We start from the raw sequence: 72089 nt of genomic DNA on the forward strand, positions 1-72089 counted from the left end.
TTGCAGATAGGAGACAGGCTCAGAAAGATTAAGAATGTTACCTAATTCTAGTAAGTAGCCAAACCTAAACTGATCTAATTCCAGGGCAAAGCTCTTTCTGGCACATCAGTGTGGGTCTTTATCTCTTTGAGAATTGTTGAACATTAAAAGCCTTCTTCCAGGTAAATGCATAAAGAAACAACATGAGCAATGATATAACAATACAAGTCTCACTAAATAATTGGTGTGTTTGGCCTTGCTTTTGCTGATAGATCTTTTGCAAAATTGCTTTTCTCTGAGATATTTAAAGTGGACTTTAACTATTTTCTTGGAAGACTTTCCTAAATTATACCTATCAGAAAGCTGCTTTGCTTTAAGGCCGAAGAAAAATGAAAGCTTACTTAACTACACTTAGGTGCCAGGGTCATACTATGAGCTCTACACCTGCCAGGATTCACGCTAAGATAGATAGGGTGGCTCAGCAAACTGTCCATAGTCCTGTGATTTCTTTCTGATATTCTGAAGTAGAAATAATTTAATAACTGTTCACAAAAGAGAGAAACACTGTTTCTTGGTCCTCAATATCATACTGCTGTAGGCTAATTCTTTCTCTCTTCTGTTGCCCCTTAGTATAGAGAGTGTGTTTTGGGGACCCTCCTTCACGATCTTCTCCATTCCAAGAGCATGTTACATAAATCCAGGACTTCTCAAGCAGCCAGTTTTGCCAGATGGTCTTAGGGTTGGTTGTACCCATATATGTATAATCTGAACTTCTCAAGTAAGGTCCTTAGAGAGCATAATGGCTAAGAGAATTGGTGCTGATACCAGACCTGAGTCCAAATACCGCCTATGCCCCTAACTAGCTGTGTAACCTTGGAGAAGTAACTTAAGCCCCTTAAAGGGATTAGATTTCTCACCTGGAAAATGGTATAATAAATGCATCTACCTCATATGGTTAGTGTGTAAATTAATGTAACTTGAGATGGTGCATGTTAAGCATTAGCACAGTGCCTGTCTCTTGTTAGTAATACCTGCTTTTCTTATTAATTATTCTCTTTATATTCCCAGTTCCAGCTGGGTGCCTAACATATAATAGTTGTTCAGCAAATAGTTACTGGATTGAACCAGCTCTGAAATTGAAGCATTGGGTCAACAGCAAAGTAGTCACCCCACCATCATTTCTCCCAGAGAAAGGGAGAATAGATGGAAGCCAGCCATCATACTTTCTTTTCTTATTCTAAAGTTCCCATCCAGCCCCAGCAATAAAATAATCTTCCTGGACCCTAACAATTTCAAGGATTTTTCAAATCACACTATTTGGAAATAGCTGGGTTGCCCTAATCATTAGACCCCACAGGTCACCAAGCTTCTATTAATGAAGTCTAGTTAAGATAAATGATAACAGTTAGTAAACCAACTGCTTATGAGCTCATTGGGCTTTTTAAAATTTACTATCTGCGCTTCATAGAGACACAGGTATTTTGCTTTTGTAGGACATTCAACAGTCAAAGTAGTCTTTTGAAAAGCACAAATCAGACGCTATTATTGCACTGCTTCTAACCTCTAAAGGCTATCTATTGTAAAGAGATGAAATTTTCAACTACTTAGCCAGGCTCACAGAGACCATGTGCTCTGGTCACTTACTACATCTTTCCCTGACCTTCATGGGGCTCGAGGCACAGTTGTCCTTTTCAGTCCCTCAGATGCAACAAGCTCTACTTCTTGCTCTCCCAGCTTTAGATTGGCTAATCCATCTACCCAGACCAATTTCCCTCTTACTGTTAAGGTCTCGGTTCAAACGCCACCACTACTATCTTGACCAAAGAGACCTGCCTCCTCAGTGCCTCTCCATCCCTTTGTCCAGTCGTATTTCTGTCACTGTACAACATTTATTTACAGGTTTACTCTGTCTTCCTCCACCACTGGACATTTGCTTAAGAGCAGGGACTTTGTAATTTTTTGCTTCCAAGGCTTGCAGCAGGAACTGGCACATAGGTGTGTAGGAAATGTGTGTCTAATAAAGAATAAATATGTGAATGAAAAAAAAAACTGTGAAACACTAACACAAGATTATTCTTTCAAAAGAATAATGAAAACTAATTTCATTCAATAAGAGTCATTCTTAGTTACTGATCCATGACTTAGTAGATCCCATTCAATTTAAAATGTCCCCTTTTTTTCTGATACTTTCACAAGTCATTAATTAAATGTTGCTCACTTTTAAGGCCAATCTGTGAGACATTATTTAACTTGTCTCCTCTAAAGTTCCAGCATTAACTCAGGCGGGGCTTCACCAAGTACTGATCATGTGACCTTGGCCTCTCATTGCCTCCGTTTTCTCATTTGTAACATGGGTATAATAATCGGCTTATTTCATACGCCTATGAGGAGGAAAACTTCATATGTGTGTGTGTGTGTGTGTGTGTCTATATATATGTATTTAAACAGTGTCTTAGAATAGTGTCTGGCACATGATAAGCATTATAGAAGTATTGACTGCTGCTACTAGTACTGTTATTATGAGAACTAACTGTTGAGAATAATCCTTCATATAGTGGTTTATTCCACTGAAGATAAAGGAAACTCATAGAATGTTAGAAATCAGATTAAACACGGAAAGCCAGTAAAATATACCAGGACAGAAGATGATGAGAGTGTGAAAGGATAGAGGAAAAAAAATGGTTTTTGTTTTTCTTTTTCTTTTTTAAAGAAGGAAAGAGCCTAGAAATAGGACAAAAACTATTCATTGGCTATACTGACATGGAGATCGCTGGTGACCTTCATAAGTAAAATTTCAGGACAGTGGGCAGAGAGATTACGGTGAGGGAAGTCAGATGGATGTAAATTATAGAGTAGATGGGACGTGAGGAAATGGAAACAATATATGATGATAACAATTTTGAAAAGTTCAGACATGAATTGGCTAAAGAAGATATGCAGGGATTAGAGGAGGAGGGAGGCTTTCGTGTTACACGTATAGTTTTTAACATTTTAAGCTGGAGTTACTAGTCTAGAATGAGGTTGAATTTTGGCAAGAATCATTCATAAGGAGTAGATGGGTTGTAGAAAATGCAGTGCTGTGAAGTACTTGAGAAGATGAGAGAAAATGAAATGCTATCTGTAGTGCACGTGGCCTTTGAACTTGAACTCCTGTAGTGCAAGGGAATACAAAGATCAATGCAAATGCTAATGAATTAACGGATTTGGCAGTGGACTATTTACTGACTTCTGTGTTCCTAATGAGTTGGGAAGTGCCTCACCAGCTCAGAGTGAAGGAAGTAGAGAGGATGGAGGAAAATTTGAGGAGGGTAGGGAAAGCTTCTAAGATAATAGTCCTTAAGGAGAATTAGAAAGAACTTACTGTAAGTCAGAGCAATATTTCCAGTCTTGAAAATCCATTTGAAGTTGGTGTTTATTAATTTATTGGAATACCAATTTTCCCTGCCACATGATGTTTCTCCAGCTACCTGGATATAAGTTACACAGAGGCAGAAAAGAATGAGAGGTAACAATCGAGGGAAAATACAATTAGTATTTTTTTTTACCTTTTTCCACTTCCCCGCTCCAACTCTGGGGAGCCTTCATGGACATGGCTGCCCTCGCAGCCTCCAGCAGCACCCTGTTATCAAAGAATTCAAAGAAATGGAACATAGGTTTCCAACTTAATAATTTAGCAAAATCAAAAATTGTATAGAATGTTTTCTGTTGGCAAAGATTTTTGCAATATAATTTGGTTCCATCTTTTGACAAGTAATTTGGCAATGTCTAGCAAGATAAAAATGTTAATAGCTTTTTACACGTTAATTCTAATTCTGGAAGCTTATGCCGATAAATAATTTATAATCCAGAAAATTATTATATAAAGATGCTCATTGTCATGTCATTTGTAATAACAAAACATTGGAAACACCTTTAATTGTTAAGAATAGGAAAACAGTTTAGGAAATTATATCCACTTAGTAGAAAGTGACACAGTTACTATATTATAATTACAAGATGATGGAGCAAAATAAAATAATGCTTAATAAAGAAAGAATGAAGAAAGCTGACCTAAAATTGTGTCTTCCTTATGACAGTAATTATGTAAACATATCAATGTTTATTAAAGCTTAAAACCAAGATAAAGTTTTAAAAGCTCTGTACCAGTAATGGGGATTTTATGTTCGTTTCAAAATATTTTTTGACACAACTCTTAGAATTTTGTTTTGTCTACTCCTTTTCTTAAGAATTTCTGATTATTACCTCACTTTTCATTTCATAGTTTCAAATAAAGCCAGCAATTTTATCATCAGAGAAGATTAGACTTATTGGACAGTTCATAATTCCAAGTTATTTGGTATAAAAAGACCATATACACTTGTAGGTGCTTTCAAAATAAAATTTCGAGAAGTTTTTTTTTTTTGCTTAGTCTTTCCTAGTAGGGAGATGAAGCAAACTACCTAAAATTGCTAGCCATTCTTTTTTCATTTTTCTCATTTTATTGATTTATCTTGCCCTTCACAGAAATGATAAGAAATGAGTCTGCAGTTGCATCTGCCAATTTCTTAAATCCTCTATTATCCACATTATGAAATCATACTAGTATGAATGCTTCCAGTATTTTCAGAACTCTTTAGTTAGTATACTTTAGCATTCTGTATGAAGTATCTTATGTAAGTGTAAAATTTAGACTCAACTTCTGGAAGCTTTTGATTTCTTAGTTCAAAAGTGAGAGATCCTTAGTTCAGCCATATGATTAACAATTACTTGTATAGTAAGAAGCTCCTAAATTATTGTTTTATGGGTACCTGGCAGTTTTCTTGCCATTTCTCAGAAGTTCTCTATTAAACACATTCTCTCTCTTTCTCTCTCTCTATCTCTCTGTCTCTCTCTGTCTCTCTCTCTCTCTCTCTCTCTCTCTCTCTCTCTCTCTCTCTCACACACACACACACACACAGACATTGTGATTAAAAGCACAGATTGTGGCATTATGAAATCTAAGGTTCAATTTCCAGTTGTGTAGTTTCTGGGCCACTTCACTTTAGGCAAGTAACCTAATGTCTCTGAACCTTGTTATTTTCATCTGTAAAATAGAAATTACAATTATATCAGACAATCCTCAAAACATCCGTAATGATTTTAGAGTTTCAGAGTCAGGTAAAAGCAGGCACTCAGTAAATGGCTAGTGCTTTTATTACTTTATTATTATTTAGGTCTTGGTTTTCCTTGAGTGTGTGAGTCCCCATAATGAAATGTAATTTCCGGTAGATTGAGTAACACCTGTTTTCACCAAAAATTTTAACTGAGTTCATTACTTTCTGTGCAACCCAGATTAGTTTTCTGCCTCCTTTTCTGTGCCGTATGTAGGTGTTCAGTAGATTTATTTAATAAATGTATGAATGCATGAACGCGTAGATGAATTTTTAAATGCTTCTTTTTGAGAAGGTAGAAGAAATGTGACACAGTAGATCAGATAAGAAAATAATCCATGGAAAAAATGGCAAAGTCATGTATGTGCCCAGGGCCAGCCTAAGAAGAATTACTTTTTTTTTTTTTTTTTTAGGAAAAATGTGTTGAATAGCTTATTTTAATTATTTTTAAAAGTTAAGTACAGGGACTTCCCTGGCGGTCCAGTGGTTAAGACTTCGCCTTCCAATGCAGGGGGGTGTGGGTTCAATCCCTAGTCGGGGAGCTATGGTCCCACATGCCTCGCAGCCAAAAAACCAGAACATAAAACAGAAGCAGTATTGTAACAAATTCAATGAAGACTTTAACAAATGGTCCACATCCAAAAAAAAAGTTAAGTACAAAACTTTGCTGATGATTTACATATTTAGGACCAATAAAATAATGTGAGATTAGCTGTACTAAAACAGAATGTTGAGCTACATTCACATTAAGTGACATTATATAGTCTGAGTTTATGGAAAACTTCTGAGATGGTGAGTGACCTTTGAGCAGAAAAAGACAGAAGGAGAAATGGCCTTTTCTACATTCTATTGTGCCTCTAAGTAAAATGCTTGGTAATCTAGCTACAAAGCTCTATGTCATTGGCCTTAGGCACGTACTGTGATCTACCTTGTGAAGATCAGATTTTGCCATGGAGAGGATTTGTAAAAGTATCACACATTCCAGTACCGTTGGCAACCACAGCTACCAAAAACTCCAATTTAAATTGATGAGCCTAATATCAGATGATAGTATCATTTCCTTGTGGGTGTTCTGGGAAAAGGTGGGTAGGAAATGTATAAAAGTGAATACTTTATTGACTGAAATAACACTTCATCATTTTGAAAACATAAAATACATTAAAGTTGTTATAGCATCATACATGAATATTTCACTGTATTTTAGACCTTGCCTACAAGCAATGTTTTCTGCCCTTTGAAAGAGAACCATGCTTGTGGTATGCATTAATCATAGAAAAGATTAAACACTGAAAAGAAATTCAGCCTTTAAAGACAATTTGCTTTGATTGATTCAGTGGGTTCTCCTAAAAAGTTAATACCCAGAATTATTGCTTGTTAAATTGGAGTTACAAATTCTTTCAGAGTTACTTAGTATTTTCTTTAATATCAGTATCAAGGAAGGCAAAGCAAATTTACATATTTATTAGGAAATACAGGCACATAATCATAAAACAAGAAAACACAACGTTTTTATAGACTTTATTTTTTAGAAGTGTTTTAATTTTCCAGAAAAATTGAGAAGATAGTATAAAGTGTTTCCATATACACTATACCCATTTCCCTCTGTGACGATCACCTTATATTAGTATGTTACATTGTTACAATCAGTGAACAAATATTGATACATTATTGTTTACTATAGTCCATACATTAGTCCAGTTCCTTAGTTTTTACCTAATGTCCTTTTTCTATTCCAGGATTTCATCCAAAACATCACATTACATTTAGTTGCCATGTTTCCTTAGGCTCCTCTTGGGTTTGATAGCTTCTCAGATTTTCCTTGCATGACCTTGGCAATTTTGAGTAGTTAGGCTTGTGTAGGATGCCCGCTACTAGAATTTGTTTGATGCATGTTTCATTGATAATATTGGGATTATGTGTTTGGGGGAGGAAGACCACAAGAGTAGAAGGGTTATTTTGTCAGATCACATCAAGTGTACAAAGTATCAATATGCATTATGAATGCTGAGGTCGACCTTGATCACCAGGCTGAGGTAGTGTTTTTCAGGTTTCTCCATTGTAAAATTACTGTTTTCCCTTCTCCATATTGTACTTTTTGGAAGGAAGTCAATATGCTCAGCCCACAACTAAGGAATAGAGAGTTATGCTTAAGATGGAGTACTACATAAACTATTTGGAATTCTTTTGCACTGGAGATTTATCTATTCTCCCGCATTTATTTATGTATCCAATTATTTATTTATATCAGAAGAACTCACGGATTTTTATTTTATACTTTGGGTCATAATCTAATTCTACGTTAGTTACTTTGTTCCTCAAATTGCTCTAGTCCTGACCCTTGTGAACTCTTTTCAGTTCAGTGGCTCGTGCGCCACTCTGAGGTATCCCCATCCTATATATTTTTTTGGAACTTCCTTACTTTCTGACACTATAAGATGGCCTTGTATATAAATCTTGTATATTTACTGCCCCAGTCCTAGAATCAGCTATTTCTTCAAGGATAACTAGGTCTTTTTAGTGGAGAACAGCATTAGACAGCAGGATCTGGGTGTGGGGTGTGCTAATTGCTGCCCGGATGTCATTGCTTCTAGATCTTCTCAGCTGACAGAGCAAAGAGATAACATGTGTGTACATTCCCCACGTATATGGACATATCTATAAGTATCTCTCTACATAACCATGTGTGTTAAGGTAATATGAAGCAATATTAAGCTAAGCATGAATGTATATTGATGTTTCCAACTTTAATCTGTTACCACATAGATCATCTTAGCCTCATCTCTTGCTTATCTTTAAATTTCAACTGCGGCAAAACACTTGACTTTTAGAAGTATGAAAGTCAAATTGTAGCTACTTTGGGAAGCCACATCATCTAGCAGAAGAATTCTTAAAGGGCAAGGTGTATATCATCAAATTTTAATTTACAGTCAGCAGTACTTTGTAACATCCATAGGCCTCCAGACCTCTGCTTCCAAGAAGATGAAGTAGCCCATTTCTCCCAGGTTCTTCCACTTAAAACTAAAACCCTGAACATAACAACAGACAAACATAGGAAGACACTGAAAGGTGGAAATGAGAAGGCAGACTTAACTAGGGACTTTGGGACTTGAGGAATAACATGGTGATGAGTCCCCTGTGTTTCCTGTTGCTTCCCATACATCCTGGAGAGGGTATTACAGGAACCCCCAATCAATAACCACCAACAGAACAACAGACAAAAAAGCTTCAAAAAAGAAAACACAAAACCCCCGTTCCCCCTAGCCAAGGTATGAGGAAAGGGGTTGTCAAAGACAGAAAACCATTTGGGCGATAATATACACACTACTCGAGCCAAGTGCCAGTGGAATATTGCACCCATCCCCTATGTCCTGTGGTTTCAGTTGGGCCAAGCTACGATTTGATCTTCCACACCACCCCACTCCTGCCCTCCAGAAGAGGCAGCGCTCTGATTCGCCACCAGGGCTGTTTCAGTGTGGTGCAGTGGTGAGCTGAGCCTCCACCCCTTTGCATTAGCAAAGAGACTTTCAAAGGTGGTGCCTGACAGGCTAGTTAACACTGGGCTGCCCTCACACAGTCGTGGGGTCCAATGGTGGGACCTAGCCTCCGTCTCTCCCTGACATCGATAAGAATAGGATGTTACAGGTTGGAGGGAGTAGGCACCCCACTAACCCCCAACACATGGTGTCAGTGAGACCCAATGGGGTGCTGAATCCCCATAACCGTCCTGAGGCAGTAAGACAGAATGAGATGGCACAAGCAGGGCTAGTTGGCAGTTCTCTTCCTCTTACCCTGGTGTCAGTGGGGCCAGCAGGTAGCTGACCCTCTACCCACACCCGGCATCAACAAGAAGGAATGAAGTGGGAGGAAGGACAGCAAACACAGCAAACACTTCACCTCTCCCCTCCCCTGGTGTCAAGAAATCTACTGGGGAGATGAACTTCCACTCCTACTAAAAGGCAACAGAATGATATTAATGTTCCCACTTTTGGGGGGAAGGTGTCAGAAGGGCCAGTAGGATAGCTGAACTTCTACTTGATCTGTCTGCAGTGAGAGAATGTAAGTGCCCACTTTTGCTGGGGTTTTGACAGTAGGGCCCAGTGGAAATCTGTACGTAACCCCCCAGTCCTCATACTCCACCTCCAATAGGATGACTTCCTTCTAAAAAGTAATAATAAAATTAAATGGGATACAGAGTCATATAATAACTCACAATGTTTAGAATCCAATTGAAAAATACTCATGGCACCAAGAAGCAGGAAATCACAGAATAAATGAGAAAAGACAATAGACCTACACCAGCACTGAGATAAAACATCTATTGAAATTATCAGACAGGGGTTTTAAATAAGCTGTCACATAAATGCTTCAATTAGCAATTATGTGTTCCTTGACGGAAATGGGAAAAATAGAAAATGTGAACAAAGAACTAGAAGTTATAAGAATAAAAACAAATGAGAACAGTAGAACTGAAAAATACAACAATCAAAAAACTTTGCTCAAGAGTAGAGTGGAGATTACAAAGCACAGAATCATGAACTTAGAAGAGATCAATACAATGTACCACATGTACAGAGAAAAATAGGCTGAGGGGTAGAGATGGGAGAAAGAACAGGATCTCAAGAACCTGTAAACAGTAACAAAAGCACTAACATTCATATCATCAAGGTTCCAGAATGAAAACAGAGAGCACGTAGGACTGACAAAGTATTCAGAGAAATAATGACTGAAACGTTCCCAATTTTTTAGAAGACATAAGCACACATCCAAGGATCTGAGCAAATCCAAAGAGGAAAAACACAAAGGTATCCTTGTCAAGACGCGTCATAATTAAACTTCTGAAAAGTAGAGACAAAACAAATCTCGAAAGTGGACAGGCAGAAACGATGCATCACTTATTGAGAAACCAATTCCAATGACAGCATATTTCTTGTCTAAAATTATGGAGTCAGAAGCATTGACATAACATTTTTCAAGTAGTAAAAGAAAAGAACTCTCAGCCACAAATTCACACTTTTTATATCCACTTTCTTGTTTGACTTATATTAATGGACTACCAACTCATCTTTCTATATCCGGGCCTGCCATCAGACTTCTCCAAAAATCTAGTCACAGTATTTCCAGAGTGATCTTTCTGAAAAAGAAACAAATTTTTCTTATAAAAGTACCTGATTGTGTTATGAAACTTTTCTCTCTTCTAAGTTACCAGGTAAAATCCTTCAATGGATTCCCATCTTTCTTGGAGGAAAATCTCACATCCAAACTCTCTTTGTCCTTTTGGGCTGCTGTAAGATTATACTGCAGGTTGGGTGGCTCATAAACACCAGGAATTTTTTTTCTCACGGCTCCGGAGGCTGCGAGTTCAAGAATAGGTTGCCAGTATGGTCAGATGAGGGCCCTCTTCTGAATCACAGACTTCTCATTGTATCCTCACATGGCAGAAGAGCTTAGGGAGCTCTGTGGGGTCTCTTTTATAAGAGCACTAATACCATAATCATTTCCCAAAGGCCCCACCTACTAATACTATCAGCTACGGAAATTAAGATTTCAACGTATGAATTTGGAGGGGAACACAAAGACTAGACCATAGCACTTACTATACATACATGGACTATGCATGATCTGGCGTCTACCCCCCTCTCCATTGTCTTCTTTTTCTACACGCCAGTGAGCATTTCTCTTTTTTTTTTTTTCTTTTTTTTGGCGGTACGCGGGCCTCTCACTGTTGTGGCCTCTCCCGTTGCAGAGCACAGGCTCCGGACGCGCAGGCTCAGTGTCCATGGCTCACGGGGCCTAGCCGCTCCGTGGCATGTGGGATCTTCCTGGACCGGGACACGAACCCGTGTCCCCTGCATCGGCAGGTGGCCTCTCAACCACTGCGCCACGAGGGAAGCCCTAGTGAGCATTTCTTATACTGATTATGAATGGAACTCCTTTCTGGACTGATCCTTAACCATTCATTTTCTGGCAACTGTGAATTTATCTTCTCTTTTCCTCAAAACTTCACCCTTCCTTCATGTTACATATCCATTTCAATTGCCTTCTACAGGAAGCCCTACTGATATCGCCCATATACTACTGTCCACAGCATGAATTAAGGTCTTACTGTGTCTTCCTATAGCACTCTGTAATATCTTTTACGGCAACTATGGATTTTCTTACTTGAGTGTCACAATACATTGAATTCTAGGTGGCACTATAATGATTTTAGTAACAGTAACACTGGTGCCTAGTTTATCCCATGACATACTTTAGGTGTTCAATAAATGTGTGTTGAATGAGTGAATGAATGAATGGTCAATTTGAAATCTTAATCATGTTACTTTTCAAAAATCTGTTAAAAGATACCACAGTTTTCCAGAAGATTAGGGAGTTAGGACCTTAAACTTGATTTAACAGAGGAAATTTTTACTCATACATCATGCTTAAATACCTCAAAGTAAAACCATAAACCCAGGAATTTAAGGTTATCCATTTGGACTTTCAAGCCAATAATTAATATCTCCTGCCCCGACTGTATTAGATGGTTTCGATGCTCCACTCATATCTCCCCAGCACTCATCATTCCAGTATATGCTGATAGAATCATGCTGCCGCCTGCAATTATCCACCTTAGGGCAGGCCAGAAGTGTACAGGAGTTAATGTATCTGGGTGTAGCTTTCAACCAAGGACAGAGGGGACTGGAAGATAAGTACTTCAAGTTTCTCACCGATTCTTGGGATAACTCTGAGACATGTTCTGTAGAGTTTCACAGAACTCGCCTGAAGTACTGGCAGCAGTTCCCTGCAGGAGTAATTTATTCGGTAATACACCTCTGTTGGCTTCCTTCCATGCCTCCATTCTCAATTCCCACTCCACTTCTGAGTTTTCTGGAAGCACCTCCCAGATGAGCAGTTTGCACTCAAATTATCGCCTCAAGTTCTGCTTCTAGGGGAACTCAGTTGATAGCCTCCTAACAACCCAGTGCTCCTTACAGAGCCGTCACTGGTACAAGTACCAAGGCACGGCACATTACGTATCACTCCTCCTAAATCCTAATATTTTTAAACAGATAGGAAAGAGCATGACCTTGAAGAGAAAAAGAGTTCATATGAGGATGGCCAATGGATAAAGGGAAGGAGGGACAGTGCCATTTGTTTTCCATTAATGATAGTGTGAAATGTATGGGCAGATGGTCTAACAGGTGTGACTATAATTTGAGGAGCCTGCTCCCTTGGTTACAGAAGACTGCTATTGTTATTATTTTGGAACCACAACCTCATGACTTTATAGTTTCACTTGATGTAACCTTCTCCTTTACCTTTAAATCTTCGTACATCACTGAATTGCAGCCAATAGATTTATTTTCTCCCTATGGCTCCATCACAGAAAAAGACACACACGTGCACACACACACGCGCGCGCGCACACACACAGACACACACACACAGAGTTTTGTGTATGCCAGTGCTAGAAAAGACAAGCTCATGGTGCATGTATGCAATGGATATTGTACATTACAGGTCTCTGTGAAATAGTCTTCTGCAGGTTCCTATGTTTATTTTATGAATAATTAACTTTAGTAAAGTTAATTTCCTGAAGATCTTGTTGAAGACTGAAGAAAGGAAGTAAATTGTAAAGAAAAAGACTTCGAAACTTGCCCTTTTCGCCCTCTCTTTGTGTCTTAATGAACAAAGGATAACTGGGCCTTTTTTGAAGCCTTTGCTTGAGTTGAAGACACAAAATGCAACCTGTACTCTTATCATAATATGTTCAGTTTATGAGTACCCAAACTTATAAACCGTGAATTTCCCTAAAGTTATTATACCATCTAGAAGATGTTTGCTTGGACGTTTACTTAAAACCAAACAATTGAGGTCTATGTGTCCAAATAATTTCCTTCTCTCTTGTTGTCTCCATTTCAGTTTCCTGAGTTTCTGGGAAGGCCTGGTTTCCCCAAAGGAACAATTTCTGGTAGAAGTCTGAAGGTCTGACCGAAGAAAAAAAATCCAGTACAGCCAATGAATTGAGGACAAGAAGGTTTCCGATCAGGTAGGAACATTTAATCTCATACATTACGATCACCTTAAGTAAGGTGTGCTGATAGCTGGATATGATTTAACTGCTTGGAAAAAGATGCATATATATTATATAACCTACCCCACAAGGAAGCTGTTCTCAATTCTCTTAGAGGTTGTGGTGTGTATCAGAGAGCGCCTTGGGGGAATATGAATACAATAACAGTATGATGCTTTTTTTTTTTTTAGCTCATTGTTGCCAAGTACACTTGGTGATCTTGGTGCCTGTGGTTTAATCCCAGGAGGTTAGACATGTGGAACAGCTCATTAACCCTCTTTAGTATTTTCTCCCAAGACAAATCATTTTTATAGGTTGTCTCCATGGTCTTCTAGTTGCTTATCAAAATTAAGCATCAAGTCTTCTAAGTGAGCAATAGCCCCAGTCAGTGTGAGGAAATCAGCTTGGTTCTTATTGGGTCACAGCTTCTTGTCCTTGGCACAAAGTGAGTTCACATAGGGAGTTAGAAGGAGGAGAACGGGACATGAGAAAGGGGAGTTCTGTGTTCTCATTTAGCTATGCATGTTGAAACTCCACTAACAGCTTTATTTTCATTAGCAATTTGTGATAAAAACTTAGGGTAAAGGGAATAATGAAGCTGTCCCATTATATGGCAGGACAAAAGATAGTAGTGACATCAAAATCAGGGCCTGTCCATCTCGTTTGCAGCTATATACTGAGTGTTTAGCATAGCATTTGACCCCTCATCAGTATTCAATAAGAAGATGCGTGTTGAATGACTTAGGGATGAATTAATGAATGAAAAAAGTTAATATGGTAGAAAATGTGTTTTATCCTTGTATTTTCGTGTGTTGACTTCTGTATTTCAAGACCCAGCACTGTAACTGACACATAGAATATAAGCAATAAAATGTGTTGAAAGAATGAATGAGTCCCCACTATTCTAAGAATAATTTTAAGACCAACACGGACCCCATATCTGCCAGAGGTATCCAGAGGTGAAAGCCTGGATCTCAGCTAGTGGTAGAGCTGACAGGATTTATCTAGTTTTAATAATTTACAGCCCATCCCATTACATTTAGGCATAGTACCCACATGAGCCATACAATTAAATGTTGACTGGAAAACAATGCACAACCTAGAAGTTGAGAATTATGTTTTATGTGGAGGACATACTGAGGACTGAAGTCAGGAGACAGCCTCTCAGATAGCTCTGAGGGACTGTTCTGAAGAGGTAAGGGAGGGCACAGGGTATTTAGGGGTTCTTGCAAAAAAACAAACAGGTAGTTGGAACATCAAAAGATTACTGTTAATTAAAGAAACTAGACATCTTAAGTTAATAAATGTAGCACTTTTCTATATATGGTGAGATGCAAGAATCTGGTCTCCTGGGAATCATTCCCTTGATTTGCACTTTATTTATCTAGGGCCAGTATCCTGTTTTCTCCATCCTGAATCCCCTCAGGGTGCGGCTTTGGGTGTGGCTTCAGTGGCTGATGGCTTGATGGTTATAACATCCTGTGTTACCGATAAGGCTGGCTACATTCTTTGTCTACATAAATGACTTGAATATGGATAGTAAATCTGTGGATTTGCAAAACGTAATTCTTGGAGCATTTTTATAAGGACAAAGTTCAGGGCAATTTCAGAATCACTAGCGGCTAAAATTGCTATTTATACTTTGGTTTGGGAAATAAATTATTTTTATTGTCATTTCAGCCTTTCTTTAATTTTCGAGATTGTTAAAAGAGGGCAAAGAAAGAGGAGAAGACCCCTGAGTCAGGTAATCCTCCTTTTCCTGGCGACTCCCCTAGTTAAAAGCTCAGTTTACAATGGTGGTCAGTTTTTCAGTCCATTTGTGCTAATTTCTGTTACTAACAACATAGCATCTTATTTTCTATTTGAGGTTTTTGGATTTTTCCTAATTATGCTTTTGCTTTTTATTCTATCAAATGTCCATGAATTTGATAAAGTCCTCGGTATTAAAAGAAAACCAGTAAGATTCATAAAAATAAAAATAAGTTCTTGGATAAATTTATAAATTTCTACCTGCATTCAAAGTGGAGTAAGTTGGCAAGAAATTTATAAGGGGCAGATACTCTAAGGAGCACTCGCATTCAGAAACTCAAAATGGTTGCACGTGTTTATCCTGTAAGAGGTCTGTGATGAAACAGCAGGATGAAGGCTATATGTCCAAACTTAAATGCAATCTTTTAAATCACCTTTCATGTCAGGCCAGGTAAGAACTGGGCAATTCAATAAGTAAATTAGAACAATTCTTATTTTCAATAATTTCTTAGGTCAACAGAATAATGAAAAACTTATCTTTAACTCCAAGAAATCTGGACAGTTATTAAAGCAAATGTGTTGTCCTCCTGGCCTACACCTGGTTATAAACAGCAGTACGACTTCAGAAAACCCTGGACACTGAGTGGACTTTCTAAATATAGCTTTTTCTTTCTATAAAGGTGTTTTCCAAGAATGCTATCTTTTGTGAAAATGTGGCCTTTGTAAATGGTACGCAGACACTAAGGTCTGTGACTTTTCGACCTAGAAAAGATTTGAAATATTTTCTTAGCCTGGGAATCCACATTTTAGAGGCACAGAAAGAGAAACCCAATGAAATTAATTATTTTACCCACCATCAAACGGCAAACAAGTAATAACGACAGCATTGTCCTCAACACTACATTTCTTCTGTGCCTTATCCCTCTTCTTTTAAGAGGAATGACAACATTATCTGCAAACTTTATCTATAACTAATTTTTTTTAAATTTTGCTGTTTTGTAACTCATTTTCGAAAAATTCTGTTTCTATGTTGAAAATGTGTAAGGACATTTACCTTCTTTCTTGAAACACCTTTGCCTGCATTTATCACATTTTATTGTTGAACTATTGTGTAGCAATAAGTACAAAAGTGCGTCTAGTAGAGGAGATAATGTCAGAGGCAACAAGTTGTGTGTATGGGGGGGCGGGGTTAGAGTTGACATACCTTAAGGGAGATGAGGAGAGAGGGAGGAGAATAGAAATTTTATTTATTTGAAAAAAATATGATTGCAAGTTAGACAATGTTTGGCTAAACTTAATACAGTATAGCTTTCCTTAACTTAAATTCTGGGTAAACTTGCACTGTTTACATTGCCACAGACTAGGGAATAAACAAAGCAAAAAGATTTTTGGTACCACCATTTTGTGTTAATTTCATAAAGATTTCTACAAGACATTTTAAAAATAAATTGAAAAACGAAAGACTTGTCTTTAGCTTATTTTCCCTGCTTGCTTGCACTTTAATAAGTTGATAAATGACATTTAAACTCAATAATTATGATTAATTCTGTCCCGCAATTTTTAAAAGCACTGGTGATTGTGTGCGCCTGCATGTGCGCACCTTTACAACCAGTAAAATAAAGTTCTTGATCAAAAAATTATTATCATTTAGACTATTGAATAAAATCAGATATGATAGAGGGGCCAGCTGTTGGTAGGTTTAAAAGTCACCCTAGGTGATTAATTCATGCAGCAGTGTTGCAGGTCTCTCTTTAGATGAAGCACTTAGAAGTATAACCAAGCATGGCTCTAATTTCATATCTGAGTTCATATTTAGAGTTCTTTAGCAAGTGCTTGCTCTATGTGTTTTTATAGTCTTTGGTTGTGCTCTAAAAATATCAAAATTATGAATTAACAGATATGCAAAAGTGAAATCCTAGAAGATAGGATAAACATGAAGTCCTCTAATTATCACTCAAATAAGTTTGGTTGACACAGAACTGGGAATCACATAAAGACATTAATAAGTCATAATGCTGAAATTAAAACCTTCTAGTTACAGTACAAAAGAAATCCTAATTTGTACCACAAGGTAATGAATTCAGTACTTTTCATTTGTTAAATATTTGCTTATTACCCTGCACCGTGCATATAACACTGTTCCAAAATTTGGAGGGCAAACAGGAAAAACAGAAACTCTCTACCCTCAAGTTGTTTATACTGCAGTCAGTGAAATTTCTCTACTTTGAGATCTTTTAATTCCTCAGTTCATTGTAACATCTTCTTCAGATGAATTGTGTTCTATTTGTTAAAACCAAGGTTTAGCACTTTACATAGTTTCTTCAGTGTTCCTGATAGTGAAATAGAGTCATAATGCTAATTTCCAGTACTAATTATAGAGTTGATAGGAGAAATGCTCAAGATCGATAGTAACGTGATTTCGATAATCTACAAAATGTCTTGAGGTTTCCCAGATAACAACTCGTCTCCCAGACAAAAATGCACTTATTATTTATATTCCAAGCTTATAAATTTTTTTGTATTTTAATCATATAGAGGTTTTACAACATCTTTTATTTTTTTATTATTATTATTTTCTATTTACTATTATTTTCTTTTGCGGTCCACGGGCCTCTCACTGTTGTGGCCTCTCCCGTTGCAGAGCACAGGCTCCGGACGCGCAGGCTCAGCGGCCATGGCTCACGGGCCCAGCCGCTCTGTGGCATGTGGGATCTTCCCGGACCGGGGCACGAACCCGTGTCCCCTGCATCGGCAGGCGGACTCTCAACCACTGTGCCACCAGGGAAGCCCTACAACATCTTTTAATTCACATTTTAAGATATTTTGTTCAGTGGATTATCTCATTTTGAAACTATTGATTTATATGTACGTACTATGTAAATATTAGTATATATTTCTCAATGGCTAGGTTAGTGCTTTCTTAACTACTTAAGTTTGTTTAATTCATATTGTTGTTCTTCAGCATTTCTTTTACCCACTGGAGCCTATCCTACTGACTTCGAAAAGCCTGAAAAAGTCTGAAAATCCCATTTAAAGTAATTGTATGGAAAATCTTTAAAATAACATTATAATAATAGTAGAGAAGAAGAGTATTTAACATTGTGCTGAAGATCATTCCATTAATAAAGAGATTAATCAATAATTCTAACATTCAGACATATAATAAAAATGAAAAACATTAATCATAATACTGAGCAGTGACACTTTCAGTAAAGGGAGATATTAAATATCGTATAGGAAACTAGTATCTGCAGAGCAGATAAGTTGGCAATGATTATACATATATTTAAAATATGTTGAAACAGTCATAGACAGTTTTTCTTTTTGGCTGAAAAGAGGCATATTGAAGTATTTAAGCACTACTTCAACTGGAATAGATATTTAGACGCTCTACAGAAAACACATGATTGCAGAAGAGCAGATATTAGCAGGTGTGTGAATGTGTATGTCTTTAATTAATGCATTTTCACTCATTCAAAAAGGAGAAGACTGCCAAATTTACTTTAAAGGTGGCATTGACTTTTGCTGCTGTTGCTGTTCCTTTAGTGTTCACCAAAGAGTACCGTCCTGTCATTTATCCAAGTTAGAAATCTAGAAGCAATCCTAGGATTCTCATTATAGGGTCCCCTACCTTCATGCTCCCCACTCAGTAAGTAACAAATTCTTGGCTCTCCTGTGTAGGAAAGCTCTCTCCAATGTACGCCTGCTCTGTCACTCTCCGGGTCCAGCATCTCTGCCTCACCCTCCCATTGAAGTCACTTCTAGTTCATTCTGTGCAGGGCCATTTTTAAACCTTCCTCAGTCCTAGGCAGTTGCCCTTTTAGAAGCTTTACCCTCAATGTTATCAAATGCATTAAAATGTGCCCAAGTCACATATCCAATATAATTTATAGATAACTATATGAAAGCTGAGTAACATTGCTGTTGTAGTAATATTAGTTGAAAATATTAATTACACAAGTTTTTATCTCAATTTTGCAGATTTTTTTTCCTATTCTGGAGCCATGTTTTCCAGGTGTCAAACAATTTTCTAAGTCCTTCTCAAACTCCTAGTCCCTAGTGAGTGTGCTTTTACTGTCACAGGGTTGAACAGCCCAGACAGCAAGATGTCTGAAGATGAAGACCATCACATGGTTGAGTAGATCAGATACGTGAAGGAAATAAGTAAGGTAAGAAGGAAAAAGAATTGAAAGAGCTGAAAGATGTGTTACTTGGCTGTCAGGTGTTAGGAGAGTTTATTTGTGCTTTTTCTTAGTCTTCATAATGCTCTTGTCAGAATGGTGGTAACATACCCATTTTTTTAGATGAGCGACCTTTAACTATAGGTTGCACTTGATTGTCTGCCAGGTCTTCAAGTCTGTGATGGGGACAGTAACGTCAGAAATTTCAATCCCAGTCAGATCAAGACCCGGTAGAGACGCCATTACGGAAGTGCATGGTTTTGACCCAAATTTGACCACATTAAAATGTTGTTCTTTCTTCTCCAGGATGATAGTCTATATTTCAAGAAGAATTATAATTCTTGCCCCATAACAATTTCTCTGAGCTCTTTGTTCCAACTAAAGCCTTTGATTGATTTTCATATTAGCAAAGCCCTGGAATTATATGCAAAATGCTATGAATAGTTATCTACCTATCTAATTATTTTTAGCAAAAGGATGCAGAGCCGTTATCAGATTCTCAAAACTCAATCAGATTATCTAACAGTTTACATTAAATGAGGTAATGAGTGCCCTATCTGGGTCCGAACATTATAATACTTTTAATCCTTACCGTGGTCCCTGAAATGTCTATTATCTCTAATTATCAGTAAGGGAACTGAGGCGTAGTAAAGTCTAAGTAAGTGAGAGGTCTGGAATTCAAATCCAGGTCAGTTTCAGGCTTGAACACCACTAATTCTAGAGCCTACACTGCATTCTATGCTCTCACTGTAGATAATCAATAAGTGTTCATTTATTTCCTTTACCCCAGTTGGGGACAAAGAACATGGGTGTGTGAAAGAAAGTACAGATTAGTTTTAATGTAAATGATATAATAATAATGCTAGTCAGCAGTTACGGAATATTCATATTGTGCTAGGAGTTGAGCATTAAGTACTTTACAGGCATTCTTTTATTTAAAATCTCATATATATACTACCTACCTTAGGAAGTAGGGAATATAAATGTGCCAAGGTGATTGAAATAACGTGGTCATGTACAAGGCAATGAAACCAGGACAGGGTTTTCTGGGCTGATGGTTGAATTTTGGCCAAGACGCTAAGGGGAGAAGGGATGAGCACTGGTGGGGAGACTGAAAACTTATTCATCGTGGGGAGAAAGCACTGGTGTAAGCATCGTACTGGTTGCTTCAGAACCGTTACCCTCGTAACCCGAAAACTGAGGTTTTGCTGAAAGCTGAAGGCAGATTGCTTGCAGTGTGAAAAAGAATTTACTGATATCTATTCATCTCTTCATGTTTGAACCTGACTGTTTTGCAGATTTGTTGAAATGACTCAAGTTGTCTTTCAGATCTGGACTAAATGTCTGTATCACAGCATTAGGGCCCATGGAGCAGCATTTGCAAGCCCATACTCACCTCCCCCCTTTTTAGTGTTTTGCACTCTGGAAAAGCAAACAACAGCAACAACAATATCTTATTTCCTTTTATCTATAGTTATTATTCATCTTGTCAAGAAACCCAATTTGATATATTTATGCTAAAATATAAATGAAATTTTTGCAGTTTTATTGAGATTTAATTGATATATAATATTGTATCTGTCCAAGGTGTACAATGTGATGATTGATATATATATATATATATATAGTGTGCGAAATGATTACCACAATAAGTTTAGTTAACCTTAATTCACATAATTACATATGTTATCTTTGTGATGAGAACTTTCAAGATCTACTCTCTTAGCAACTTTCAAACATAAAATACGGTATTGTTAACTGTAGTGACCGAGCTGTACATTACATCACCATTACTCACTTGTCTTATAACTAGAAGTTTTTACCTTTTGATCATCTTCCCTCATTTTCGTCACCTCCAACCCCCAGCTCTGGCAACCGTCATTCCATTCTTTCTATCATGAGTTCAGTATTTTAGATTTCACATATGAGATCATAAAGTATTTATCTTTCTCTGTCTGACATTTCATTTAGCATAATGCCCCCCAAACCCACCCATGTGGTCACAAATAGCCAGATTTCCTTCTTTATCATGGCTGACTAATAGTAGGTTGTATGCACCCCCATTTTCTTCATCCATTCATCCACAAGAAAACACTGAGGTTGTTTCCATGTCTTGGCTACTGTATTGGGTTGGCCAGAAAGTTCATACAGTTAATGAATACACTGTTCAGTCACACTTGGTGAAAATGAGTCTTTTATTTTTACTTAAATCTTTGACAAAGCCAGCTAGGCATCCCTTTGAGTAACGACTTATATCACATTGAAATATTTTAAACATATGAACAGTAATAGCTGAAATGACAAATGTTACTAATATTGACACAATTTATCAAGGAGAATAGGTTAGAATATGTGAAAATGCAGATGGACAGTGAAAGAACAACTGTAACTTTTAACTAAATATTGTCTTGATATTTAGACCATTGGTTAAAATCATGATAACAGGTTTCATCCGTTTCAAGAAAGCAGAATATTTGCAGATCACTTAACATTTACTAGGTATGTTCTCAGCCTGGAAGGATATATTTCACTTACATGTGTCATTTAATTTAACCACATCCCTCTGTAATAGATAGTGGTATCCCTATTTGCAGATAGGAGACAGGCTCAGAAAGATTAAGAATGTTACCTAATTCTAGTAAGTAGCCAAACCTAAACTGATCTAATTCCAGGGCAAAGCTCTTTCTGGCACATCAGTGTGGGTCTTTATCTCTTTGAGAATTGTTGAACATTAAAAGCCTTCTTCCAGGTAAATGCATAAAGAAACAACATGAGCAATGATATAACAATACAAGTCTCACTAAAGAATTGGTGTGTTTGGCCTTGCTTTTGCTGATAGATCTTTTGCAAAATTGCTTTTCTCTGAGATATTTAAAGTGGACTTTAACTATTTTCTTGGAAGGCTTTCCTAAATTATACCTATCAGAAAGCTGCTTTGCTTTAAGGCCGAAGAAAAATGAAAGCTTACTTAACTACACTTAGGTGCCAGGGTCATACTATGAGCTCTACACCTGCCAGGATTCACGCTAAGATAGATAGGGTGGCTCAGCAAACTGTCCATAGTCCTGTGATTTCTTTCTGATATTCTGAAGTAGAAATAATTTCATAACTGTTCACAAAAGAGAGAAACACTGTTTCTTGGTCCTCAATATCATACTGCTGTAGGCTAATTCTTTCTCTCTTCTGTTGCCCCTTAGTATAGAGAGTGTGTTTTGGGGACCCTCCTTCACGATCTTCTCCATTCCAAGAGCATCTTACATAAATCCAGGACTTCTCAAGCAGCCAGTTTTGCCAGATGGTCTTAGGGTTGGTTGTACCCATATATGTATAATCTGAACTTCTCAAGTAAGGTCCTTAGAGAGCATAATGGCTAAGAGAATTGGTGCTGATACCAGACCTGAGTCCAAATACTGCCTATGCCCCTAACTAGCTGTGTAACCTTGGAGAAGTAACTTAAGCCCCTTAAAGGGATTAGATTTCTCACCTGGAAACTGGAATAATAAATGCATCTACCTCATATGGTTAGTGTGTAAATTAATGTAACTTGAGATGGTGCGTGTTAAGCATTAGCACAGTGCCTGTCTCTTGTTAGTAATACCTGCTTTTCTTATTAATTATTCTCTTTATATTCCCAGTTCCAGCTGGGTGCCTAACATATAATAGTTGTTCAGCAAATAGTTACTGGATTGAACCAGCTCTGAAATTGAAGCATTGGGTCAACAGCAAAGTAGTCACCCCACCATCATTTCTCCCAGAGAAAGGGAGAATAGATGGAAGCCAGCCATCATACCTTCTTTTCTTATTCTAAACTTCCCATCGAGCCCCAGCAATAAAATAATCTTCCTGGACCCTAACAATTTCAAGGATTCTTCAAATCACACTATTTGAAAATAGCTGGGTTGCCCTAATCTAATATGTCCCAGGACCCCAAGGTCACCAAGCTTCTATTAATGAAGTCTAGTTAAGATAAATGATAACAGTTAGTCAACCAACTGCTTATGAGCTCATTGGGCTTTTTAAAATTTACTATCTGCGCTTCATAGAGACACAGGTATTTTGCTTTTGTAGGACATTCAACAGTCAAAGTAGTCTTTTAAAAAGCACAAATCAGACGCTATTATTGCACTGCTTCTAACCTCTAAAGGCTATCTATTGTAAAGAGATGAAATTTTCAACTACTTAGCCAGGCTCACAGAGACCATGTGCTCTGGTCACTTACTACATCTTTCCCTGACCTTCATGGGGCTCGAGGCACAGTTGTCCTTTTCAGTCCCTCAGATGCAACAAGCTCTACTTCTTGCTCTCCCAGCTTTAGATTGGCTAATCCATCTACCCAGACCAATTTCCCTCTTATCGTTAAGGTCTCGGTTCAAACGCCACCACTACTATCTTGACCAAAGAGACCTGCCTCCTCAGTGCCTCTCCATCCCTTTGTCCAGTCGTATTTCTGTCACTGTACAACATTTATTTACACGTTTACTCTGTCTTCCTCCACCACTGGACATTTGCTTAAGAGCAGGGACTTTGTAATTTTTTGCTTCCAAGGCTTGCAGCGGACACTGGCACGTAGGTGTGTAGGAAATGTGTGTCTAATAAAGAATAAATATGTGAATGAAAAAAAAACTGTGAAACACTAACACAAGATTATTCTTCTTTCAAAAGAATAATGAAAAATGATTTCATTCAATAAGAGTCATTCTTAGTTACTGATCCATGACTTAGTAGATCCCATTCAATTTAAAATGTCCCCTTTTTTTCTGATACTTTCACAAGTCATTAATTAAATGTTGCTCACTTTTAAGGCCAATCTGTGAGACATTATTTAACTTGTCTCCTCTAAAGTTCCAGCATTAACTCAGGCGGGGCTTCACCAAGTACTGATCATGTGACCTTGGCCTCTCATTGCCTCCGTTTTCTCATTTGTAACATGGGTATAATAATCGGCTTATTTCATACGCCTATGAGGAGGAAAACTTCTGTGTGTGTGTGTGTGTGTGTGTGTGTGTGTGTCTATATATATGTATTTAAACAGTGTCTTAGAATAGTGTCTGGCACATGATAAGCATTATAGAAGTATTGACTGCTGCTACTAGTACTGTTATTATGAGAACTAACTGTTGAGAATAATCCTTCATATAGTGGTTTATTCCACTGAAGATAAAGGAAACTCATAGAATATTAGAAATCAGATTAAACACGGAAAGCCAGTAAAATATACCAGGACAGAAGATGATGAGAGTGTGAAAGGATAGAGGAAAAAAAATGGTTTTTGTTTTTCTTTTTCTTTTTTAAAGAAGGAAAGAGCCTAGAAATAGGAGAAAAACTATTCATTGGCTATACTGACATGGAGATCGCTGGTGACCTTCATAAGTAAAATTTCAGGACAGTGGGCAGAGAGATTACGGTGAGGGAAGTCAGATGGATGTAAATTATAGAGTAGATGGGACGTGAGGAAATGGAAACAATATATGATGATACCAATTTTGAAAAGTTCAGACATGAATTGGCTAAAGAAGATATGCAGGGATTAGAGGAGGAGGGAGGCTTTCGTGTTACACGTATAGTTTTTAACATTTTAAGTTGGAGTTACTAGTCTAGAATGAGGTTGAATTTTGGCAAGAATCATTCATAAGGAGTAGATGGGTTGTAGAAAATGCAGTGCTGTGAAGTACTTGAGAAGATGAGAGAAAATGAAATGCTATCTGTAGTGCACGTGGCCTTTGAACTTGAACTCCTGTAGTGCAAGGGAATACAAAGATCAATGCAAATGCTAATGAATTAACGGATTTGGCAGTGGACTATTTACTGACTTCTGTGTTCCTAATGAGTTAGGAAGCGCCTCACCAGCTCAGAGTGAAGGAAGTAGAGAGGATGGAGGAAAATTTGAGGAGGGTAGGGAAAGCTTCTAAGAAAATAGTCCTTAAGGAGAATTAGAAAGAACTTACTGTAAGTCAGAGCAATATTTCCAGTCTTGAAAATCCATTTGAAGTTGGTGTTTATTAATTTATTGGAATACCAATTTTCCCTGCCACATGATGTTTCTCCAGCTACCTGGATATAAGTTACACAGAGGCAGAAAAGAATGAGAGATAACAATCGAGGGAAAATACAATTAGTATTTTTTTTTTTTACCTTTTTCCACTTCCCCGCTCCAACTCTGGGGAGCCTTCATGGACATGGCTGCCCTCGCAGCCTGCAGCAGCACGCTGTTATCAAAGAATTCAAAGAAATGGAACATAGGTTTCCAACTTAATAATTCAGCAAAATCAAAAATTGTATATAATGTTTTCTGTTGGCAAAGATTTTTGCAATATAATTTGGTTCCATCTTTTGACAAGTAATTTGGCAATGTCTAGCAAGATAAAAATGTTAATAGCTTTTTACACGTTAATTCTAATTCTGGAAGCTTATGCCGATAAATAATTTATAATCCAGAAAATTATTATATAAAGATGCTCATTGTCATGTCATTTGTAATAACAAAACATTGGAAACACCTTTAATTGTTAAGAATAGGAAAACAGTTTAGGAAATTATATCCACTTAGTAGAAAGTGACACAGTTACTATATTATAATTACAAGATGATGGAGCAAAATAAAATAATGCTTAATAAAGAAAGAATGAAGAAAGCTGACCTAAAATTGTGTCTTCCTTATGACAGTAATTATGTAAACATATCAATGTTTATTAAAGCTTAAAACCAAGATAAAGTTTTAAAAGCTCTGTACCAGTAATGGGGATTTTATGTTCGTTTCAAAATATTTTTTGACACAACTCTTAGAATTTTGTTTTGTCTACTCCTTTTCTTAAGAATTTCTGATTATTACCTCACTTTTCATTTCATAGTTTCAAATAAAGCCAGCAATTTTATCATCAGAGAAGATTAGACTTATTGGACAGTTCATAATTCCAAGTTATTTGGTATAAAAAGACCATATACACTTGTAGGTGCTTTCAAAATAAAATTTCGAGAAGTTTTTTTTTTTTGCTTAGTCTTTCCTAGTATGGAGATGAAGCAAACTACCTAAAATTGCTAGCCATTCTTTTTTCATTTTTCTCATTTTATTGATTTATCTTGCCCTTCACAGAAATGATAAGAAATGAGTCTGCAGTTGCATCTGCCAATTTCTTAAATCCTCTATTATCCACATTATGAAATCATACTAGTATGAATGCTTCCAGTATTTTCAGAACTCTTTAGTTAGTATACTTTAGCATTCTGTATGAAGTATCTTATGTAAGTGTAAAATTTAGACTCAACTTCTGGAAGCTTTTGATTTCTTAGTTCAAAAGTGAGAGATCCTTAGTTCAGCCATATGATTAACAATTACTTGTATAGTAAGAAGCTCCTAAATTATTGTTTTATGGGTACCTGGCAGTTTTCTTGCCATTTCTCAGAAGTTCTCTATTAAACACATTCTCTCTCTTTCTCTCTCTCTATCTCTCTGTCTCTCTCTGTCTCTCTCTCTCTCTCTCTCTCACACACACACACACACACACACACACACATTGTGATTAAAAGCACAGATTGTGGCATTATGAAATCTAAGGTTCAATTTCCAGTTGTGTAGTTTCTGGGCCACTTCACTTTAGGCAAGTAACCTAATGTCTCTGAACCTTGTTATTTTCATCTGTAAAATAGAAATTACAATTATATCAGACAATCCTCAAAACATCCGTAATGATTTTAGAGTTTCAGAGTCAGGTAAAAGCAGGCACTCAGTAAATGGCTAGTGCTTTTATTACTTTATTATTATTTAGGTCTTGGTTTTCCTTGAGTGTGTGAGTCCCCATAATGAAATGTAATTTCCGGTAGATTGAGTAACACCTGTTTTCACCAAAAATTTTAACTGAGTTCATTACTTTCTGTGCAACCCAGATTAGTTTTCTGCCTCCTTTTCTGTGCCGTATGTAGGTGTTCAGTAGATTTATTTAATAAATGTATGAATGCATGAACGCGTAGATGAATTTTTAAATGCTTCTTTTTGAGAAGGTAGAAGAAATGTGACACAGTAGATCAGATAAGAAAATAATCCATGGAAAAAATGGCAAAGTCATGTATGTGCCCAGGGCCAGCCTAAGAAGAATTACTTTTTTTTTTTTTTTTTTAGGAAAAATGTGTTGAATAGCTTATTTTAATTATTTTTAAAAGTTAAGTACAGGGACTTCCCTGGCGGTCCAGTGGTTAAGACTTCGCCTTCCAATGCAGGGGGGTGTGGGTTCAATCCCTAGTCGGGGAGCTATGGTCCCACATGCCTCGCAGCCAAAAAACCAGAACATAAAACAGAAGCAGTATTGTAACAAATTCAATGAAGACTTTAACAAATGGTCCACATCCAAAAAAAAAGTTAAGTACAAAACTTTGCTGATGATTTACATATTTAGGACCAATAAAATAATGTGAGATTAGCTGTACTAAAACAGAATGTTGAGCTACATTCACATTAAGTGACATTATATAGTCTGAGTTTATGGAAAACTTCTGAGATGGTGAGTGACCTTTGAGCAGAAAAAGACAGAAGGAGAAATGGCCTTTTCTACATTCTATTGTGCCTCTAAGTAAAATGCTTGGTAATCTAGCTACAAAGCTCTATGTCATTGGCCTTAGGCACGTACTGTGATCTACCTTGTGAAGATCAGATTTTGCCATGGAGAGGATTTGTAAAAGTATCACACATTCCAGTACCGTTGGCAACCACAGCTACCAAAAACTCCAATTTAAATTGATGAGCCTAATATCAGATGATAGTATCATTTCCTTGTGGGTGTTCTGGGAAAAGGTGGGTAGGAAATGTATAAAAGTGAATACTTTATTGACTGAAATAACACTTCATCATTTTGAAAACATAAAATACATTAAAGTTGTTATAGCATCATACATGAATATTTCACTGTATTTTAGACCTTGCCTACAAGCAATGTTTTCTGCCCTTTGAAAGAGAACCATGCTTGTGGTATGCATTAATCATAGAAAAGATTAAACACTGAAAAGAAATTCAGCCTTTAAAGACAATTTGCTTTGATTTATTCAGTGGGTTCTCCTAAAAAGTTAATACCCAGAATTATTGCTTGTTAAATTGGAGTTACAAATTCTTTCAGAGTTACTTAGTATTTTCTTTAATATCAGTATCAAGGAAGGCAAAGCAAATTTACATATTTATTAGGAAATACAGGCACATAATCATAAAACAAGAAAACACAACGTTTTTATAGACTTTATTTTTTAGAAGTGTTTTAATTTTCCAGAAAAATTGAGAAGATAGTATAAAGTGTTTCCATATACACTATACCCATTTCCCTCTGTGACGATCAACTTATATTAGTATGTTACATTGTTACAATCAGTGAACAAATATTGATACATTATTGTTTACTATAGTCCATACATTAGTCCAGTTCCTTAGTTTTTACCTAATGTCCTTTTTCTATTCCAGGATTTCATCCAAAACATCACATTACATTTAGTTGCCATGTTTCCTTAGGCTCCTCTTGGGTTTGATAGCTTCTCAGATTTTCCTTGCATGACCTTGGCAATTTTGAGTGGTTAGGCTTGTGTAGGATGCCCGCTACTAGAATTTGTTTGATGCATGTTTCATTGATAATATTGGGATTATGTGTTTGGGGGAGGAAGACCACAAGAGTAGAAGGGTTATTTTGTCAGATCACATCAAGTGTACAAAGTATCAATATGCATTATGAATGCTGAGGTCGACCTTGATCACCAGGCTGAGGTAGTGTTTTTCAGGTTTCTCCATTGTAAAATTACTGTTTTCCCTTCTCCATATTGTACTTTTTGGAAGGAAGTCAATATGCTCAGCCCACAACTAAGGAATAGAGAGTTATGCTTAAGATGGAGTACTACATAAACTATTTGGAATTCTTTTGCACTGGAGATTTATCTATTCTCCCGCATTTATTTATGTATCCAATTATTTATTTATATCAGAAGAACTCACGGATTTTTATTTTATACTTTGGGTCATAATCTAATTCTACGTTAGTTACTTTGTTCCTCAAATTGCTCTAGTCCTGACCCTTGTGAACTCTTTTCAGTTCAGTGGCTCGTGCGCCACTCTGAGGTATCCCCATCCTATATATTTTTTTGGAACTTCCTTACTTTCTGACACTATAAGATGGCCTTGTATATAAATCTTGTATATTTACTGCCCCAGTCCTAGAATCAGCTATTTCTTCAAGGATAACTAGGTCTTTTTAGTGGAGAACAGCATTAGACAGCAGGATCTGGGTGTGGGGTGTGCTAATTGCTGCCCGGATGTCATTGCTTCTAGATCTTCTCAGCTGACAGAGCAAAGAGATAACATGTGTGTACATTCCCCACGTATATGGACATATCTATAAGTATCTCTCTACATAACCATGTGTGTTAAGGTAATATGAAGCAATATTAAGCTAAGCATGAATGTATATTGATGTTTCCAACTTTAATCTGTTACCACATAGATCATCTTAGCCTCATCTCTTGCTTATCTTTAAATTTCAACTGCGGCAAAACACTTGACTTTTAGAAGTATGAAAATCAAATTGTAGCTACTTTGGGAAGCCACATCATCTAGCAGAAGAATTCTTAAAGGGCAAGGTGTATATCATCAAATTTTAATTTACAGTCAGCAGTACTTTGTAACATCCATAGGCCTCCAGACCTCTGCTTCCAAGAAGATGAAGTAGCCCATTTCTCCCAGGTTCTTCCACTTAAAACTAAAACCCTGAACATAACAACAGACAAACATAGGAAGACACTGAAAGGTGGAAATGAGAAGGCAGACTTAACTAGGGACTTTGGGACTTGAGGAATAACATGGTGATGAGTCCCCTGTGTTTCCTGTTGCTTCCCATACATCCTGGAGAGGGTATTACAGGAACCCCCAATCAATAACCACCAACAGAACAACAGACAAAAAAGCTTCAAAAAAGAAAACACAAAACCCCCGTTCCCCCTAGCCAAGGTATGAGGAAAGGGGTTGTCAAAGACAGAAAACCATTTGGGCGATAATATACACACTACTCGAGCCAAGTGCCAGTGGAATATTGCACCCATCCCCTATGTCCTGTGGTTTCAGTTGGGCCAAGCTACGATTTGATCTTCCACACCACCCCACTCCTGCCCTCCAGAAGAGGCAGCGCTCTGATTCGCCACCAGGGCTGTTTCAGTGTGGTGCAGTGGTGAGCTGAGCCTCCACCCCTTTGCATTAGCAAAGAGACTTTCAAAGGTGGTGCCTGACAGGCTAGTTAACACTGGGCTGCCCTCACACAGTCGTGGGGTCCAATGGTGGGACCTAGCCTCCGTCTCTCCCTGACATCGATAAGAATAGGATGTTACAGGTTGGAGGGAGTAGGCACCCCACTAACCCCCAACACATGGTGTCAGTGAGACCCAATGGGGTGCTGAATCCCCATAACCGTCCTGAGGCAGTAAGACAGAATGAGATGGCACAAGCAGGGCTAGTTGGCAGTTCTCTTCCTCTTACCCTGGTGTCAGTGGGGCCAGCAGGTAGCTGACCCTCTACCCACACCCGGCATCAACAAGAAGGAATGAAGTGGGAGGAAGGACAGCAAACACAGCAAACACTTCACCTCTCCCCTCCCCTGGTGTCAAGAAATCTACTGGGGAGATGAACTTCCACTCCTACTAAAAGGCAACAGAATGATATTAATGTTCCCACTTTTGGGGGGAAGGTGTCAGAAGGGCCAGTAGGATAGCTGAACTTCTACTTGATCTGTCTGCAGTGAGAGAATGTAAGTGCCCACTTTTGCTGGGGTTTTGACAGTAGGGCCCAGTGGAAATCTGTACGTAACCCCCCAGTCCTCATACTCCACCTCCAATAGGATGACTTCCTTCTAAAAAGTAATAATAAAATTAAATGGGATACAGAGTCATATAATAACTCACAATGTTTAGAATCCAATTGAAAAGTACTCATGGCACCAAGAACCAGGAAATCACAGAATAAATGAGAAAAGACAATAGACCTACACCAGCACTGAGATAAAACATCTATTGAAATTATCAGACAGGGGTTTTAAATAAGCTGTCACATAAATGCTTCAATTAGCAATTATGTGTTCCTTGACGGAAATGGGAAAAATAGAAAATGTGAACAAAGAACTAGAAGTTATAAGAATAAAAACAAATGAGAACAGTAGAACTGAAAAATACAACAATCAAAAAACTTTGCTCAAGAGTAGAGTGGAGATTACAAAGCACAGAATCATGAACTTAGAAGAGATCAATACAATGTACCACATGTACAGAGAAAAATAGGCTGAGGGGTAGAGATGGGAGAAAGAACAGGATCTCAAGAACCTGTAAACAGTAACAAAAGCACTAACATTCATATCATCAAGGTTCCAGAATGAAAACAGAGAGCACGTAGGACTGACAAAGTATTCAGAGAAATAATGACTGAAACGTTCCCAATTTTTTAGAAGACATAAGCACACATCCAAGGATCTGAGCAAATCCAAAGAGGAAAAACACAAAGGTATCCTTGTCAAGACGCGTCATAATTAAACTTCTGAAAAGTAGAGACAAAACAAATCTCGAAAGTGGACAGGCAGAAACGATGCATCACTTATTGAGAAACCAATTCCAATGACAGCATATTTCTTGTCTAAAATTATGGAGTCAGAAGCATTGACATAACATTTTTCAAGTAGTAAAAGAAAAGAACTCTCAGCCACAAATTCACACTTTTTATATCCACTTTCTTGTTTGACTTATATTAATGGACTACCAACTCATCTTTCTATATCCGGGCCTGCCATCAGACTTCTCCAAAAATCTAGTCACAGTATTTCCAGAGTGATCTTTCTGAAAAAGAAACAAATTTTTCTTATAAAAGTACCTGATTGTGTTATGAAACTTTTCTCTCTTCTAAGTTACCAGGTAAAATCCTTCAATGGATTCCCATCTTTCTTGGAGGAAAATCTCACATCCAAACTCTCTTTGTCCTTTTGGGCTGCTGTAAGATTATACTGCAGGTTGGGTGGCTCATAAACACCAGGAATTTTTTTTCTCACGGCTCCGGAGGCTGTGAGTTCAAGAATAGGTTGCCAGTATGGTCAGATGAGGGCCCTCTTCTGAATCACAGACTTCTCATTGTATCCTCACATGGCAGAAGAGCTTAGGGAGCTCTGTGGGGTCTCTTTTATAAGAGCACTAATACCATAATCATTTCCCAAAGGCCCCACCTACTAATACTATCAGCTACGGAAATTAAGATTTCAACGTATGAATTTGGAGGGGAACACAAAGACTAGACCATAGCACTTACTATACATACATGGAGTATGCATGATCTGGCGTCTACCCCCCTCTCCATTGTCTTCTTTTTCTACACGCCAGTGAGCATTTCTCTTTTTTTTTTTTTCTTTTTTTTTGCGGTACGCGGGCCTCTCACTGTTGTGGCCTCTCCCGTTGCGGAGCACAGGCTCCGGACGCGCAGGCTCAGTGTCCATGGCTCACGGGGCCTAGCCGCTCCGCGGCATGTGGGATCTTCCCGGACCGGGACACGAACCCGTGTCCCCTGCATCGGCAGGTGGCCTCTCAACCACTGCGCCACGAGGGAAGCCCTAGTGAGCATTTCTTATACTGATTATGAATGGAACTCCTTTCTGGACTGATCCTTAACCATTCATTTTCTGGCAACTGTGAATTTATCTTCTCTTTTCCTCAAAACTTCACCCTTCCTTCATGTTACATATCCATTTCAATTGCCTTCTACAGGAAGCCCTACTGATATCGCCCATATACTACTGTCCACAGCATGAATTAAGGTCTTACTGTGTCTTCCTATAGCACTCTGTAATATCTTTTACGGTAACTATGGATTTTCTTACTTGAGTGTCACAATACATTGAATTCTAGGTGGCACTATAATGATTTTAATAACAGTAACACTGGTGCCTAGTTTATCCCATGACATACTTTAGGTGTTCAATAAATGTGTGTTGAATGAGTGAATGAATGAATGGTCAATTTGAAATCTTAATCATGTTACTTTTCAAAAATCTGTTAAAAGATACCACAGTTTTCCAGAAGATTAGGGAGTTAGGACCTTAAACTTGATTTAACAGAGGAAATTTTTACTCATACATCATGCTTAAATACCTCAAAGTAAAACCATAAACCCAGGAATTTAAGGTTATCCATTTGGACTTTCAAGCCAATAATTAATATCTCCTGCCCCGACTGTATTAGATGGTTTCGATGCTCCACTCATATCTCCCCAGCACTCATCATTCCAGTATATGCTGATAGAATCATGCTGCCGCCTGCAATTATCCACCTTAGGGCAGGCCAGAAGTGTACAGGAGTTAATGTATCTGGGTGTAGCTTTCAACCAAGGACAGAGGGGACTGGAAGATAAGTACTTCAAGTTTCTCACCGATTCTTGGGATAACTCTGAGACATGTTCTGTAGAGTTTCACAGAACTCGCCTGAAGTACTGGCAGCAGTTCCCTGCAGGAGTAATTTATTCGGTAATACACCTCTGTTGGCTTCCTTCCATGCCTCCATTCTCAATTCCCACTCCACTTCTGAGTTTTCTGGAAGCACCTCCCAGATGAGCAGTTTGCACTCAAATTATCGCCTCAAGTTCTGCTTCTAGGGGAACTCAGTTGATAGCCTCCTAACAACCCAGTGCTCCTTACAGAGCCGTCACTGGTACAAGTACCAAGGCACGGCACATTACGTATCACTCCTCCTAAATCCTAATATTTTTAAACAGATAGGAAAGAGCATGACCTTGAAGAGAAAAAGAGTTCATATGAGGATGGCCAATGGATAAAGGGAAGGAGGGACAGTGCCATTTGTTTTCCATTAATGATAGTGTGAAATGTATGGGCAGATGGTCTAACAGGTGTGACTATAATTTGAGGAGCCTGCTCCCTTGGTTACAGAAGACTGCTATTGTTATTATTTTGGAACCACAACCTCATGACTTTATAGTTTCACTTGATGTAACCTTCTCCTTTACCTTTAAATCTTCGTACATCACTGAATTGCAGCCAATAGATTTATTTTCTCCCTATGGCTCCATCACAGAAAAAGACACACACGTGCACACACACACACACGCGCGCACACACACACACACACAGAGTTTTGTGTATGCCAGTGCTAGAAAAGACAAGCTCATGGTGCATGTATGCAATGGATATTGTACATTACAGGTCTCTGTGAAATAGTCTTCTGCAGGTTCCTATGTTTATTTTATGAATAATTAACTTTAGTAAAGTTAATTTCCTGAAGATCTTGTTGAAGACTGAAGAAAGGAAGTAAATTGTAAAGAAAAAGACTTCGAAACTTGCCCTTTTCGCCCTCTCTTTGTGTCTTAATGAACAAAGGATAACTGGGCCTTTTTTGAAGCCTTTGCTTGAGTTGAAGACACAAAATGCAACCTGTACTCTTATCATAATATGCTCAGTTTATGAGTAACCAAACTTATAAACCGTGAATTTCCCTAAAGTTATTATACCATTTAGAAGATGTTTGCTTGGACGTTTACTTAAAACCAAACAATTGAGGTCTATGTGTCCAAATAATTTCCTTCTCTCTTGTTGTCTCCATTTCAGTTTCCTGAGTTTCTGGGAAGGCCTGGTTTCCCCAAAGGAACAATTTCTGGTAGAAGTCTGAAGGTCTGACCGAAGAAAAAAAATCCAGTACAGCCAATGAATTGAGGACAAGAAGGTTTCCGATCAGGTAGGAACATTTAATCTCATACATTACGATCACCTTAAGTAAGGTGTGCTGATAGCTGGATATGATTTAACTGCTTGGAAAAAGATGCATATATATTATATAACCTACCCCACAAGGAAGCTGTTCTCAATTCTCTTAGAGGTTGTGGTGTTTATCAGAGAGCGCCTTGGGGGAATATGAATACAATAACAGTATGATGCTTTTTTTTTTTTTTAGCTCATTGTTGCCAAGTACACTTGGTGATCTTGGTGCCTGTGGTTTAATCCCAGGAGGTTAGACATGTGGAACAGCACATTAACCCTCTTTAGTATTTTCTCCCAAGACAAATCATTTTTATAGGTTGTCTCCATGGTCTTCTAGTTGCTTATCAAAATTAAGCATCAAGTCTTCTAAGTGAGCAATAGCCCCAGTCAGTGTGAGGAAATCAGCTTGGTTCTTATTGGGTCACAGCTTCTTGTCCTTGGCACAAAGTGAGTTCACATAGGGAGTTAGAAGGAGGAGAACGGGACATGAGAAAGGGGAGTTCTGTGTTCTCATTTAGCTATGCATGTTGAAACTCCACTAACAGCTTTATTTTCATTAGCAATTTGTGATAAAAACTTAGGGTAAAGGGAATAATGAAGCTGTCCCATTATATGGCAGGACAAAAGATAGTAGTGACATCAAAATCAGGGCCTGTCCATCTCGTTTGCAGCTATATACTGAGTGTTTAGCATAGCATTTGACCCCTCATCAGTATTCAATAAGAAGATGCGTGTTGAATGACTTAGGGATGAATTAATGAATGAAAAAAGTTAATATGGTAGAAAATGTGTTTTATCCTTGTATTTTCGTGTGTTGACTTCTGTATTTCAAGACCCAGCACTGTAACTGACACATAGAATATAAGCAATAAAATGTGTTGAAAGAATGAATGAGTCCCCACTATTCTAAGAATAATTTTAAGACCAACACGGACCCCATATCTGCCAGAGGTATCCAGAGGTGAAAGCCTGGATCTCAGCTAGTGGTAGAGCTGACAGAATTTATCTAGTTTTAATAATTTACAGCCCATCCCATTACATTTAGGCATAGTACCCACATGAGCCATACAATTAAATGTTGACTGGAAAACAATGCACAACCTAGAAGTTGAGAATTATGTTTTATGTGGAGGACATACTGAGGACTGAAGTCAGGAGACAGCCTCTCAGATAGCTCTGAGGGACTGTTCTGAAGAGGTAAGGGAGGGCACAGGGTATTTAGGGGTTCTTGCAAAAAAACAAACAGGTAGTTGGAACATCAAAAGATTACTGTTAATTAAAGAAACTAGACATCTTAAGTTAATAAATGTAGCACTTTTCTATATATGGTGAGATGCAAGAATCTGGTCTCCTGGGAATCATTCCCTTGATTTGCACTTTATTTATCTAGGGCCAGTATCCTGTTTTCTCCATCCTGAATCCCCTCAGGGTGCGGCTTTGGGTGTGGCTTCAGTGGCTGATGGCTTGATGGTTATAACATCCTGTGTTACCGATAAGGCTGGCTACATTCTTTGTCTACATAAATGACTTGAATATGGATAGTAAATCTGTGGATTTGCAAAACGTAATTCTTGGAGCATTTTTATAAGGACAAAGTTCAGGGCAATTTCAGAATCACTAGCGGCTAAAATTGCTATTTATACTTTGGTTTGGGAAATAAATTATTTTTATTGTCATTTCAGCCTTTCTTTAATTTTCGAGATTGTTAAAAGAGGGCAAAGAAAGAGGAGAAGACCCCTGAGTCAGGTAATCCTCCTTTTCCTGGCGACTCCCCTAGTTAAAAGCTCAGTTTACAATGGTGGTCAGTTTTTCAGTCCATTTGTGCTAATTTCTGTTACTAACAACATAGCATCTTATTTTCTATTTGAGGTTTTTGGATTTTTCCTAATTATGCTTTTGCTTTTTATTCTATCAAATGTCCATGAATTTGATAAAGTCCTCGGTATTAAAAGAAAACCAGTAAGATTCATAAAAATAAAAATAAGTTCTTGGATAAATTTATAAATTTCTACCTGCATTCAAAGTGGAGTAAGTTGGCAAGAAATTTATAAGGGGCAGATACTCTAAGGAGCACTCGCATTCAGAAACTCAAAATGGTTGCACGTGTTTATCCTGTAAGAGGTCTGTGATGAAACAGCAGGATGAAGGCTATATGTCCAAACTTAAATGCAATCTTTTAAATCACCTTTCATGTCAGGCCAGGTAAGAACTGGGCAATTCAATAAGTAAATTAGAACAATTCTTATTTTCAATAATTTCTTAGGTCAACAGAATAATGAAAAACTTATCTTTAACTCCAAGAAATCTGGACAGTTATTAAAGCAAATGTGTTGTCCTCCTGGCCTACACCTGGTTATAAACAGCAGTACGACTTCAGAAAACCCTGGACACTGAGTGGACTTTCTAAATATAGCTTTTTCTTTCTATAAAGGTGTTTTCCAAGAATGCTATCTTTTGTGAAAATGTGGCCTTTGTAAATGGTACGCAGACACTAAGGTCTGTGACTTTTCGACCTAGAAAAGATTTGAAATATTTTCTTAGCCTGGGAATCCACATTTTAGAGGCACAGAAAGAGAAACCCAATGAAATTAATTATTTTACCCACCATCAAACGGCAAACAAGTAATAACGACAGCATTGTCCTCAACACTACATTTCTTCTGTGCCTTATCCCTCTTCTTTTAAGAGGAATGACAACATTATCTGCAAACTTTATCTATAACTAATTTTTTTTAAATTTTGCTGTTTTGTAACTCATTTTCGAAAAATTCTGTTTCTATGTTGAAAATGTGTAAGGACATTTACCTTCTTTCTTGAAACACCTTTGCCTGCATTTATCACATTTTATTGTTGAACTATTGTGTAGCAATAAGTACAAAAGTGCGTCTAGTAGAGGAGATAATGTCAGAGGCAACAAGTTGTGTGTATGGGGGGGGCGGGGTTAGAGTTGACATACCTTAAGGGAGATGAGGAGAGAGGGAGGAGAATAGAAATTTTATTTATTTGAAAAAAATATGATTGCAAGTTAGACAATGTTTGGCTAAACTTAATACAGTATAGCTTTCCTTAACTTAAATTCTGGGTAAACTTGCACTGTTTACATTGCCACAGACTAGGGAATAAACAAAGCAAAAAGATTTTTGGTACCACCATTTTGTGTTAATTTCATAAAGATTTCTACAAGACATTTTAAAAATAAATTGAAAAACGAAAGACTTGTCTTTAGCTTATTTTCCCTGCTTGCTTGCACTTTAATAAGTTGATAAATGACATTTAAACTCAATAATTATGATTAATTCTGTCCCGCAATTTTTAAAAGCACTGGTGATTGTGTGCGCCTGCATGTGCGCACCTTTACAACCAGTAAAATAAAGTTCTTGATCAAAAAATTATTATCATTTAGACTATTGAATAAAATCAGATATGATAGAGGGGCCAGCTGTTGGTAGGTTTAAAAGTCACCCTAGGTGATTAATTCATGCAGCAGTGTTGCAGGTCTCTCTTTAGATGAAGCACTTAGAAGTATAACCAAGCATGGCTCTAATTTCATATCTGAGTTCATATTTAGAGTTCTTTAGCAAGTGCTTGCTCTATGTGTTTTTATAGTCTTTGGTTGTGCTCTAAAAATATCAAAATTATGAATTAACAGATATGCAAAAGTGAAATCCTAGAAGATAGGATAAACATGAAGTCCTCTAATTATCACTCAAATAAGTTTGGTTGACACAGAACTGGGAATCACATAAAGACATTAATAAGTCATAATGCTGAAATTAAAACCTTCTAGTTACAGTACAAAAGAAATCCTAATTTGTACCACAAGGTAATGAATTCAGTACTTTTCATTTGTTAAATATTTGCTTATTACCCTGCACCGTGCATATAACACTGTTCCAAAATTTGGAGGGCAAACAGGAAAAACAGAAACTCTCTACCCTCAAGTTGTTTATACTGCAGTCAGTGAAATTTCTCTACTTTGAGATCTTTTAATTCCTCAGTTCATTGTAACATCTTCTTCAGATGAATTGTGTTCTATTTGTTAAAACCAAGGTTTAGCACTTTACATAGTTTCTTCAGTGTTCCTGATAGTGAAATAGAGTCATAATGCTAATTTCCAGTACTAATTATAGAGTTGATAGGAGAAATGCTCAAGATCGATAGTAACGTGATTTCGATAATCTACAAAATGTCTTGAGGTTTCCCAGATAACAACTCGTCTCCCAGACAAAAATGCACTTATTATTTATATTCCAAGCTTATAAATTTTTTTGTATTTTAATCATATAGAGGTTTTACAACATCTTTTATTTTTTTATTATTATTATTTTCTATTTACTATTATTTTCTTTTGCGGTCCACGGGCCTCTCACTGTTGTGGCCTCTCCCGTTGCAGAGCACAGGCTCCGGACGCGCAGGCTCAGCGGCCATGGCTCACGGGCCCAGCCGCTCTGTGGCATGTGGGATCTTCCCGGACCGGGGCACGAACCCGTGTCCCCTGCATCGGCAGGCGGACTCTCAACCACTGTGCCACCAGGGAAGCCCTACAACATCTTTTAATTCACATTTTAAGATATTTTGTTCAGTGGATTATCTCATTTTGAAACTATTGATTTATATGTACGTACTATGTAAATATTAGTATATATTTCTCAATGGCTAGGTTAGTGCTTTCTTAACTACTTAAGTTTGTTTAATTCATATTGTTGTTCTTCAGCATTTCTTTTACCCACTGGAGCCTATCCTACTGACTTCGAAAAGCCTGAAAAAGTCTGAAAATCCCATTTAAAGTAATTGTATGGAAAATCTTTAAAATAACATTATAATAATAGTAGAGAAGAAGAGTATTTAACATTGTGCTGAAGATCATTCCATTAATAAAGAGATTAATCAATAATTCTAACATTCAGACATATAATAAAAATGAAAAACATTAATCATAATACTGAGCAGTGACACTTTCAGTAAAGGGAGATATTAAATATCGTATAGGAAACTAGTATCTGCAGAGCAGATAAGTTGGCAATGATTATACATATATTTAAAATATGTTGAAACAGTCATAGACAGTTTTTCTTTTTGGCTGAAAAGAGGCATATTGAAGTATTTAAGCACTACTTCAACTGGAATAGATATTTAGACGCTCTACAGAAAACACATGATTGCAGAAGAGCAGATATTAGCAGGTGTGTGAATGTGTATGTCTTTAATTAATGCATTTTCACTCATTCAAAAAGGAGAAGACTGCCAAATTTACTTTAAAGGTGGCATTGACTTTTGCTGCTGTTGCTGTTCCTTTAGTGTTCACCAAAGAGTACCGTCCTGTCATTTATCCAAGTTAGAAATCTAGAAGCAATCCTAGGATTCTCATTATAGGGTCCCCTACCTTCATGCTCCCCACTCAGTAAGTAACAAATTCTTGGCTCTCCTGTGTAGGAAAGCTCTCTCCAATGTACGCCTGCTCTGTCACTCTCCGGGTCCAGCATCTCTGCCTCACCCTCCCATTGAAGTCACTTCTAGTTCATTCTGTGCAGGGCCATTTTTAAACCTTCCTCAGTCCTAGGCAGTTGCCCTTTTAGAAGCTTTACCCTCAATGTTATCAAATGCATTAAAATGTGCCCAAGTCACATATCCAATATAATTTATAGATAACTATATGAAAGCTGAGTAACATTGCTGTTGTAGTAATATTAGTTGAAAATATTAATTACACAAGTTTTTATCTCAATTTTGCAGATTTTTTTTCCTATTCTGGAGCCATGTTTTCCAGGTGTCAAACAATTTTCTAAGTCCTTCTCAAACTCCTAGTCCCTAGTGAGTGTGCTTTTACTGTCACAGGGTTGAACAGCCCAGACAGCAAGATGTCTGAAGATGAAGACCATCACATGGTTGAGTAGATCAGACACGTGAAGGAAATAAGTAAGGTAAGAAGGAAAAAGAATTGAAAGAGCTGAAAGATGTGTTACTTGGCTGTCAGGTGTTAGGAGAGTTTATTTGTGCTTTTTCTTAGTCTTCATAATGCTCTTGTCAGAATGGTGGTAACATACCCATTTTTTTAGATGAGCGACCTTTAACTATAGGTTGCACTTGATTGTCTGCCAGGTCTTCAAGTCTGTGATGGGGACAGTAACGTCAGAAATTTCAATCCCAGTCAGATCAAGACCCGGTAGAGACGCCATTACGGAAGTGCATGGTTTTGACCCAAATTTGACCACATTAAAATGTTGTTCTTTCTTCTCCAGGATGATAGTCTATATTTCAAGAAGAATTATAATTCTTGCCCCATAACAATTTCTCTGAGCTCTTTGTTCCAACTAAAGCCTTTGATTGATTTTCATATTAGCAAAGCCCTGGAATTATATGCAAAATGCTATGAATAGTTATCTACCTATCTAATTATTTTTAGCAAAAGGATGCAGAGCCGTTATCAGATTCTCAAAACTCAATCAGATTATCTAACAGTTTACATTAAATGAGGTAATGAGTGCCCTATCTGGATCCGAACATTATAATACTTTTAATCCTTACCGTGGTCCCTGAAATGTCTATTATCTCTAATTATCAGTAAGGGAACTGAGGCGTAGTAAAGTCTAAGTAAGTGAGAGGTCTGGAATTCAAATCCAGGTCAGTTTCAGGCTTGAACACCACTAATTCTAGAGCCTACACTGCATTCTATGCTCTCACTGTAGATAATCAATAAGTGTTCATTTATTTCCTTTACCCCAGTTGGGGACAAAGAACATGGGTGTGTGAAAGAAAGTACAGATTAGTTTTAATGTAAATGATATAATAATAATGCTAGTCAGCAGTTACGGAATATTCATATTGTGCTAGGAGTTGAGCATTAAGTACTTTACAGGCATTCTTTTATTTAAAATCTCATATATATACTACCTACCTTAGGAAGTAGGGAATATAAATGTGCCAAGGTGATTGAAATAACGTGGTCATGTACAAGGCAATGAAACCAGGACAGGGTTTTCTGGGCTGATGGTTGAATTTTGGCCAAGACGCTAAGGGGAGAAGGGATGAGCACTGGTGGGGAGACTGAAAACTTATTCATCGTGGGGAGAAAGCACTGGTGTAAGCATCGTACTGGTTGCTTCAGAACCGTTACCCTCGTAACCCGAAAACTGAGGTTTTGCTGAAAGCTGAAGGCAGATTGCTTGCAGTGTGAAAAAGAATTTACTGATATCTATTCATCTCTTCATGTTTGAACCTGACTGTTTTGCAGATTTGTTGAAATGACTCAAGTTGTCTTTCAGATCTGGACTAAATGTCTGTATCACAGCATTAGGGCCCATGGAGCAGCATTTGCAAGCCCATACTCACCTCCCCCCTTTTTAGTGTTTTGCACTCTGGAAAAGCAAACAACAGCAACAACAATATCTTATTTCCTTTTATCTATAGTTATTATTCATCTTGTCAAGAAACCCAATTTGATATATTTATGCTAAAATATAAATGAAATTTTTGCAGTTTTATTGAGATTTAATTGATATATAATATTGTATCTGTCCAAGGTGTACAATGTGATGATTGATATATATATATATATATATAGTGTGCGAAATGATTACCACAATAAGTTTAGTTAACCTTAATTCACATAATTACATATGTTATCTTTGTGATGAGAACTTTCAAGATCTACTCTCTTAGCAACTTTCAAACATAAAATACGGTATTGTTAACTGTAGTGACCGAGCTGTACATTACATCACCATTACTCACTTGTCTTATAACTAGAAGTTTTTACCTTTTGATCATCTTCCCTCATTTTCGTCACCTCCAACCCCCAGCTCTGGCAACCGTCATTCCATTCTTTCTATCATGAGTTCAGTATTTTAGATTTCACATATGAGATCATAAAGTATTTATCTTTCTCTGTCTGACATTTCATTTAGCATAATGCCCCCCAAACCCACCCATGTGGTCACAAATAGCCAGATTTCCTTCTTTATCATGGCTGACTAATAGTAGGTTGTATGCACCCCCATTTTCTTCATCCATTCATCCACAAGAAAACACTGAGGTTGTTTCCATGTCTTGGCTACTGTATTGGGTTGGCCAGAAAGTTCATACAGTTAATGAATACACTGTTCAGTCACACTTGGTGAAAATGAGTCTTTTATTTTTACTTAAATCTTTGACAAAGCCAGCTAGGCATCCCTTTGAGTAACGACTTATATCACATTGAAATATTTTAAACATATGAACAGTAATAGCTGAAATGACAAATGTTACTAATATTGACACAATTTATCAAGGAGAATAGGTTAGAATATGTGAAAATGCAGATGGACAGTGAAAGAACAACTGTAACTTTTAACTAAATATTGTCTTGATATTTAGACCATTGGTTAAAATCATGATAACAGGTTTCATCCGTTTCAAGAAAGCAGAATATTTGCAGATCACTTAACATTTACTAGGTATGTTCTCAGCCTGGAAGGATATATTTCACTTACATGTGTCATTTAATTTAACCACATCCCTCTGTAATAGATAGTGGTATCCCTATTTGCAGATAGGAGACAGGCTCAGAAAGATTAAGAATGTTACCTAATTCTAGTAAGTAGCCAAACCTAAACTGATCTAATTCCAGGGCAAAGCTCTTTCTGGCACATCAGTGTGGGTCTTTATCTCTTTGAGAATTGTTGAACATTAAAAGCCTTCTTCCAGGTAAATGCATAAAGAAACAACATGAGCAATGATATAACAATACAAGTCTCACTAAAGAATTGGTGTGTTTGGCCTTGCTTTTGCTGATAGATCTTTTGCAAAATTGCTTTTCTCTGAGATATTTAAAGTGGACTTTAACTATTTTCTTGGAAGGCTTTCCTAAATTATACCTATCAGAAAGCTGCTTTGCTTTAAGGCCGAAGAAAAATGAAAGCTTACTTAACTACACTTAGGTGCCAGGGTCATACTATGAGCTCTACACCTGCCAGGATTCACGCTAAGATAGATAGGGTGGCTCAGCAAACTGTCCATAGTCCTGTGATTTCTTTCTGATATTCTGAAGTAGAAATAATTTCATAACTGTTCACAAAAGAGAGAAACACTGTTTCTTGGTCCTCAATATCATACTGCTGTAGGCTAATTCTTTCTCTCTTCTGTTGCCCCTTAGTATAGAGAGTGTGTTTTGGGGACCCTCCTTCACGATCTTCTCCATTCCAAGAGCATCTTACATAAATCCAGGACTTCTCAAGCAGCCAGTTTTGCCAGATGGTCTTAGGGTTGGTTGTACCCATATATGTATAATCTGAACTTCTCAAGTAAGGTCCTTAGAGAGCATAATGGCTAAGAGAATTGGTGCTGATACCAGACCTGAGTCCAAATACTGCCTATGCCCCTAACTAGCTGTGTAACCTTGGAGAAGTGACTTAAGCCCCTTAAAGGGATTAGATTTCTCACCTGGAAACTGGAATAATAAATGCATCTACCTCATATGGTTAGTGTGTAAATTAATGTAACTTGAGATGGTGCGTGTTAAGCATTAGCACAGTGCCTGTCTCTTGTTAGTAATACCTGCTTTTCTTATTAATTATTCTCTTTATATTCCCAGTTCCAGCTGGGTGCCTAACATATAATAGTTGTTCAGCAAATAGTTACTGGATTGAACCAGCTCTGAAATTGAAGCATTGGGTCAACAGCAAAGTAGTCACCCCACCATCATTTCTCCCAGAGAAAGGGAGAATAGATGGAAGCCAGCCATCATACCTTCTTTTCTTATTCTAAACTTCCCATCCAGCCCCAGCAATAAAATAATCTTCCTGGACCCTAACAATTTCAAGGATTCTTCAAATCACACTATTTGAAAATAGCTGGGTTGCCCTAATCTAATATGTCCCAGGACCCCAAGGTCACCAAGCTTCTATTAATGAAGTCTAGTTAAGATAAATGATAACAGTTAGTCAACCAACTGCTTATGAGCTCATTGGGCTTTTTAAAATTTACTATCTGCGCTTCATAGAGACACAGGTATTTTGCTTTTGTAGGACATTCAACAGTCAAAGTAGTCTTTTAAAAAGCACAAATCAGACGCTATTATTGCACTGCTTCTAACCTCTAAAGGCTATCTATTGTAAAGAGATGAAATTTTCAACTACTTAGCCAGGCTCACAGAGACCATGTGCTCTGGTCACTTACTACATCTTTCCCTGACCTTCATGGGGCTCGAGGCACAGTTGTCCTTTTCAGTCCCTCAGATGCAACAAGCTCTACTTCTTGCTCTCCCAGCTTTAGATTGGCTAATCCATCTACCCAGACCAATTTCCCTCTTATCGTTAAGGTCTCGGTTCAAACGCCACCACTACTATCTTGACCAAAGAGACCTGCCTCCTCAGTGCCTCTCCATCCCTTTGTCCAGTCGTATTTCTGTCACTGTACAACATTTATTTACACGTTTACTCTGTCTTCCTCCACCACTGGACATTTGCTTAAGAGCAGGGACTTTGTAATTTTTTGCTTCCAAGGCTTGCAGCGGACACTGGCACGTAGGTGTGTAGGAAATGTGTGTCTAATAAAGAATAAATATGTGAATGAAAAAAAAACTGTGAAACACTAACACAAGATTATTCTTCTTTCAAAAGAATAATGAAAAATGATTTCATTCAATAAGAGTCATTCTTAGTTACTGATCCATGACTTAGTAGATCCCATTCAATTTAAAATGTCCCCTTTTTTTCTGATACTTTCACAAGTCATTAATTAAATGTTGCTCACTTTTAAGGCCAATCTGTGAGACATTATTTAACTTGTCTCCTCTAAAGTTCCAGCATTAACTCAGGCGGGGCTTCACCAAGTACTGATCATGTGACCTTGGCCTCTCATTGCCTCCGTTTTCTCATTTGTAACATGGGTATAATAATCGGCTTATTTCATACGCCTATGAGGAGGAAAACTTCGTGTGTGTGTGTGTGTGTGTGTGTGTGTGTGTCTATATATATGTATTTAAACAGTGTCTTAGAATAGTGTCTGGCACATGATAAGCATTATAGAAGTATTGACTGCTGCTACTAGTACTGTTATTATGAGAACTAACTGTTGAGAATAATCCTTCATATAGTGGTTTATTCCACTGAAGATAAAGGAAACTCATAGAATATTAGAAATCAGATTAAACACGGAAAGCCAGTAAAATATACCAGGACAGAAGATGATGAGAGTGTGAAAGGATAGAGGAAAAAAAATGGTTTTTGTTTTTCTTTTTCTTTTTTAAAGAAGGAAAGAGCCTAGAAATAGGAGAAAAACTATTCATTGGCTATACTGACATGGAGATCGCTGGTGACCTTCATAAGTAAAATTTCAGGACAGTGGGCAGAGAGATTACAGTGAGGGAAGTCAGATGGATGTAAATTATAGAGTAGATGGGACGTGAGGAAATGGAAACAATATATGATGATACCAATTTTGAAAAGTTCAGACATGAATTGGCTAAAGAAGATATGCAGGGATTAGAGGAGGAGGGAGGCTTTCGTGTTACACGTATAGTTTTTAACATTTTAAGTTGGAGTTACTAGTCTAGAATGAGGTTGAATTTTGGCAAGAATCATTCATAAGGAGTAGATGGGTTGTAGAAAATGCAGTGCTGTGAAGTACTTGAGAAGATGAGAGAAAATGAAATGCTATCTGTAGTGCACGTGGCCTTTGAACTTGAACTCCTGTAGTGCAAGGGAATACAAAGATCAATGCAAATGCTAATGAATTAACGGATTTGGCAGTGGACTATTTACTGACTTCTGTGTTCCTAATGAGTTAGGAAGCGCCTCACCAGCTCAGAGTGAAGGAAGTAGAGAGGATGGAGGAAAATTTGAGGAGGGTAGGGAAAGCTTCTAAGAAAATAGTCCTTAAGGAGAATTAGAAAGAACTTACTGTAAGTCAGAGCAATATTTCCAGTCTTGAAAATCCATTTGAAGTTGGTGTTTATTAATTTATTGGAATACCAATTTTCCCTGCCACATGATGTTTCTCCAGCTACCTGGATATAAGTTACACAGAGGCAGAAAAGAATGAGAGATAACAATCGAGGGAAAATACAATTAGTATTTTTTTTTTTTACCTTTTTCCACTTCCCCGCTCCAACTCTGGGGAGCCTTCATGGACATGGCTGCCCTCGCAGCCTGCAGCAGCACGCTGTTATCAAAGAATTCAAAGAAATGGAACATAGGTTTCCAACTTAATAATTCAGCAAAATCAAAAATTGTATATAATGTTTTCTGTTGGCAAAGATTTTTGCAATATAATTTGGTTCCATCTTTTGACAAGTAATTTGGCAATGTCTAGCAAGATAAAAATGTTAATAGCTTTTTACACGTTAATTCTAATTCTGGAAGCTTATGCCGATAAATAATTTATAATCCAGAAAATTATTATATAAAGATGCTCATTGTCATGTCATTTGTAATAACAAAACATTGGAAACACCTTTAATTGTTAAGAATAGGAAAACAGTTTAGGAAATTATATCCACTTAGTAGAAAGTGACACAGTTACTATATTATAATTACAAGATGATGGAGCAAAATAAAATAATGCTTAATAAAGAAAGAATGAAGAAAGCTGACCTAAAATTGTGTCTTCCTTATGACAGTAATTATGTAAACATATCAATGTTTATTAAAGCTTAAAACCAAGATAAAGTTTTAAAAGCTCTGTACCAGTAATGGGGATTTTATGTTCGTTTCAAAATATTTTTTGACACAACTCTTAGAATTTTGTTTTGTCTACTCCTTTTCTTAAGAATTTCTGATTATTACCTCACTTTTCATTTCATAGTTTCAAATAAAGCCAGCAATTTTATCATCAGAGAAGATTAGACTTATTGGACAGTTCATAATTCCAAGTTATTTGGTATAAAAAGACCATATACACTTGTAGGTGCTTTCAAAATAAAATTTCGAGAAGTTTTTTTTTTTTTGCTTAGTCTTTCCTAGTAGGGAGATGAAGCAAACTACCTAAAATTGCTAGCCATTCTTTTTTCATTTTTCTCATTTTATTGATTTATCTTGCCCTTCACAGAAATGATAAGAAATGAGTCTGCAGTTGCATCTGCCAATTTCTTAAATCCCCTATTATCCACATTATGAAATCATACTAGTATGAATGCTTCCAGTATTTTCAGAACTCTTTAGTTAGTATACTTTAGCATTCTGTATGAAGTATCTTATGTAAGTGTAAAATTTAGACTCAACTTCTGGAAGCTTTTGATTTCTTAGTTCAAAAGTGAGAGATCCTTAGTTCAGCCATATGATTAACAATTACTTGTATAGTAAGAAGCTCCTAAATTATTGTTTTATGGGTACCTGGCAGTTTTCTTGCCATTTCTCAGAAGTTCTCTATTAAACACATTCTCTCTCTTTCTCTCTCTCTATCTCTCTGTCTCTCTCTGTCTCTCTCTCTCTCTCTCTCTCACACACACACACACACACACACACAGACATTGTGATTAAAAGCACAGATTGTGGCATTATGAAATCTAAGGTTCAATTTCCAGTTGTGTAGTTTCTGGGCCACTTCACTTTAGGCAAGTAACCTAATGTCTCTGAACCTTGTTATTTTCATCTGTAAAATAGAAATTACAATTATATCAGACAATCCTCAAAACATCCGTAATGATTTTAGAGTTTCAGAGTCAGGTAAAAGCAGGCACTCAGTAAATGGCTAGTGCTTTTATTACTTTATTATTATTTAGGTCTTGGTTTTCCTTGAGTGTGTGAGTCCCCATAATGAAATGTAATTTCCGGTAGATTGAGTAACACCTGTTTTCACCAAAAATTTTAACTGAGTTCATTACTTTCTGTGCAACCCAGATTAGTTTTCTGCCTCCTTTTCTGTGCCGTATGTAGGTGTTCAGTAGATTTATTTAATAAATGTATGAATGCATGAACGCGTAGATGAATTTTTAAATGCTTCTTTTTGAGAAGGTAGAAGAAATGTGACACAGTAGATCAGATAAGAAAATAATCCATGGAAAAAATGGCAAAGTCATGTATGTGCCCAGGGCCAGCCTAAGAAGAATTACTTTTTTTTTTTTTTTTTTTAGGAAAAATGTGTTGAATAGCTTATTTTAATTATTTTTAAAAGTTAAGTACAGGGACTTCCCTGGCGGTCCAGTGGTTAAGACTTCGCCTTCCAATGCAGGGGGGTGTGGGTTCAATCCCTAGTCGGGGAGCTATGGTCCCACATGCCTCGCAGCCAAAAAACCAGAACATAAAACAGAAGCAGTATTGTAACAAATTCAATGAAGACTTTAACAAATGGTCCACATCCAAAAAAAAAGTTAAGTACAAAACTTTGCTGATGATTTACATATTTAGGACCAATAAAATAATGTGAGATTAGCTGTACTAAAACAGAATGTTGAGCTACATTCACATTAAGTGACATTATATAGTCTGAGTTTATGGAAAACTTCTGAGATGGTGAGTGACCTTTGAGCAGAAAAAGACAGAAGGAGAAATGGCCTTTTCTACATTCTATTGTGCCTCTAAGTAAAATGCTTGGTAATCTAGCTACAAAGCTCTATGTCATTGGCCTTAGGCACGTACTGTGATCTACCTTGTGAAGATCAGATTTTGCCATGGAGAGGATTTGTAAAAGTATCACACATTCCAGTACCGTTGGCAACCACAGCTACCAAAAACTCCAATTTAAATTGATGAGCCTAATATCAGATGATAGTATCATTTCCTTGTGGGTGTTCTGGGAAAAGGTGGGTAGGAAATGTATAAAAGTGAATACTTTATTGACTGAAATAACACTTCATCATTTTGAAAACATAAAATACATTAAAGTTGTTATAGCATCATACATGAATATTTCACTGTATTTTAGACCTTGCCTACAAGCAATGTTTTCTGCCCTTTGAAAGAGAACCATGCTTGTGGTATGCATTAATCATAGAAAAGATTAAACACTGAAAAGAAATTCAGCCTTTAAAGACAATTTGCTTTGATTGATTCAGTGGGTTCTCCTAAAAAGTTAATACCCAGAATTATTGCTTGTTAAATTGGAGTTACAAATTCTTTCAGAGTTACTTAGTATTTTCTTTAATATCAGTATCAAGGAAGGCAAAGCAAATTTACATATTTATTAGGAAATACAGGCACATAATCATAAAACAAGAAAACACAACGTTTTTATAGACTTTATTTTTTAGAAGTGTTTTAATTTTCCAGAAAAATTGAGAAGATAGTATAAAGTGTTTCCATATACACTATACCCATTTCCCTCTGTGACGATCACCTTATATTAGTATGTTACATTGTTACAATCAGTGAACAAATATTGATACATTATTGTTTACTATAGTCCATACATTAGTCCAGTTCCTTAGTTTTTACCTAATGTCCTTTTTCTATTCCAGGATTTCATCCAAAACATCACATTACATTTAGTTGCCATGTTTCCTTAGGCTCCTCTTGGGTTTGATAGCTTCTCAGATTTTCCTTGCATGACCTTGGCAATTTTGAGTAGTTAGGCTTGTGTAGGATGCCCGCTACTAGAATTTGTTTGATGCATGTTTCATTGATAATATTGGGATTATGTGTTTGGGGGAGGAAGACCACAAGAGTAGAAGGGTTATTTTGTCAGATCACATCAAGTGTACAAAGTATCAATATGCATTATGAATGCTGAGGTCGACCTTGATCACCAGGCTGAGGTAGTGTTTTTCAGGTTTCTCCATTGTAAAATTACTGTTTTCCCTTCTCCATATTGTACTTTTTGGAAGGAAGTCAATATGCTCAGCCCACAACTAAGGAATAGAGAGTTATGCTTAAGATGGAGTACTACATAAACTATTTGGAATTCTTTTGCACTGGAGATTTATCTATTCTCCCGCATTTATTTATGTATCCAATTATTTATTTATATCAGAAGAACTCACGGATTTTTATTTTATACTTTGGGTCATAATCTAATTCTACGTTAGTTACTTTGTTCCTCAAATTGCTCTAGTCCTGACCCTTGTGAACTCTTTTCAGTTCAGTGGCTCGTGCGCCACTCTGAGGTATCCCCATGCTATATATTTTTTTGGAACTTCCTTACTTTCTGACACTATAAGATGGCCTTGTATATAAATCTTGTATATTTACTGCCCCAGTCCTAGAATCAGCTATTTCTTCAAGGATAACTAGGTCTTTTTAGTGGAGAACAGCATTAGACAGCAGGATCTGGGTGTGGGGTGTGCTAATTGCTGCCCGGATGTCATTGCTTCTAGATCTTCTCAGCTGACAGAGCAAAGAGATAACATGTGTGTACATTCCCCACGTATATGGACATATCTATAAGTATCTCTCTACATAACCATGTGTGTTAAGGTAATATGAAGCAATATTAAGCTAAGCATGAATGTATATTGATGTTTCCAACTTTAATCTGTTACCACATAGATCATCTTAGCCTCATCTCTTGCTTATCTTTAAATTTCAACTGCGGCAAAACACTTGACTTTTAGAAGTATGAAAGTCAAATTGTAGCTACTTTGGGAAGCCACATCATCTAGCAGAAGAATTCTTAAAGGGCAAGGTGTATATCATCAAATTTTAATTTACAGTCAGCAGTACTTTGTAACATCCATAGGCCTCCAGACCTCTGCTTCCAAGAAGATGAAGTAGCCCATTTCTCCCAGGTTCTTCCACTTAAAACTAAAACCCTGAACATAACAACAGACAAACATAGGAAGACACTGAAAGGTGGAAATGAGAAGGCAGACTTAACTAGGGACTTTGGGACTTGAGGAATAACATGGTGACGAGTCCCCTGTGTTTCCTGTTGCTTCCCATACATCCTGGAGAGGGTATTACAGGAACCCCCAATCAATAACCACCAACAGAACAACAGACAAAAAAGCTTCAAAAAAGAAAACACAAAACCCCCGTTCCCCCTAGCCAAGGTATGAGGAAAGGGGTTGTCAAAGACAGAAAACCATTTGGGCGATAATATACACACTACTCGAGCCAAGTGCCAGTGGAATATTGCACCCATCCCCTATGTCCTGTGGTTTCAGTTGGGCCAAGCTACGATTTGATCTTCCACACCACCCCACTCCTGCCCTCCAGAAGAGGCAGCGCTCTGATTCGCCACCAGGGCTGTTTCAGTGTGGTGCAGTGGTGAGCTGAGCCTCCACCCCTTTGCATTAGCAAAGAGACTTTCAAAGGTGGTGCCTGACAGGCTAGTTAACACTGGGCTGCCCTCACACAGTCGTGGGGTCCAATGGTGGGACCTAGCCTCCGTCTCTCCCTGACATCGATAAGAATAGGATGTTACAGGTTGGAGGGAGTAGGCACCCCACTAACCCCCAACACATGGTGTCAGTGAGACCCAATGGGGTGCTGAATCCCCATAACCGTCCTGAGGCAGTAAGACAGAATGAGATGGCACAAGCAGGGCTAGTTGGCAGTTCTCTTCCTCTTACCCTGGTGTCAGTGGGGCCAGCAGGTAGCTGACCCTCTACCCACACCCGGCATCAACAAGAAGGAATGAAGTGGGAGGAAGGACAGCAAACACAGCAAACACTTCACCTCTCCCCTCCCCTGGTGTCAAGAAATCTACTGGGGAGATGAACTTCCACTCCTACTAAAAGGCAACAGAATGATATTAATGTTCCCACTTTTGGGGGGAAGGTGTCAGAAGGGCCAGTAGGATAGCTGAACTTCTACTTGATCTGTCTGCAGTGAGAGAATGTAAGTGCCCACTTTTGCTGGGGTTTTGACAGTAGGGCCCAGTGGAAATCTGTACGTAACCCCCCAGTCCTCATACTCCACCTCCAATAGGATGACTTCCTTCTAAAAAGTAATAATAAAATTAAATGGGATACAGAGTCATATAATAACTCACAATGTTTAGAATCCAATTGAAAAGTACTCATGGCACCAAGAACCAGGAAATCACAGAATAAATGAGAAAAGACAATAGACCTACACCAGCACTGAGATAAAACATCTATTGAAATTATCAGACAGGGGTTTTAAATAAGCTGTCACATAAATGCTTCAATTAGCAATTATGTGTTCCTTGACGGAAATGGGAAAAATAGAAAATGTGAACAAAGAACTAGAAGTTATAAGAATAAAAACAAATGAGAACAGTAGAACTGAAAAATACAACAATCAAAAAACTTTGCTCAAGAGTAGAGTGGAGATTACAAAGCACAGAATCATGAACTTAGAAGAGATCAATACAATGTACCACATGTACAGAGAAAAATAGGCTGAGGGGTAGAGATGGGAGAAAGAACAGGATCTCAAGAACCTGTAAACAGTAACAAAAGCACTAACATTCATATCATCAAGGTTCCAGAATGAAAACAGAGAGCACGTAGGACTGACAAAGTATTCAGAGAAATAATGACTGAAACGTTCCCAATTTTTTAGAAGACATAAGCACACATCCAAGGATCTGAGCAAATCCAAAGAGGAAAAACACAAAGGTATCCTTGTCAAGACGCGTCATAATTAAACTTCTGAAAAGTAGAGACAAAACAAATCTCGAAAGTGGACAGGCAGAAACGATGCATCACTTATTGAGAAACCAATTCCAATGACAGCATATTTCTTGTCTAAAATTATGGAGTCAGAAGCATTGACATAACATTTTTCAAGTAGTAAAAGAAAAGAACTCTCAGCCACAAATTCACACTTTTTATATCCACTTTCTTGTTTGACTTATATTAATGGACTACCAACTCATCTTTCTATATCCGGGCCTGCCATCAGACTTCTCCAAAAATCTAGTCACAGTATTTCCAGAGTGATCTTTCTGAAAAAGAAACAAATTTTTCTTATAAAAGTACCTGATTGTGTTATGAAACTTTTCTCTCTTCTAAGTTACCAGGTAAAATCCTTCAATGGATTCCCATCTTTCTTGGAGGAAAATCTCACATCCAAACTCTCTTTGTCCTTTTGGGCTGCTGTAAGATTATACTGCAGGTTGGGTGGCTCATAAACACCAGGAATTTTTTTTCTCACGGCTCCGGAGGCTGTGAGTTCAAGAATAGGTTGCCAGTATGGTCAGATGAGGGCCCTCTTCTGAATCACAGACTTCTCATTGTATCCTCACATGGCAGAAGAGCTTAGGGAGCTCTGTGGGGTCTCTTTTATAAGAGCACTAATACCATAATCATTTCCCAAAGGCCCCACCTACTAATACTATCAGCTACGGAAATTAAGATTTCAACGTATGAATTTGGAGGGGAACACAAAGACTAGACCATAGCACTTACTATACATACATGGAGTATGCATGATCTGGCGTCTACCCCCCTCTCCATTGTCTTCTTTTTCTACACGCCAGTGAGCATTTCTCTTTTTTTTTTTTTTCTTTTTTTTTGCGGTACGCGGGCCTCTCACTGTTGTGGCCTCTCCCGTTGCGGAGCACAGGCTCCGGACGCGCAGGTTCAGTGTCCATGGCTCACGGGGCCTAGCCGCTCCGCGGCATGTGGGATCTTCCCGGACCGGGACACGAACCCGTGTCCCCTGCATCGGCAGGTGGCCTCTCAACCACTGCGCCACGAGGGAAGCCCTAGTGAGCATTTCTTATACTGATTATGAATGGAACTCCTTTCTGGACTGATCCTTAACCATTCATTTTCTGGCAACTGTGAATTTATCTTCTCTTTTCCTCAAAACTTCACCCTTCCTTCATGTTACATATCCATTTCAATTGCCTTCTACAGGAAGCCCTACTGATATCGCCCATATACTACTGTCCACAGCATGAATTAAGGTCTTACTGTGTCTTCCTATAGCACTCTGTAATATCTTTTACGGTAACTATGGATTTTCTTACTTGAGTGTCACAATACATTGAATTCTAGGTGGCACTATAATGATTTTAATAACAGTAACACTGGTGCCTAGTTTATCCCATGACATACTTTAGGTGTTCAATAAATGTGTGTTGAATGAGTGAATGAATGAATGGTCAATTTGAAATCTTAATCATGTTACTTTTCAAAAATCTGTTAAAAGATACCACAGTTTTCCAGAAGATTAGGGAGTTAGGACCTTAAACTTGATTTAACAGAGGAAATTTTTACTCATACATCATGCTTAAATACCTCAAAGTAAAACCATAAACCCAGGAATTTAAGGTTATCCATTTGGACTTTCAAGCCAATAATTAATATCTCCTGCCCCGACTGTATTAGATGGTTTCGATGCTCCACTCATATCTCCCCAGCACTCATCATTCCAGTATATGCTGATAGAATCATGCTGCCGCCTGCAATTATCCACCTTAGGGCAGGCCAGAAGTGTACAGGAGTTAATGTATCTGGGTGTAGCTTTCAACCAAGGACAGAGGGGACTGGAAGATAAGTACTTCAAGTTTCTCACCGATTCTTGGGATAACTCTGAGACATGTTCTGTAGAGTTTCACAGAACTCGCCTGAAGTACTGGCAGCAGTTCCCTGCAGGAGTAATTTATTCGGTAATACACCTCTGTTGGCTTCCTTCCATGCCTCCATTCTCAATTCCCACTCCACTTCTGAGTTTTCTGGAAGCACCTCCCAGATGAGCAGTTTGCACTCAAATTATCGCCTCAAGTTCTGCTTCTAGGGGAACTCAGTTGATAGCCTCCTAACAACCCAGTGCTCCTTACAGAGCCGTCACTGGTACAAGTACCAAGGCACGGCACATTACGTATCACTCCTCCTAAATCCTAATATTTTTAAACAGATAGGAAAGAGCATGACCTTGAAGAGAAAAAGAGTTCATATGAGGATGGCCAATGGATAAAGGGAAGGAGGGACAGTGCCATTTGTTTTCCATTAATGATAGTGTGAAATGTATGGGCAGATGGTCTAACAGGTGTGACTATAATTTGAGGAGCCTGCTCCCTTGGTTACAGAAGACTGCTATTGTTATTATTTTGGAACCACAACCTCATGACTTTATAGTTTCACTTGATGTAACCTTCTCCTTTACCTTTAAATCTTCGTACATCACTGAATTGCAGCCAATAGATTTATTTTCTCCCTATGGCTCCATCACAGAAAAAGACACACACGTGCACACACACACACACGCGCGCACACACACACACACACAGAGTTTTGTGTATGCCAGTGCTAGAAAAGACAAGCTCATGGTGCATGTATGCAATGGATATTGTACATTACAGGTCTCTGTGAAATAGTCTTCTGCAGGTTCCTATGTTTATTTTATGAATAATTAACTTTAGTAAAGTTAATTTCCTGAAGATCTTGTTGAAGACTGAAGAAAGGAAGTAAATTGTAAAGAAAAAGACTTCGAAACTTGCCCTTTTCGCCCTCTCTTTGTGTCTTAATGAACAAAGGATAACTGGGCCTTTTTTGAAGCCTTTGCTTGAGTTGAAGACACAAAATGCAACCTGTACTCTTATCATAATATGCTCAGTTTATGAGTAACCAAACTTATAAACCGTGAATTTCCCTAAAGTTATTATACCATTTAGAAGATGTTTGCTTGGACGTTTACTTAAAACCAAACAATTGAGGTCTATGTGTCCAAATAATTTCCTTCTCTCTTGTTGTCTCCATTTCAGTTTCCTGAGTTTCTGGGAAGGCCTGGTTTCCCCAAAGGAACAATTTCTGGTAGAAGTCTGAAGGTCTGACCGAAGAAAAAAAATCCAGTACAGCCAATGAATTGAGGACAAGAAGGTTTCCGATCAGGTAGGAACATTTAATCTCATACATTACGATCACCTTAAGTAAGGTGTGCTGATAGCTGGATATGATTTAACTGCTTGGAAAAAGATGCATATATATTATATAACCTACCCCACAAGGAAGCTGTTCTCAATTCTCTTAGAGGTTGTGGTGTTTATCAGAGAGCGCCTTGGGGGAATATGAATACAATAACAGTATGATGCTTTTTTTTTTTTTTAGCTCATTGTTGCCAAGTACACTTGGTGATCTTGGTGCCTGTGGTTTAATCCCAGGAGGTTAGACATGTGGAACAGCACATTAACCCTCTTTAGTATTTTCTCCCAAGACAAATCATTTTTATAGGTTGTCTCCATGGTCTTCTAGTTGCTTATCAAAATTAAGCATCAAGTCTTCTAAGTGAGCAATAGCCCCAGTCAGTGTGAGGAAATCAGCTTGGTTCTTATTGGGTCACAGCTTCTTGTCCTTGGCACAAAGTGAGTTCACATAGGGAGTTAGAAGGAGGAGAACGGGACATGAGAAAGGGGAGTTCTGTGTTCTCATTTAGCTATGCATGTTGAAACTCCACTAACAGCTTTATTTTCATTAGCAATTTGTGATAAAAACTTAGGGTAAAGGGAATAATGAAGCTGTCCCATTATATGGCAGGACAAAAGATAGTAGTGACATCAAAATCAGGGCCTGTCCATCTCGTTTGCAGCTATATACTGAGTGTTTAGCATAGCATTTGACCCCTCATCAGTATTCAATAAGAAGATGCGTGTTGAATGACTTAGGGATGAATTAATGAATGAAAAAAGTTAATATGGTAGAAAATGTGTTTTATCCTTGTATTTTCGTGTGTTGACTTCTGTATTTCAAGACCCAGCACTGTAACTGACACATAGAATATAAGCAATAAAATGTGTTGAAAGAATGAATGAGTCCCCACTATTCTAAGAATAATTTTAAGACCAACACGGACCCCATATCTGCCAGAGGTATCCAGAGGTGAAAGCCTGGATCTCAGCTAGTGGTAGAGCTGACAGAATTTATCTAGTTTTAATAATTTACAGCCCATCCCATTACATTTAGGCATAGTACCCACATGAGCCATACAATTAAATGTTGACTGGAAAACAATGCACAACCTAGAAGTTGAGAATTATGTTTTATGTGGAGGACATACTGAGGACTGAAGTCAGGAGACAGCCTCTCAGATAGCTCTGAGGGACTGTTCTGAAGAGGTAAGGGAGGGCACAGGGTATTTAGGGGTTCTTGCAAAAAAACAAACAGGTAGTTGGAACATCAAAAGATTACTGTTAATTAAAGAAACTAGACATCTTAAGTTAATAAATGTAGCACTTTTCTATATATGGTGAGATGCAAGAATCTGGTCTCCTGGGAATCATTCCCTTGATTTGCACTTTATTTATCTAGGGCCAGTATCCTGTTTTCTCCATCCTGAATCCCCTCAGGGTGCGGCTTTGGGTGTGGCTTCAGTGGCTGATGGCTTGATGGTTATAACATCCTGTGTTACCGATAAGGCTGGCTACATTCTTTGTCTACATAAATGACTTGAATATGGATAGTAAATCTGTGGATTTGCAAAACGTAATTCTTGGAGCATTTTTATAAGGACAAAGTTCAGGGCAATTTCAGAATCACTAGCGGCTAAAATTGCTATTTATACTTTGGTTTGGGAAATAAATTATTTTTATTGTCATTTCAGCCTTTCTTTAATTTTCGAGATTGTTAAAAGAGGGCAAAGAAAGAGGAGAAGACCCCTGAGTCAGGTAATCCTCCTTTTCCTGGCGACTCCCCTAGTTAAAAGCTCAGTTTACAATGGTGGTCAGTTTTTCAGTCCATTTGTGCTAATTTCTGTTACTAACAACATAGCATCTTATTTTCTATTTGAGGTTTTTGGATTTTTCCTAATTATGCTTTTGCTTTTTATTCTATCAAATGTCCATGAATTTGATAAAGTCCTCGGTATTAAAAGAAAACCAGTAAGATTCATAAAAATAAAAATAAGTTCTTGGATAAATTTATAAATTTCTACCTGCATTCAAAGTGGAGTAAGTTGGCAAGAAATTTATAAGGGGCAGATACTCTAAGGAGCACTCGCATTCAGAAACTCAAAATGGTTGCACGTGTTTATCCTGTAAGAGGTCTGTGATGAAACAGCAGGATGAAGGCTATATGTCCAAACTTAAATGCAATCTTTTAAATCACCTTTCATGTCAGGCCAGGTAAGAACTGGGCAATTCAATAAGTAAATTAGAACAATTCTTATTTTCAATAATTTCTTAGGTCAACAGAATAATGAAAAACTTATCTTTAACTCCAAGAAATCTGGACAGTTATTAAAGCAAATGTGTTGTCCTCCTGGCCTACACCTGGTTATAAACAGCAGTACGACTTCAGAAAACCCTGGACACTGAGTGGACTTTCTAAATATAGCTTTTTCTTTCTATAAAGGTGTTTTCCAAGAATGCTATCTTTTGTGAAAATGTGGCCTTTGTAAATGGTACGCAGACACTAAGGTCTGTGACTTTTCGACCTAGAAAAGATTTGAAATATTTTCTTAGCCTGGGAATCCACATTTTAGAGGCACAGAAAGAGAAACCCAATGAAATTAATTATTTTACCCACCATCAAACGGCAAACAAGTAATAACGACAGCATTGTCCTCAACACTACATTTCTTCTGTGCCTTATCCCTCTTCTTTTAAGAGGAATGACAACATTATCTGCAAACTTTATCTATAACTAATTTTTTTTAAATTTTGCTGTTTTGTAACTCATTTTCGAAAAATTCTGTTTCTATGTTGAAAATGTGTAAGGACATTTACCTTCTTTCTTGAAACACCTTTGCCTGCATTTATCACATTTTATTGTTGAACTATTGTGTAGCAATAAGTACAAAAGTGCGTCTAGTAGAGGAGATAATGTCAGAGGCAACAAGTTGTGTGTATGGGGGGGGCGGGGTTAGAGTTGACATACCTTAAGGGAGATGAGGAGAGAGGGAGGAGAATAGAAATTTTATTTATTTGAAAAAAATATGATTGCAAGTTAGACAATGTTTGGCTAAACTTAATACAGTATAGCTTTCCTTAACTTAAATTCTGGGTAAACTTGCACTGTTTACATTGCCACAGACTAGGGAATAAACAAAGCAAAAAGATTTTTGGTACCACCATTTTGTGTTAATTTCATAAAGATTTCTACAAGACATTTTAAAAATAAATTGAAAAACGAAAGACTTGTCTTTAGCTTATTTTCCCTGCTTGCTTGCACTTTAATAAGTTGATAAATGACATTTAAACTCAATAATTATGATTAATTCTGTCCCGCAATTTTTAAAAGCACTGGTGATTGTGTGCGCCTGCATGTGCGCACCTTTACAACCAGTAAAATAAAGTTCTTGATCAAAAAATTATTATCATTTAGACTATTGAATAAAATCAGATATGATAGAGGGGCCAGCTGTTGGTAGGTTTAAAAGTCACCCTAGGTGATTAATTCATGCAGCAGTGTTGCAGGTCTCTCTTTAGATGAAGCACTTAGAAGTATAACCAAGCATGGCTCTAATTTCATATCTGAGTTCATATTTAGAGTTCTTTAGCAAGTGCTTGCTCTATGTGTTTTTATAGTCTTTGGTTGTGCTCTAAAAATATCAAAATTATGAATTAACAGATATGCAAAAGTGAAATCCTAGAAGATAGGATAAACATGAAGTCCTCTAATTATCACTCAAATAAGTTTGGTTGACACAGAACTGGGAATCACATAAAGACATTAATAAGTCATAATGCTGAAATTAAAACCTTCTAGTTACAGTACAAAAGAAATCCTAATTTGTACCACAAGGTAATGAATTCAGTACTTTTCATTTGTTAAATATTTGCTTATTACCCTGCACCGTGCATATAACACTGTTCCAAAATTTGGAGGGCAAACAGGAAAAACAGAAACTCTCTACCCTCAAGTTGTTTATACTGCAGTCAGTGAAATTTCTCTACTTTGAGATCTTTTAATTCCTCAGTTCATTGTAACATCTTCTTCAGATGAATTGTGTTCTATTTGTTAAAACCAAGGTTTAGCACTTTACATAGTTTCTTCAGTGTTCCTGATAGTGAAATAGAGTCATAATGCTAATTTCCAGTACTAATTATAGAGTTGATAGGAGAAATGCTCAAGATCGATAGTAACGTGATTTCGATAATCTACAAAATGTCTTGAGGTTTCCCAGATAACAACTCGTCTCCCAGACAAAAATGCACTTATTATTTATATTCCAAGCTTATAAATTTTTTTGTATTTTAATCATATAGAGGTTTTACAACATCTTTTATTTTTTTATTATTATTATTTTCTATTTACTATTATTTTCTTTTGCGGTCCACGGGCCTCTCACTGTTGTGGCCTCTCCCGTTGCAGAGCACAGGCTCCGGACGCGCAGGCTCAGCGGCCATGGCTCACGGGCCCAGCCGCTCTGTGGCATGTGGGATCTTCCCGGACCGGGGCACGAACCCGTGTCCCCTGCATCGGCAGGCGGACTCTCAACCACTGTGCCACCAGGGAAGCCCTACAACATCTTTTAATTCACATTTTAAGATATTTTGTTCAGTGGATTATCTCATTTTGAAACTATTGATTTATATGTACATACTATGTAAATATTAGTATATATTTCTCAATGGCTAGGTTAGTGCTTTCTTAACTACTTAAGTTTGTTTAATTCATATTGTTGTTCTTCAGCATTTCTTTTACTCACTGGAGCCTATCCTACTGACTTCGAAAAGCCTGAAAAAGTCTGAAAATCCCATTTAAAGTAATTGTATGGAAAATCTTTAAAATAACATTATAATAATAGTAGAGAAGAAGAGTATTTAACATTGTGCTGAAGATCATTCCATTAATAAAGAGATTAATCAATAATTCTAACATTCAGACATATAATAAAAATGAAAAACATTAATCATAATACTGAGCAGTGACACTTTCAGTAAAGGGAGATATTAAATATCGTATAGGAAACTAGTATCTGCAGAGCAGATAAGTTGGCAATGATTATACATATATTTAAAATATGTTGAAACAGTCATAGACAGTTTTTCTTTTTGGCTGAAAAGAGGCATATTGAAGTATTTAAGCACTACTTCAACTGGAATAGATATTTAGACGCTCTACAGAAAACACATGATTGCAGAAGAGCAGATATTAGCAGGTGTGTGAATGTGTATGTCTTTAATTAATGCATTTTCACTCATTCAAAAAGGAGAAGACTGCCAAATTTACTTTAAAGGTGGCATTGACTTTTGCTGCTGTTGCTGTTCCTTTAGTGTTCACCAAAGAGTACCGTCCTGTCATTTATCCAAGTTAGAAATCTAGAAGCAATCCTAGGATTCTCATTATAGGGTCCCCTACCTTCATGCTCCCCACTCAGTAAGTAACAAATTCTTGGCTCTCCTGTGTAGGAAAGCTCTCTCCAATGTACGCCTGCTCTGTCACTCTCCGGGTCCAGCATCTCTGCCTCACCCTCCCATTGAAGTCACTTCTAGTTCATTCTGTGCAGGGCCATTTTTAAACCTTCCTCAGTCCTAGGCAGTTGCCCTTTTAGAAGCTTTACCCTCAATGTTATCAAATGCATTAAAATGTGCCCAAGTCACATATCCAATATAATTTATAGATAACTATATGAAAGCTGAGTAACATTGCTGTTGTAGTAATATTAGTTGAAAATATTAATTACACAAGTTTTTATCTCAATTTTGCAGATTTTTTTTCCTATTCTGGAGCCATGTTTTCCAGGTGTCAAACAATTTTCTAAGTCCTTCTCAAACTCCTAGTCCCTAGTGAGTGTGCTTTTACTGTCACAGGGTTGAACAGCCCAGACAGCAAGATGTCTGAAGATGAAGACCATCACATGGTTGAGTAGATCAGACACGTGAAGGAAATAAGTAAGGTAAGAAGGAAAAAGAATTGAAAGAGCTGAAAGATGTGTTACTTGGCTGTCAGGTGTTAGGAGAGTTTATTTGTGCTTTTTCTTAGTCTTCATAATGCTCTTGTCAGAATGGTGGTAACATACCCATTTTTTTAGATGAGCGACCTTTAACTATAGGTTGCACTTGATTGTCTGCCAGGTCTTCAAGTCTGTGATGGGGACAGTAACGTCAGAAATTTCAATCCCAGTCAGATCAAGACCCGGTAGAGACGCCATTACGGAAGTGCATGGTTTTGACCCAAATTTGACCACATTAAAATGTTGTTCTTTCTTCTCCAGGATGATAGTCTATATTTCAAGAAGAATTATAATTCTTGCCCCATAACAATTTCTCTGAGCTCTTTGTTCCAACTAAAGCCTTTGATTGATTTTCATATTAGCAAAGCCCTGGAATTATATGCAAAATGCTATGAATAGTTATCTACCTATCTAATTATTTTTAGCAAAAGGATGCAGAGCCGTTATCAGATTCTCAAAACTCAATCAGATTATCTAACAGTTTACATTAAATGAGGTAATGAGTGCCCTATCTGGATCCGAACATTATAATACTTTTAATCCTTACCGTGGTCCCTGAAATGTCTATTATCTCTAATTATCAGTAAGGGAACTGAGGCGTAGTAAAGTCTAAGTAAGTGAGAGGTCTGGAATTCAAATCCAGGTCAGTTTCAGGCTTGAACACCACTAATTCTAGAGCCTACACTGCATTCTATGCTCTCACTGTAGATAATCAATAAGTGTTCATTTATTTCCTTTACCCCAGTTGGGGACAAAGAACATGGGTGTGTGAAAGAAAGTACAGATTAGTTTTAATGTAAATGATATAATAATAATGCTAGTCAGCAGTTACGGAATATTCATATTGTGCTAGGAGTTGAGCATTAAGTACTTTACAGGCATTCTTTTATTTAAAATCTCATATATATACTACCTACCTTAGGAAGTAGGGAATATAAATGTGCCAAGGTGATTGAAATAACGTGGTCATGTACAAGGCAATGAAACCAGGACAGGGTTTTCTGGGCTGATGGTTGAATTTTGGCCAAGACGCTAAGGGGAGAAGGGATGAGCACTGGTGGGGAGACTGAAAACTTATTCATCGTGGGGAGAAAGCACTGGTGTAAGCATCGTACTGGTTGCTTCAGAACCGTTACCCTCGTAACCCGAAAACTGAGGTTTTGCTGAAAGCTGAAGGCAGATTGCTTGCAGTGTGAAAAAGAATTTACTGATATCTATTCATCTCTTCATGTTTGAACCTGACTGTTTTGCAGATTTGTTGAAATGACTCAAGTTGTCTTTCAGATCTGGACTAAATGTCTGTATCACAGCATTAGGGCCCATGGAGCAGCATTTGCAAGCCCATACTCACCTCCCCCCTTTTTAGTGTTTTGCACTCTGGAAAAGCAAACAACAGCAACAACAATATCTTATTTCCTTTTATCTATAGTTATTATTCATCTTGTCAAGAAACCCAATTTGATATATTTATGCTAAAATATAAATGAAATTTTTGCAGTTTTATTGAGATTTAATTGATATATAATATTGTATCTGTCCAAGGTGTACAATGTGATGATTGATATATATATATATATATATAGTGTGCGAAATGATTACCACAATAAGTTTAGTTAACCTTAATTCACATAATTACATATGTTATCTTTGTGATGAGAACTTTCAAGATCTACTCTCTTAGCAACTTTCAAACATAAAATACGGTATTGTTAACTGTAGTGACCGAGCTGTACATTACATCACCATTACTCACTTGTCTTATAACTAGAAGTTTTTACCTTTTGATCATCTTCCCTCATTTTCGTCACCTCCAACCCCCAGCTCTGGCAACCGTCATTCCATTCTTTCTATCATGAGTTCAGTATTTTAGATTTCACATATGAGATCATAAAGTATTTATCTTTCTCTGTCTGACATTTCATTTAGCATAATGCCCCCCAAACCCACCCATGTGGTCACAAATAGCCAGATTTCCTTCTTTATCATGGCTGACTAATAGTAGGTTGTATGCACCCCCATTTTCTTCATCCATTCATCCACAAGAAAACACTGAGGTTGTTTCCATGTCTTGGCTACTGTATTGGGTTGGCCAGAAAGTTCATACAGTTAATGAATACACTGTTCAGTCACACTTGGTGAAAATGAGTCTTTTATTTTTACTTAAATCTTTGACAAAGCCAGCTAGGCATCCCTTTGAGTAACGACTTATATCACATTGAAATATTTTAAACATATGAACAGTAATAGCTGAAATGACAAATGTTACTAATATTGACACAATTTATCAAGGAGAATAGGTTAGAATATGTGAAAATGCAGATGGACAGTGAAAGAACAACTGTAACTTTTAACTAAATATTGTCTTGATATTTAGACCATTGGTTAAAATCATGATAACAGGTTTCATCCGTTTCAAGAAAGCAGAATATTTGCAGATCACTTAACATTTACTAGGTATGTTCTCAGCCTGGAAGGATATATTTCACTTACATGTGTCATTTAATTTAACCACATCCCTCTGTAATAGATAGTGGTATCCCTATTTGCAGATAGGAGACAGGCTCAGAAAGATTAAGAATGTTACCTAATTCTAGTAAGTAGCCAAACCTAAACTGATCTAATTCCAGGGCAAAGCTCTTTCTGGCACATCAGTGTGGGTCTTTATCTCTTTGAGAATTGTTGAACATTAAAAGCCTTCTTCCAGGTAAATGCATAAAGAAACAACATGAGCAATGATATAACAATACAAGTCTCACTAAAGAATTGGTGTGTTTGGCCTTGCTTTTGCTGATAGATCTTTTGCAAAATTGCTTTTCTCTGAGATATTTAAAGTGGACTTTAACTATTTTCTTGGAAGGCTTTCCTAAATTATACCTATCAGAAAGCTGCTTTGCTTTAAGGCCGAAGAAAAATGAAAGCTTACTTAACTACACTTAGGTGCCAGGGTCATACTATGAGCTCTACACCTGCCAGGATTCACGCTAAGATAGATAGGGTGGCTCAGCAAACTGTCCATAGTCCTGTGATTTCTTTCTGATATTCTGAAGTAGAAATAATTTCATAACTGTTCACAAAAGAGAGAAACACTGTTTCTTGGTCCTCAATATCATACTGCTGTAGGCTAATTCTTTCTCTCTTCTGTTGCCCCTTAGTATAGAGAGTGTGTTTTGGGGACCCTCCTTCACGATCTTCTCCATTCCAAGAGCATCTTACATAAATCCAGGACTTCTCAAGCAGCCAGTTTTGCCAGATGGTCTTAGGGTTGGTTGTACCCATATATGTATAATCTGAACTTCTCAAGTAAGGTCCTTAGAGAGCATAATGGCTAAGAGAATTGGTGCTGATACCAGACCTGAGTCCAAATACTGCCTATGCCCCTAACTAGCTGTGTAACCTTGGAGAAGTGACTTAAGCCCCTTAAAGGGATTAGATTTCTCACCTGGAAACTGGAATAATAAATGCATCTACCTCATATGGTTAGTGTGTAAATTAATGTAACTTGAGATGGTGCGTGTTAAGCATTAGCACAGTGCCTGTCTCTTGTTAGTAATACCTGCTTTTCTTATTAATTATTCTCTTTATATTCCCAGTTCCAGCTGGGTGCCTAACATATAATAGTTGTTCAGCAAATAGTTACTGGATTGAACCAGCTCTGAAATTGAAGCATTGGGTCAACAGCAAAGTAGTCACCCCACCATCATTTCTCCCAGAGAAAGGGAGAATAGATGGAAGCCAGCCATCATACCTTCTTTTCTTATTCTAAACTTCCCATCCAGCCCCAGCAATAAAATAATCTTCCTGGACCCTAACAATTTCAAGGATTCTTCAAATCACACTATTTGAAAATAGCTGGGTTGCCCTAATCTAATATGTCCCAGGACCCCAAGGTCACCAAGCTTCTATTAATGAAGTCTAGTTAAGATAAATGATAACAGTTAGTCAACCAACTGCTTATGAGCTCATTGGGCTTTTTAAAATTTACTATCTGCGCTTCATAGAGACACAGGTATTTTGCTTTTGTAGGACATTCAACAGTCAAAGTAGTCTTTTAAAAAGCACAAATCAGACGCTATTATTGCACTGCTTCTAACCTCTAAAGGCTATCTATTGTAAAGAGATGAAATTTTCAACTACTTAGCCAGGCTCACAGAGACCATGTGCTCTGGTCACTTACTACATCTTTCCCTGACCTTCATGGGGCTCGAGGCACAGTTGTCCTTTTCAGTCCCTCAGATGCAACAAGCTCTACTTCTTGCTCTCCCAGCTTTAGATTGGCTAATCCATCTACCCAGACCAATTTCCCTCTTATCGTTAAGGTCTCGGTTCAAACGCCACCACTACTATCTTGACCAAAGAGACCTGCCTCCTCAGTGCCTCTCCATCCCTTTGTCCAGTCGTATTTCTGTCACTGTACAACATTTATTTACACGTTTACTCTGTCTTCCTCCACCACTGGACATTTGCTTAAGAGCAGGGACTTTGTAATTTTTTGCTTCCAAGGCTTGCAGCGGACACTGGCACGTAGGTGTGTAGGAAATGTGTGTCTAATAAAGAATAAATATGTGAATGAAAAAAAAACTGTGAAACACTAACACAAGATTATTCTTCTTTCAAAAGAATAATGAAAAATGATTTCATTCAATAAGAGTCATTCTTAGTTACTGATCCATGACTTAGTAGATCCCATTCAATTTAAAATGTCCCCCTTTTTTCTGATACTTTCACAAGTCATTAATTAAATGTTGCTCACTTTTAAGGCCAATCTGTGAGACATTATTTAACTTGTCTCCTCTAAAGTTCCAGCATTAACTCAGGCGGGGCTTCACCAAGTACTGATCATGTGACCTTGGCCTCTCATTGCCTCCGTTTTCTCATTTGTAACATGGGTATAATAATCGGCTTATTTCATACGCCTATGAGGAGGAAAACTTCGTGTGTGTGTGTGTGTGTGTGTGTGTGTGTGTGTGTGTGTGTCTATATATATGTATTTAAACAGTGTCTTAGAATAGTGTCTGGCACATGATAAGCATTATAGAAGTATTGACTGCTGCTACTAGTACTGTTATTATGAGAACTAACTGTTGAGAATAATCCTTCATATAGTGGTTTATTCCACTGAAGATAAAGGAAACTCATAGAATGTTAGAAATCAGATTAAACACGGAAAGCCAGTAAAATATACCAGGACAGAAGATGATGAGAGTGTGAAAGGATAGAGGAAAAAAAATGGTTTTTGTTTTTCTTTTTCTTTTTTAAAGAAGGAAAGAGCCTAGAAATAGGACAAAAACTATTCATTGGCTATACTGACATGGAGATCGCTGGTGACCTTCATAAGTAAAATTTCAGGACAGTGGGCAGAGAGATTACGGTGAGGGAAGTCAGATGGATGTAAATTATAGAGTAGATGGGACGTGAGGAAATGGAAACAATATATGATGATACCAATTTTGAAAAGTTCAGACATGAATTGGCTAAAGAAGATATGCAGGGATTAGAGGAGGAGGGAGGCTTTCGTGTTACACGTATAGTTTTTAACATTTTAAGTTGGAGTTACTAGTCTAGAATGAGGTTGAATTTTGGCAAGAATCATTCATAAGGAGTAGATGGGTTGTAGAAAATGCAGTGCTGTGAAGTACTTGAGAAGATGAGAGAAAATGAAATGCTATCTGTAGTGCACGTGGCCTTTGAACTTGAACTCCTGTAGTGCAAGGGAATACAAAGATCAATGCAAATGCTAATGAATTAACGGATTTGGCAGTGGACTATTTACTGACTTCTGTGTTCCTAATGAGTTAGGAAGCGCCTCACCAGCTCAGAGTGAAGGAAGTAGAGAGGATGGAGGAAAATTTGAGGAGGGTAGGGAAAGCTTCTAAGAAAATAGTCCTTAAGGAGAATTAGAAAGAACTTACTGTAAGTCAGAGCAATATTTCCAGTCTTGAAAATCCATTTGAAGTTGGTGTTTATTAATTTATTGGAATACCAATTTTCCCTGCCACATGATGTTTCTCCAGCTACCTGGATATAAGTTACACAGAGGCAGAAAAGAATGAGAGATAACAATCGAGGGAAAATACAATTCGTATTTTTTTTTTACCTTTTTCCACTTCCCCGCGCCAACTCTGGGGAGCCTTCATGGACATGGCTGCCCTCGCAGCCTGCAGCAGCACGCTGTTATCAAAGAATTCAAAGAAATGGAACATAGGTTTCCAACTTAATAATTCAGCAAAATCAAAAATTGTATATAATGTTTTCTGTTGGCAAAGATTTTTGCAATATAATTTGGTTCCATCTTTTGACAAGTAATTTGGCAATGTCTAGCAAGATAAAAATGTTAATAGCTTTTTACACGTTAATTCTAATTCTGGAAGCTTATGCCGATAAATAATTTATAATCCAGAAAATTATTATATAAAGATGCTCATTGTCATGTCATTTGTAATAACAAAACATTGGAAACACCTTTAATTGTTAAGAATAGGAAAACAGTTTAGGAAATTATATCCACTTAGTAGAAAGTGACACAGTTACTATATTATAATTACAAGATGATGGAGCAAAATAAAATAATGCTTAATAAAGAAAGAATGAAGAAAGCTGACCTAAAATTGTGTCTTCCTTATGACAGTAATTATGTAAACATATCAATGTTTATTAAAGCTTAAAACCAAGATAAAGTTTTAAAAGCTCTGTACCAGTAATGGGGATTTTATGTTCGTTTCAAAATATTTTTTGACACAACTCTTAGAATTTTGTTTTGTCTACTCCTTTTCTTAAGAATTTCTGATTATTACCTCACTTTTCATTTCATAGTTTCAAATAAAGCCAGCAATTTTATCATCAGAGAAGATTAGACTTATTGGACAGTTCATAATTCCAAGTTATTTGGTATAAAAAGACCATATACACTTGTAGGTGCTTTCAAAATAAAATTTCGAGAAGTTTTTTTTTTTTGCTTAGTCTTTCCTAGTAGGGAGATGAAGCAAACTACCTAAAATTGCTAGCCATTCTTTTTTCATTTTTCTCATTTTATTGATTTATCTTGCCCTTCACAGAAATGATAAGAAATGAGTCTGCAGTTGCATCTGCCAATTTCTTAAATCCTCTATTATCCACATTATGAAATCATACTAGTATGAATGCTTCCAGTATTTTCAGAACTCTTTAGTTAGTATACTTTAGCATTCTGTATGAAGTATCTTATGTAAGTGTAAAATTTAGACTCAACTTCTGGAAGCTTTTGATTTCTTAGTTCAAAAGTGAGAGATCCTTAGTTCAGCCATATGATTAACAATTACTTGTATAGTAAGAAGCTCCTAAATTATTGTTTTATGGGTACCTGGCAGTTTTCTTGCCATTTCTCAGAAGTTCTCTATTAAACACATTCTCTCTCTTTCTCTCTCTCTATCTCTCTGTCTCTCTCTGTCTCTCTCTCTCTCTCTCTCTCTCTCTCTCTCTCACACACACACACACACACACACACATTGTGATTAAAAGCACAGATTGTGGCATTATGAAATCTAAGGTTCAATTTCCAGTTGTGTAGTTTCTGGGCCACTTCACTTTAGGCAAGTAACCTAATGTCTCTGAACCTTGTTATTTTCATCTGTAAAATAGAAATTACAATTATATCAGACAATCCTCAAAACATCCGTAATGATTTTAGAGTTTCAGAGTCAGGTAAAAGCAGGCACTCAGTAAATGGCTAGTGCTTTTATTACTTTATTATTATTTAGGTCTTGGTTTTCCTTGAGTGTGTGAGTCCCCATAATGAAATGTAATTTCCGGTAGATTGAGTAACACCTGTTTTCACCAAAAATTTTAACTGAGTTCATTACTTTCTGTGCAACCCAGATTAGTTTTCTGCCTCCTTTTCTGTGCCGTATGTAGGTGTTCAGTAGATTTATTTAATAAATGTATGAATGCATGAACGCGTAGATGAATTTTTAAATGCTTCTTTTTGAGAAGGTAGAAGAAATGTGACACAGTAGATCAGATAAGAAAATAATCCATGGAAAAAATGGCAAAGTCATGTATGTGCCCAGGGCCAGCCTAAGAAGAATTACTTTTTTTTTTTTTTTTTTTAGGAAAAATGTGTTGAATAGCTTATTTTAATTATTTTTAAAAGTTAAGTACAGGGACTTCCCTGGCGGTCCAGTGGTTAAGACTTCGCCTTCCAATGCAGGGGGGTGTGGGTTCAATCCCTAGTCGGGGAGCTATGGTCCCACATGCCTCGCAGCCAAAAAACCAGAACATAAAACAGAAGCAGTATTGTAACAAATTCAATGAAGACTTTAACAAATGGTCCACATCCAAAAAAAAAGTTAAGTACAAAACTTTGCTGATGATTTACATATTTAGGACCAATAAAATAATGTGAGATTAGCTGTACTAAAACAGAATGTTGAGCTACATTCACATTAAGTGACATTATATAGTCTGAGTTTATGGAAAACTTCTGAGATGGTGAGTGACCTTTGAGCAGAAAAAGACAGAAGGAGAAATGGCCTTTTCTACATTCTATTGTGCCTCTAAGTAAAATGCTTGGTAATCTAGCTACAAAGCTCTATGTCATTGGCCTTAGGCACGTACTGTGATCTACCTTGTGAAGATCAGATTTTGCCATGGAGAGGATTTGTAAAAGTATCACACATTCCAGTACCGTTGGCAACCACAGCTACCAAAAACTCCAATTTAAATTGATGAGCCTAATATCAGATGATAGTATCATTTCCTTGTGGGTGTTCTGGGAAAAGGTGGGTAGGAAATGTATAAAAGTGAATACTTTATTGACTGAAATAACACTTCATCATTTTGAAAACATAAAATACATTAAAGTTGTTATAGCATCATACATGAATATTTCACTGTATTTTAGACCTTGCCTACAAGCAATGTTTTCTGCCCTTTGAAAGAGAACCATGCTTGTGGTATGCATTAATCATAGAAAAGATTAAACACTGAAAAGAAATTCAGCCTTTAAAGACAATTTGCTTTGATTGATTCAGTGGGTTCTCCTAAAAAGTTAATACCCAGAATTATTGCTTGTTAAATTGGAGTTACAAATTCTTTCAGAGTTACTTAGTATTTTCTTTAATATCAGTATCAAGGAAGGCAAAGCAAATTTACATATTTATTAGGAAATACAGGCACATAATCATAAAACAAGAAAACACAACGTTTTTATAGACTTTATTTTTTAGAAGTGTTTTAATTTTACAGAAAAATTGAGAAGATAGTATAAAGTGTTTCCATATACACTATACCCATTTCCCTCTGTGACGATCAACTTATATTAGTATGTTACATTGTTACAATCAGTGAACAAATATTGATACATTATTGTTTACTATAGTCCATACATTAGTCCAGTTCCTTAGTTTTTACCTAATGTCCTTTTTCTATTCCAGGATTTCATCCAAAATATCACATTACATTTAGTTGCCATGTTTCCTTAGGCTCCTCTTGGGTTTGATAGCTTCTCAGATTTTCCTTGCATGACCTTGGCAATTTTGAGTAGTTAGGCTTGTGTAGGATGCCCGCTACTAGAATTTGTTTGATGCATGTTTCATTGATAATATTGGGATTATGTGTTT

At 37.3% G+C, this 72089-nt stretch overlaps 1 long non-coding RNA gene across 3 annotated transcripts; it reads left to right on the forward strand.

The window, feature by feature from the left end:
- Window positions 1–13047: 13047 nt before the first annotated feature.
- LOC115802446 (uncharacterized) lies at window positions 13048–40736 on the forward strand. 3 transcript variants are annotated; one of them, XR_016391638.1, is made up of 6 exons: window positions 13048–13137; window positions 14842–14905; window positions 18994–19079; window positions 34688–34814; window positions 36520–36583; window positions 40673–40736. It is a non-coding gene; the product is annotated as an uncharacterized LOC115802446 (long non-coding RNA). The 3 variants fall into 3 exon arrangements; XR_016391637.1 differs by lacking the exon at window positions 40673–40736 and adding an exon at window positions 40571–40659; XR_016391636.1 differs by lacking the exon at window positions 40673–40736 and having other exon boundaries at window positions 36520–39559.
- The last annotated feature ends 31353 nt before the right edge of the window (window positions 40737–72089 follow it).

The sequence above is a fragment of the Delphinapterus leucas genome, unplaced genomic scaffold (genome assembly GCF_059928025.1).
Source record: "Delphinapterus leucas isolate spDelLeu-1000000601 "Yukka" unplaced genomic scaffold, BTC_Dleu_Yukka2 spDelLeu_asBTCV2_sq40, whole genome shotgun sequence".
Taxonomy (NCBI): Eukaryota; Metazoa; Chordata; class Mammalia; order Artiodactyla; family Monodontidae; genus Delphinapterus; species Delphinapterus leucas.